Raw genomic sequence first — 72,089 nt, 5'->3', positions numbered from 1 at the left:
TCAGGATTTATCATGGGATAGAGTGCTTGAACTTGTGGGCTTACAGGCAGGATTACTGGGTTACTGGGGTTAACAGTCCAGCCGTGGGCATCGGCTGGGAATATGACGGTGTCTCATGCAGAGCTGTGGGTAGGAGGTGTCGGGGAACTACAGAAATGTGGCTATGTGGGCGTGAAGAACCACATACGAGGCACGTAACACTGGAGGGGGGATTCTGTTGCCCACATACGGCACAGGTACACCCCCCCTTCTTCTTGATGACACCATAATTATAAGGTGGCTGCTGCCCGGGCATACAGTAATATCTTCCTGTCTTTTCATTATATGTGTGTTCTCCCCCCCATTCAAATTCTTTGCTGCAGTCAAAGCATGGATACAGCATTACTCAGAGCAACACGTGTTTCGGCTCAACAATGAGCCTTTGTCAAGCATAATGAAACTGAGTTACAAGCGAATTTAAATAGAGCGCCATGTCCGGCGTTCAAACGTGGTGACGTCACGTTGCCATAGTAACAATATGTATACAAAGTAACGAGTTGTAGCTGAAGACATAGTCAATTGATCAATCACTCAAATCGGTGATCGCAATGCTAAAATAAATACTTATACTCTATAAGGAAAAAGGGACAAGAAAATAGGGGAAAAAAGCAAGCATGTGGTGCAAACATACACAAAAGCCAATTAGACTGAAAAAATAATGATAAATGTCCTGAGATATCTCCATCTCTTACAGACTGACCATGATTCAATGAATTTTATATATTTCAATTTTGCATTATTTTCATTATTTTCAATTTTCATTTTTTCTGTGACTAAAGAAGAAGGAAACAAGAAAAATAATAAATTACCTCATAAAAAGGAACTCAATTCATAATCTCGATTGAGACCTTTTGGTTCCAAAGTCTGCAAGGTGTGGATCCAAAAGCTTTCTCGTTTTTTGAGCATTAATAACCTGTTGCCACCTCTACGTGGTTGCTGAACCTGTTCAATAATTTGAAACCTTAATTGCGATATATTGTGAGAACATCTGTCAAAATGAAAGGGAATAGGCAATAGCAAATTTTTCTTCCGTATACTGGACTTGTGGTTACTGAACCTATCTTTCATTTTGACAGATGTCTCCCCAACATATATCAAACCACAGGGGCATTTTAGCAGGTATATAACATAGTTGCTGTCACAGGTAAAAAATCCCTTGACCGGGAATTTTTTTCCTGTGCGCGGATGGGAAAAAGTTTCACCTTTAATCACTGCTGAGCAGTGAACACAGTGCAGACAAGGGAAGGTACCCTTTTTAGGAGTAGAAAGAAAAAGTTGACGTGACATCTTACTGCCACCTATGTCAGCTTTAACAATTATATCTCTAATATTTCTGGTTCTTTTATAGCAAATCATAGGCACATCTCTAATTCAACAACATCAGGGTAAGCCGCACGCACAATCCCCCAATGTTTATTGATCACATGTCGGAATTTGTTAATCCACGGATGGTACTTAACAATAAACGGTAATCGTCTATTATCAATACCAGATCTTTTTTTGTTGTCAGCCTCACCACTACATTTCTTAATTTCACAATCTAACAGAGGTTTCGGGTAGCCCCTAGAAGAAAACTTATCTGCCATCTCTTTTAGTCTCGTTGTTCTCACTGTTTCATCTGACACAATTCTTTCAACACGTCTAAATTGTGAGAGGGGCAGAGATTTTTTTACTGATGGTGAATGATTGCTAGAATAAAGAAGCAGACTATTTTTGTCCGTTTTTTTTAATATATAAATCCGTCTGTATTGAATTATCAGGGCCTTTTATTACCCAAGTATCCAAGAAATTTATCTTGTTTGGATCACTTTGAACCGTGAATGTTAGTTCAGGCCATACATTATTCAGATATTTAGTAAATAAGTCCAGGGACTCGATGCCGCCCCGCCATATGCAAAAAATATCGTCTATGAATCGACGCCAAAAAATGCAAAATTGTGTATATAATGGATTATTGTATACAAAATGTTGTTCAAACCAAGCCATATAGCTATTTGCATATGGCGGTGCGGCATGCGAGCCCATCGCGGTCCCCCGTTTCTGCTTGAAGAATGTGTCCTGGAATAAAAAATAGTTTTCCTCTAGAACTATTTTTAATAATTGAAGAAAAAAATCTTTTTCTTGTACATTGTAACTTGAAAACTCCAGGACCCATTCCACAGCAGCAAGGCCTTTCACGTGTTCTATAGATGTATACAGGCTGCATACATCATAAGTAACAAAAAGGTCACCTGTCTCTAAATGTACATTCCGAATATCAGACAAAAAATGAGTGGTATCCAATAAAAAAGAGGGAGTTTTCTTAATCAGCGGAGTCAACACTTTTTCAAGAAGCATCGCAGGTGCAGACAATATAGAGTCATTAGAGGCTACAATCGGCCGGCCAGGGGGGGCTGTCAAACATTTATGAATTTTAGGTAGCATGTATAAAACAGGGGTTACCGGATATTGATTAATTAAGAATTGACACAGTTTATCATCTATTAATCCTTTATCTTTATGTATATTCACAACCTCAGCTAATTTACGCTTAATATCAAAAACCGGATCCCTGTCTAATGGATAATATGTATCACGATCTGATAGTTGTGATAAAATTTCGGAGACATAATATTCCCTGTCTAGCATCACCAGTGAACCCCCTTTGTCTGCGGGTTTAAATATAACCGATTTGTCATCCAATATCGTGTATAATGCATATCTTTCTTCCTTAGTTAAGTTCTGTGCAACCGCCCAACCCTCATGCTGAAAACCAGAGATGATTGCACTAAAATCCCTCTGCACCAAGGATATGTAGGTCTCAGCAGGATGATGTATTTTTGGAGGCTGGAAATTACTCTTCAATCTTAAACCAAATTGGTTCAAGTTTAAGCCATGATGTATAGGTGTAATCAATGTAGAGACCGACACATCCTTGGTTGCAAAATGTGCTTTTAAACGTATACTCCTAAAAAAGCGGCGACAATCCATATCAAATTGGAAACTATCAAAAACTTCAGTAGGACTAAAAGAGAGACCTTTCTGTAACAGTTGTAACTGTATAGGAGTTAAATTTTTAGATGATATATTGTATATTAAAGTCTCATTTGTACCTGGGACCTTGTTGCCATTGGTACTTGCAGCTCTCCTGTAATGGCGTCCTGCTCTCCTGGTGTTTTTCCTCTTCGGCGTCTTTGCCCTAAAAAAGAGGCCGATGGACGTGGATTGGTACTGTAATCGCTGCCGGATCCAGATGATTGGGACCCTCCACGGCGTACAAAACGACGAATTAATGGAGTCGCGGTACCTATTGAGTCTTGCCATTTATATACTCTATTGTTTTGATAGTCCTCCAAATCTCTAGTATATTTCTTACGTTTGGTGGCCTCAATGTCCTTTTGTAGATCACAGCAATTTTTTTCAATTTTTTGTTTCAAAGATGTAAGGTCCTCCAATGTCAGAGAGTCTTGCAATTGTTGCTCAATAGCACAGATCTGGGTTTTAATTTCCACAATCGAGGTATTCAGATGTTCAATGGTTAATACCATCAAATCATATGAACATTTATTTAATATATTCGCAAACTGTGTGCAATATTGTAAGTTGTCACAGAAAAAGGTAGGTCTCAGATTTACCCTTAACCCTCGCGGGATCCTGAGGTGTCTGCAGTATTCGGCTAATGTAGCTGCATGCAGCTCCCACGCTACCAGCTTCCTCGATTCCCTCTCCCACTCCTTACTGCGTGTTTCAGTAGGCGGCGTCTTCAGGAACTCCGTACTGGTCGTGACCTCAGACACAATCTCTCGTGCTCTCTCCTCGCTGTACGCAAATGACATGGTAAGTTGTAATCCTTGTATGATGGTGCTCGCACTGTGATTCAAATAGATACAAACAGTGGGAAACAGTCGGCACTCCTCTCTTGTATCGTGGTGCTCGCGTCCAGGGTATGAGAAGACCCGCTTCAATATATAGACAAAAGACCGGCACTCACTGTTAGAAGGTATTGAGGCACGTAACACTGGAGGGGGGATTCTGTTGCCCACATACGGCACAGGTACACCCCCCCTTCTTCTTGATGACACCATAATTATAAGGTGGCTGCTGCCCGGGCATACAGTAATATCTTCCTGTCTTTTCATTATATGTGTGTTCTCCCCCCCATTCAAATTCTTTGCTGCAGTCAAGCACACCTCCACTGCATTTACTATCTTTTCATCAGCAAGTTTCGCCTTTTTTTTTCATTTAACAATGCTCTCTATGTATCAACACAAAGAGTGCCACCTTTACGCATCTCATAATGTTTCTCAAACCTGGGTAAACACTTTACGAAGCGTTTCCCTCTCTTGTCCGCCACATACTGCTCCGGTGAGCAGCATCCCTTCGGGACACTTTTTAACATTTCCCATAATGTAATATCTCCTGGAGCCATCTAGTCCGTAACCTGTGCTTGCACCCTGTGTTCCTGAACTACCTGAGTTATTCTTTGAGTCAGACACGTAGTACACCTTTGGACCGGTTCTGACTGCCTCCTCCCCTTCTACTATCCGGACAGACGCCTCTGGCTGTACCGCGATGTAGGCTAATGAGGTAGGCTTCCTTGTAGCTTGGTAGTTTATACACAGGTGCTCAAGGTCATAACGACGTCAGAACAACACAACACATAAAACACAGTGTATCAAAATCTCATCAATTACTGTGGGGTTCTTACTTGCGTGCCCTCAAAGGCGCCCCAACCGCTGCCGCACCCCTTCCTCAAATAGATGACAAAAGGCTACACCAGGGGACACAGTATAGGCAAGATTACTCTGTTTTTTTTACCTCATATCACCGGTAGCGATCCCGGTGTCCGTTGGTGCGCCCCTCCTATGTCTGATCTCCGGGGGTATGGGAACAGGGGGGTCCAACCTTCGAGCCCGACGTTGGGCGCCAAAATGTTCTGGTTCTGATCAATGGTCAGGTAGATTGATACACTGCTCTAAATTAGATAGATACGTGCATGTACGGCGAGAGAAATAACACTAATTAGCATAACTCTAATTTATTAGGTGGGGCTTCACATTATATACCCTCCATATTAGTGGGAGGAGTGGGCTCACATGATTGGTCTTTTAGCAAGAAGGAATGTAAACAGGAAATAAGTTTAAGGCATATGTATGATAGACTCAGAGGAATTCCTGACAGTTTTTGCTGCAAATAGTTTCAATCATAGAATGCATACTGGGGGTTATCTCTCGGACAGACACCATTTTCTTAGTGACAAGCAAGTGTCCATTATATTCCATAACAATTCCTCCATTCCAATACCTCCACCCCTTTGACCCTGCCTTTAATTTGTTCTGCCTCTAAAATTGGAACACTCCGGATCCGAGAATTCCTGTTCAGAGGAGGAGAGGTCAGTTTCAGAGGGAGGGGGAGGTTTATTCTCCACCTAATATGCCCTGTTTTCTCAGAACTTTTTGAGATCCTTATTGAATTGTCTGTGCTTTCATTCCTTAATCTTGCCCTGGAATCTCTCTACTGCAGTCTGCAGTGAAGACTCCCTCCTATTAAAATTAGAGTCAGTCTTGAAAGTCACAGCCCGGTCAATCAAGCTTTTAAGTTTCCCAGAAGACCTCTCTAAGAAAACCTCCTCTTCAAGGAGTAGATTCATAAGTCTAAGGGAACTGTTCGTAAGTTCCTGTTCCCACCATGCCAGCAATTCTGGTGATCGTATATGTTCTGCTGGAAAGATGGGAATACGTAATCCCCTAGGGATAATCTTATGCTCCAGATAACTTTCTAGAGATTTAATTTCCCACCATGATTTTATGTTGTTTTTATATTCATCATAAAGGTCAGTGAATACAAGTTTGCAGGTTAATGAACTCGCCAGACCAGGTAGCTCCTTATCTGAAAAAATATCTTGTGCTTCCCTGAAAACTTCCTTTGTAAATAATGTACCCGACAGAAATTCAGCCACAGCAATCAACAAAATCATTGAAAATAATATCAAAGATAATTGCTATAGCAACAGAAATTTCACTGAGGGCAACTTCCTAAAACGTAACTTTTAATCAATTAATAAAATACATCCAGTAAATCAGGTCCCTACAGGACCAATATAGCCGTAGTACAGCAAAAAATTGGAGAGCTATCACACAGATAAGTTAACTGCATTATCTCTGAACTAATTGATTATCATATTGTAATGCTCCAACTGGTGTGGACCCGCTGTGCCAATTACCGGTTTGGCTTTGGGCCAAAATTGGGAGCGGAATCTAAGTGTTCCCCTGGTTTTCACCCTTTATCCCACTCCAAGATGCGGAAGCTGGTCTTAGCTGCAGGGGAGACACCAGGTCGCTACCCCAAGAGTGGTCACGGTTAAGTGGCAGCTGGCCAAGCAGGCCAGAACGCCCCAGTGCAAGTACTGGGGATACAGGCAGGTGGATCGAGCTGTCACTGGATGGAAGGAGCGCAGCAGCAGAGTCAGCTGAAGCAGAGCTGAGTTAGTGATTTAGCAGAGCTGGAGCTGTTAGAACACCAGAGCTGAATAGGTCAGGTGCAACAGGTGAAACAAGCTGAACAGCAGACAGAAACGTGGTCAACAATCTGAATCATACACTTGAGAGCATCGAGGTACAGGAGGATCAGGCAGAGACGAGGTCAGAATACAGGCTAAGGTCGGAAGCAGGATATCAACACAGGAACAACAAGCTGAAACCTTCACTGTAGAAAACTACAATATTGCTCAGGCCTCACAGGAAGGGGGAAGCATCATTATAAAGGTGGTGCCTGGCCGGGATTGGAGAGAAGGCGGAATAAGGGGCATGCACAAACCCTTAAAGAAACAGGACGCGTGCGGCTCCTACAAGGTGCAACTGAAGCTGTCGCCGCTCGCGACAGTGCAGGAAAGCGGGCCTGGAGCCTGCAGCGGAAAAGAGGAGCCTTGTGTGCAGTTCTACTCAGGTACATAGCAGGATGCGCTGCACGCAGGCGGCTGCCAGCTGCCATTGTTACACATATTGTGTATTTGTAACAGAGACCAATCATTATCTCTTTACCTCATCACAGACCACTGCAGGTTTGGGGCGCTCCAGTTTTTGTTACCTATCTCTTATATTTTTTGGTATCCCTTTACAAGACTGATACCATACGTCCCCTGACGAACCTTGTCTATTACAGGGGGAAACGCGTCGGAACTGTGTACATTGTATCAGATGAGGGATTGTATATATCGTATCAGATAAGTTAGGGGCTTTGTATATTGTATCAGACAAGGGATTGTGTATACTGTATCAGATAAGTCATAGGGCTGCAAAGGGACAGGTCTGCTGAGGCCCCTGGACAGAGTACTCCTACCATCAAGGTGTATCTCTGGACTGAGCAGATTTTTCCAGTGTAAGCATAGGGGCAGGCATAGGTATCTCTGACGTGTTGTCCCGTCTGCGTTACCCGTTTTCTCTAGTAGCTGGCCTTCCCTGTGTGATAGCTCTCCGATTTTTTACTGTATTACGGCTATATTGGTCATGTAGGGACCTGATTTACTGGATGTACTTTTTAAATTGATTAAAAGTTAAGTTTAAGGAAGTTGCCCTCAGTGATAATTTGTATGTCCGGTTTCAGCTCTGAACCCGGACAACCCGTTTAAGCTGCCGGAGGAGGTGAGCATGGCCATTTGTAGAATTTGTGGGCAGAAGGTGAAGCATGGCCAGGGTGCCAATGTTGGCCTCACGGCCCTGCGTCAACATATGCAGTGTCACCATAAAGTGGCCTTGGAGAACCGTGGCTTCGATGTGGTGGTCCAGCCTGCCAACAGCAACCGCTGCATCACCCAGTGGCACGCACCCGAATTCAGGCAGTCAAGGCTCCACCACCTCAACCAAAGGCAGCTGTCTGTCCTTCCCATCATCTGCTCATCCTGATGCTCCTGCTCCTCCTCCTACTCCTCGTTAGTCATTCTTTCAGCAATCGATCACCGAAGCGATTGCCAAGAGACAACAGTATGCGTGCACTCATCCAACAGTGCAGAAGCTGAATGTGCTCCTGGCCAAGTTGCTGGTGCTGCAGTCCCTCCCTTTCCAAGTGGTGGACTCTGCACCTTTCAGAGAACTGATTGCTTGTGCTGAGCCGAGGTGGAGAGTCCAAAACCATCATTTCTTTGCCACTGTAACTACGGTTAGGGACAATACATGTCCTTTACGGCCCACTGGGTGAATGTGGTTCCTGCACAACCACACCAGCAACTTGGCCAGGTGACGCTGCTTCCGCCTCCATGTTCTCACGCCGTTGGTCCTGCAACAATGTCCGCCTCTGCCTCCTCATCCTCCACCAGCATACCACATGTGCAGGGCATGGCGATGTCACGCTTTTCTGTACCTTGTTTGCCTTGGCGAACTGAGCCACACCGGGGGGAAGAGCTGCTCCGTGTGCTTCATCAAGAAATCAAATCCTGGCTTTCTCTGTGACAACTCAAAATCGGAACCATGGTGACCGACAACGGGAAGAACATGGTGTCGGCGCTGCGTCAAAGAGGGCTGAGCCATGCTCCCTGCATGGCACACGTGTTCAATCTGGTTGTAAAGTGGTTTCTGAAGTCTTCCACCCATCAGCAAGACATCCTAAAAATGGCCAGGAAACTTTGCATGCACTTCAGCCACTCGTACACCGCAAAGCACACCCTCCTTGAGGATAAATAAATAAAAAGTCTCTAGTACATTGCCTTTTTCCGTGTCGCAGGTCCCAATCGTGAAGTGGGTACAATTCACATAAATCTCAATCCTTTTCCAGTTGGACCGCGCTGCTCCAGAAGACAGAAAAATCACCACTCTAGACTCATTGCAATAATCCGTGGATATAGGGAAGCAGTAAGGCCACAGAAAGTCACAAAAACCTCCACTCATTCGCCTCTGTCAGAGACCACAGGATAGCGGCAATAGTGAAGCACCATCACATTTCTTTCCCACACCTATCTAAATCCTCCTTAGATAGGTGTGGGAAATTTAGATAGGTGTGGGAAAGAAATAGAGGAACAGGCGAGTCGTGAAGTAGATCGGGACAAGCCCCAGACACATAATAGAGACTCCCGCTTTTCTTTTTTTACACAATTTAATGTACATGCCGGCATGATTAAGAATGCAATAAGGAAAAATTGGGCTGTCCTGAAGAACGATCCTGTGCTTTGATTGGAAATTCCGGAACAGCCACAGATGATTTTTAGGAAAGCCGCAAATATACGTACCAAATTAGTCCATACTTTTATCCACCAAGATCCTCAGAAAGCTGGGAATACGTTTACCTGGTGTAGTTTTTGTATACCCTGTAGGAATAGGAAGAAAGAAAATAGAAAGATAAACGAAGTAGTTTCTACAGTTTCCAACAATTATATTTCAGAACAGGCGTTTGCTTGGCAGATTGGAAAAGGCCAAAAATGCTTGAAAGGGTGGAGCTGTTGGCTAACGCATTTCCCTAGGAAAACCTAGAAACGCATACTTCATCTTCTTATTTTCACTCTCTTACTATACTGCTCATCTCTACACTCTAAGAGATACTCAAGAAGCCGAGGAGGAAACGTGAATCGTGAAATGTGAATTATGCTTTGTTTCATTTAGTTATGACAACTACCTCTCTATTAATGAAAACAACATTTTGGACACAACTTGTGTCATTGTGTTTATGATGTACTTTAAACTAATTTCATATATTTTATATTGTAACTTGATGTATATTGAAACTGTATAAAATTTTTGCTTCATCTTAATGTTGCATGTATATTCACCATTACTCTAGTGCAATGTGAAAAACTTGTAATTTTTACACATTACTACTTTAAACATAATTTGGATTCATTGTTATGTATGATAATATCTTGAAAAAAATCTAATAAAAATCACTTGAAAAGAAGGAGGGACACACAGAGTGTGCATTCGAATCAGAAAGATTTAGATTTTAAGGCTCAAGGGTCTATGTCCTGCGAAAGCGTGGGGTTCGTCTACATGTTGGAGTGCCCTTGTGGCCTCCAATATGTGGGTCGAACTCTGAGGAAACTTAAAGTGAGGATCCAAGAACATGTGAAGAATATCAAAAAGGGTCTGGAAACTCATAGTGTTTCTATGCATTTTAAGATAGCGCACAATAAGGATCCCAGGGGCTTGCAATTTGTAGGTGTCGAACTTGTCAAGCCACATTGGCGATGAGGTAATAATATCAAACAAATCAACCAAAAAGAGGTTGAGTGGATTTACAGGTTGGACACACTACAAACGAGAGGTATGAATGTGGATGTTGATCTTAAACCATGCCTCGTATGAATATAGTTTTTTTGTTCAAGGACCTTTGAGAGTAGGACGTAAGGGGTGTTGATTGGCTGGGAGGGGGTCATGTGGTTTGTGAGGTAATCCCATGTTCTGAATGAAAGGGTGTGTGGCCTGTGGGTTAGCGGTCTATGATTGGGCTCATTTTTAGGTTGTAGTTATTTATGGGAGTGGTAATGAATTTGAATGAAAAACTACTACGGAGTTTTTAGTATAACATTATGATTTTATAATAATATTATGGTTTGTTATGCAATGTTGAATAACTTGTTTTTTGTTTCTATTGTATTTATTTTGATTTTGTAATATATTTATTGTGGTTTTGAGAGGTGGAGTATACACCCTCCTGTGGGTTAAATAGACCACCCCGGAATGGGCGGATTAGATGCCCCTGACGACGCTTTTCGGAGTGAAACCCGGGTCGGGTTTATGAGATTAGAAATTGTATATACTGCCTGTTTTTTATTCACCTTTTGTGAGTATAATAAATTATATGTGATGGTGCTTCACTATTAAGGCTATCCTTTGGTCTCTGACAGAGGCAAATGAGTGGAGGTTTATGTGGCTTTCTGTGGCCTTACTGCTTCCCTATATCCACGGATTGTTGGAATGAGTCTAGAGTAGCGATTTTTCTGTCTTCTGGAGCAGGGCGATCCAACTGGAAAAGGACACCTTCCATGAGCTGCAGCGGCAGAACGGCATCCCCCAACATAAGCTGATGTGCGATGTTTCCACCCATTGGCATTCCACCCTCCATATGTTGGACCGACTATACGAACAGAGAAAGGCCATAAACGATTTCTTGATGATCCAAGCAGACAGGAGTACTCCCCTGTGTAACTTTGATGTCAACCAGTGGCAGCTCATACGTGACACCTGCCATTTGCTCAGGCCCTTTGAGGAGGCCACGTTATTTGTCAGTCGCCAGGACTCTGGGATGAACAACATTATTCCACTGCTTCTTGTCCTGGAACAGATGCTGGTAAATTTGGCTGGTCAGGGGACGGGAGACGTGGTGCCTAGATCTCACGGCCACATGAGCCCTGTGGAGCAATGTGTAGCGAAATTGATGTTTTTTTCTACACAGGTGACAGGAGAGGAGGAGCAGGAGCAGCCAGAGGAGCTACAGGGCGATGAGGAAGATGAGGCAGAGGAACCAGACACACCGTGGCAGTATGTAGTGGAGATGTCACTTGCACAAATGGTACGATGCATGCTCACTTGCTTGCATAGTGACAGCCGAATTGTCACTCTTTGGCAGAGGTATGACTTCTGGCTCTCCACCTTGTTGGACCCTCGCTACCAGTCCAAAATGAGGGCCTTTTCTACACCTGCTGAGAGGGAGGGCAAACTGAACTACTATAGAGACATCCTATGTAGTTAGTTGGCCACTGCCTATCTGCGCCATTGTTGTCCATCCTCTCACAGGTCGCTCACGTTCCTCTGCCATGGCTGCAGTGGTGGGGGGGGGGGGGTAGGAGCAGTTCCAGCTCCATCAGCAGCAACTTGAGTCTAGAGTCGCTGATGAGCAGCTTTCTTCACCTGCCTAGTGAAAAAACTACTCACCAGCAGCAGCAGCAGCTACACCTGGAGCAGGACCTGAACCAGCAGGTGGTGGCATACTTGGACAGCACCCTGCCACCCCACATTGAAGATCTGCTGGACTACTGGGCAGCCAAACTGGATTTGTGGCTGCAACTGGAAAAGCTGTCCTGCCCAGCCAGTAGTGTGGCATCAGAGCGGGTGTTTAGTGCGGCGGGGGCCATAGTTACCTCAAGAAGAACTCGCCTGTCCACCCAAAATGTGGAGAGACTGACCTTTGCCAAGATGAATCAGGCGTGGATCAGCCAGGATTTCCACCCGCCAATGCCTGATGCATTAGACTAGATCATCCATGATGCCACACCAACACTTTGACAAAAGAGGCCGCTTTCTTCTAGCTACCTGCCTCAGCTACTATTCTGAGGCTGCCATCCGCCTGATGCCAAGTGCTCCTTCTTTCACCCAACATCTTCAGCTGGTACTGGTGTTTCCACCCACCTCCCCACTCTGTCACCGGGTCAATCTGTGGTCTCCTGATGCTGCTGCCACCTCCACACTATGTCACCTTGCTACTCTGTGGTCTCCTGATGCAGCTGCTACCTCAACACTATGTCACCTTGCCACTCTGTGGCCTTCTGATGCTGCTGCTGCCACCTCCACACTGTCATTGTGCCACCCTTTGGCCTCCTCCTGATGCTGCTGCCGCCACTTCCACGCTCTGTTATTGTGCCACCCTGTAGCCTCCTCCTGATGCTGCTGCCACTTCCACACTCTGTCATTGTGCCACTCTGTGGTCTCCTCATTCTGCTGCTGCCACATCCACACTGTCATTGTGCCACCCTGGGGCCTCCTCCTGATTATGCTGCTGCTGCCACCTCCACACTCTGTCATTGTGCAACTCTGTGGCCTCCTGATGCTGCTGCCACCTCCACACTGTCATTGTGCCACTCTGTGGCCTCCTCCTGATGCTGCTGCTGCCGCCACCTCTGCACTCTGTCTTTGCGCCACTGTGGCCTCCTGATGCTGCTGCTGCCACTTCCACACTGTCATTATGCCACTCTGTGGTCTCCTCATGCTGCTTCCACCTCACCACTATGTCATAGGGCCACTCTGTGGACTTCTCATGCTGTTCTCACACTCCCCACTTCATGACTGGGCCACTATTTTGCCTTTCGGCCTGGCTGACATCATCATTTATTTGACCCTTCTTCTGATCTGTCAGAAGGAAGGAAAAATGAGACGCACAATGGATCCTGTCTATGTAACAGCTGTAAGGCCTGCATGACATAGTCCCTATTTTGCATCAGAAATGGCTTATGATGTGGCAGCCAAAAGCAGTAGTGGGTACAAAACACAGAAGACATGCAAATATTCAGTTCACGTGTCATCTCTGTTTTGCATCCACGCCCGTTTTTTTGGGCTTTAGCAATACTGATGGATTACTGACCAAATGCTGACCGAGTGAAGGCGGATGCTCCAAAGACAGGTTCTGTTTTTTTGGGTTATTTGTTCTGACGGATCAGAGGAAGGGCAAAATAATCAGTGACGTCAACACAAACTTACTGCTGACACCCTCTCCACTCTGTCGGGGGGGGGGGGGGGCTCTACTTGTATAAGCGTTTAATAGAACAGGTTCCGTAGACATCTATGTGGAATCAGCTGCCGACGGTGTAAAAGGAGTGCACTTCTTCTTGACGCTAACATAGACCTGTAAGACTGAGTTCACACTTGAGTTTTTGGTCAGTTTTGGCCCCGTAACTGCCCAAAAAAGTGAAGTGTGCAGTGATTCTAAGAGCGACGCCTGTCAAATGTGTGTCATACGGATTCACAGTATTGTTTCACTACCAAAGCAGACTCCCTATGCGTGTTACTGCAAGGCACAGTGTTCTACACCACTATAAAAGCTCTCTGCAGCCAGGGAATAGCAGTTTTTTAACGTGATTCACCACAAATAAATTCGGATCGAACCAAATTTTTTCACAAAATTCTGCGAACCGGCCGAATCGAATTTTTGAGAAATTCACTAATCTCTAGTGACCATATCTGAAGCAAAAAAGAAGAGTCCTCTGCACCCTATCCCCCTTCCATAGACTTCACTGAAGACAGATTTAAGCAGTGAATTAGTGAAGTGGAGGTTGGAGCAGGAGAGGAGCCTGATAAAAAGAAAGGAAGCATTTTTCTTTGATAAGATATATCACAAAGTTTTCTTACATCCGCTTGTACTATTAATTTATGGGGAAAAAATGAATTAATGCTTTAATTGAATGTATCATCATAATGAATAATGTTCTGGAGGGGACCCATTCATGAAACCTTTGCACTGAGTCAGGGGTGTAACTACCATAGCCGCAGACCATGCGACTGCTATGGGGCCCAGCTCAAGAAGGGGCCCAGTCTTAGTTGGGATTATCTCCTCTTCTACTGGAGGTGAAAACTTGGTCAGGACACTACCCTCTAAAGGAACAACTTTTAGCAAATGAGGCAGTAGAAAAATGGCCAAAGGATCATTCAAAAGGGTTTGGGTGGAAAGTTTGAAACCCTTCTGTCCTGTTTGTGTGTGTGTGTGTGTGTGTGGGGGGGGGGGGGGGGGGGGGGGCTGGTTTGATCATTGCTATGGGCCCCTTACTCTTCTATGTAGACCCCTGCATTGGGTCCACCAATGTGTTCATGCCCAATATCTGCTGCTGGCAAACAATGATTTAAGTAATTGCATGAAATACCTATTTCGCTCACTCATCTGGTGATTGACGGTACCTTTACACCAGCAGATTATCGATAACAAACGTTCCTACGAATGCTTGTTAGGGTACTTTCACACTAGCGTTGTTTGATTCCGGCAGGCAGTTCCGTTGCCTGAACTGCCTGCCTGATCAGGCAAACTGTATGCAATCGCATGTAATTTTTCCTGACTGATCAGGCATTTTTCAGACTGATCAGGATCCTGATCAGTTTGAAAAATGCCTGATCAGTCAGAAAATGCCTTGCAATACCAGATCCGTTTTTCCGGTGTCATCAGGCAAAACGGATCCGGTATTTTATTTTTTTCTCATTTTTAACCGCTTGCAGCACATGTAACGCCGAAAGGCGTCATTGTGGCGGCTCTCCCAGGCTACGCTAACGCCGACTGGCGTCATCTCGCGTGAGCCGAGATTTCCTGTGAACGCGCGCACACAGGCGCGCGCGTTCACAGGAACGGAAGGTAAGCGAGTGGATCTCCAGCCTGCCAGCGGCGATCGTTCGCTGGCAGGCTGGAGATGTGATTTTTTTTAACCCCCAACAGGTATATTAGACGCTGTTTTGATAACAGCGTCTAATATACCTGCTACCTGGTCCTCTGGTGGTCCCCTTTGTTTGGATCGACCACCAGAGGACACAAGTAGCTCAGTAATATGTAGCACCAAGCACCACTACACTACACCCCCCCCTGTCACTTATTAACCCCTTATTAACCCCTGATCACCCCAGATCACCCCATATAGACTCCCTGATCACCCCCCTGTCATTGATCACCCCCCTGTCATTGATAACCCCCTTGTAAGGCTCCATTCAGACGTCCGTATGATTTTTACGGATCCACTGATATATGGATCGGATCCGCAAAACACATACGGACGTCTGAATGGAGCCTTACAGGGGGGTGATCAATGACGGGGGTGATCACCCCATATAGACTCCCTGATCACCCCCCTGTCATTGATCACCCCCCTGTAAGGCTCCATTCAGATGTCCGTATAATTTTTACGGATCCACTGATACATGGATCGGATCCGCAAAACACATACGGACGTCTGAATCGAGCCTTACAGGGGGGTGATCAATGACGGGGGTGATCACCCCATATAGACTCCCTGATCACCCCCCTGTCATTGATCACCCCCCTGTAAGGCTCCATTCAGATGTCCGTATGTGTTTTGCGGATCCGATCCATGTATCCGTGGATCCGTAAAAAACATACGGACGTCTGAATGGAGCCTTACAGGGGGGTGATCAATGAAAAGGGGGGGGATCACCCCATATAGACTCCCTGATCACCCCCCTGTCATTGATCACCCCCCTGTAAGGCTCCATTCAGACATTTTTTTGGCCCAAGTTAGCAGAAATTTTTTATTTTATTTTTTTCTTACAAAGTCTCATATTCCACTAACTTGTGTCAAAAAATAAAATCTCACATGAAGTCACCATACCCCTCACGGAATCCAAATGCGTAATTTTTTTTAGACATTTATATTCCAGACTTCTTCTCACGCTTTAGGGCCCCTAAAATGCCAGGGCAGTATAAATACCCCACATGTGACCCCATTTCGGAAAGAAGACACCCCAAGGTATTCCGTGAGGGGCATATTGAGTCCATGAAAGATTGAAATTTTTGTCCCAAGTTAGCGGAAAGAGAGACTTTGTGAGAAAAAACTAAAAAAAAATCAATTTCCGTTAACTTGTGGCAAAAAAAAAAAAATTCTATGAACTCGCCATGCCCCTCATTGAATACCTTGGGGTGTCTTCTTTCCAAAATGGGGTCACATGTGGGGTATTTATACTGCCCTGGCATTTTAGGGGCCCTAAAGTGTGAGAAGAAGTCTGGGATCCAAATGTCTAAAAATGCCCTCCTAAAAGGAATGTGGGCCCCTTTGCGCATGTAGGCTGCAAAAAAGTGTCACACATCTGGTATCGCCGTACTCAGGAGAAGTTGGGGAATGTGTTTTGGGGTGTCATTTTACATATACCCATGCTGGGTGAGAGAAATATCTTGGTCAAATGCCAACTTTGTATAAAAAAATGGGAAAAGTTGTCTTTTGCCGAAATATTTATCTCACCCAGCATGGGTATATGTAAAATGACACCCCAAAACACATTGCCCAACTTCTCCTGAGTACGGCGATACCAGATGTGTGACACTTTTTTGCAGCCTAGGTGGGCAAAGGGGCCCATATTCCAAAGAGCACCTTTCGGATTTCACCGGCCATTTTTTACAGATTTTGATTTCAAACTACTTCTCACGCATTCGGGCTCCTAAAATGCCAGGGCAGTATAACTACCCCACAAGTGACCCCATTTTGGAAAGAAGACACCCCAAGGTATTTCGTCATGGGCATAGTGAGGTCATGGAAGTTTTTATTTTTTGTCACAAGTTAGTGGAATATGAGACTTTGTAAGAAAAAAAAATAATAATAAATCATCATTTTCCGCTAACTTGTGACAAAAAATAAAAAATTCTAGGAAATCGCCATGCCCCTCACGGAATACCTTGGGGTGTCTTCTTTCCAAAATGGGGTCACTTGTGGGGTAGTTATACTGCCCTGGCATTCTAGGGGCCCAAATGCGTGCGAAGTAGTTTGAAATCAAAATGTGTAAAAAATGGCCGGTGAAATCCTAAAGGTGCTCTTTGGAATGTGGGCCCCTTTGCCCACCTAGGCTGCAAAAAAGTGTCACACATGTGGTATCGCCGTACTCAGAAGAAGTTGGGGAATGTGTTTTGGGGTGTCATTTTACATATACCCATGCTGGGTGAGATAAATATCTTGGTCAAATGCCAACTTTGTATAAAAAAATGGGAAAAGTTGTCTTTTGCCGAGATATTTATCTCACCCAGCATGGGTATATGTAAAATGACACCCCAAAACACATTCCCCAACTTCTCCTGAGTACGGCGATACCAGATGTGTGACACTTTTTTGCAGCCTAGGTGGGCAAAGGGGCCCACATTCCAAAGAGCACCTTTAGGATTTCACCGGCCATTTTTTACAGATTTTGATTTCAAACTACTTAGCACACATAAGGGCCCCTAGAATGCCAGGGCAGTATAACTACCCCACAAGTGACCCCATTTTGGAAAGAAGACACCCCAAGGTATTTCGTGATGGGCATAGTGAGTTCATGGAAGTTTTTATTTTTTGTCACAAGTTAGTGGAATATGAGACTTTGTAAGGAAAAAAATAAATAAATAAAAAATCATCATTTTCCGCTAACTTGTGACAAAAAATAAAAAGTTCTATGAACTCACTATGCCCATCAGCGAATACCTTAGGGTGTCTACTTTCCGAAATGGGGTCATTTGTGGTGTTTTTCTACTGTCTGGGCATTGTAGAACCTCAGGAAACATGACAGGTGCTCAGAAAGTCAGAGCTGCTTCAAAAAGCGGAAATTCACATTTTTGTACCATAGTTTGTAAACGCTATAGCTTTTACCCAAACCATTTTTTTTTCTACCCAAACATTTTTTTTTATCAAAGACATGTAGAACAATAAATTTAGAGAAAAATTTATATATGGATGTCGTTTTTTTTGCAAAATTTTACAACAGAAATTGAAAAATGTCATTTTTTTGCAAAAAAATCGGTAAATTTCGATTAATAACAAAAAAAGTAAAAATGTCAGCAGCAATGAAATACCACCAAATGAAAGCTCTATTAGTGAGAAGAAAAGGAGGTAAAATTCATTTGGGTGGTAAGTTGCATGACCGAGCAATAAACCGCTAAAGTTGTGGAGTGCAGATTTGTAAAAAAGGGCCTGGTCACTAGGGGGGTATAAACCTGTGGTCCTTAAGTGGTTAAAGGTCTGCGCATGCGCAGACCGGAAGGACGGATCCGGCATTCTGGTATTTTGAATGCAGGATCCGGCACTAATACATTCCTATGGAAAAAAATGCCGGATCTGGCATTCAAGCAAGTCTTCAGTTTTTTTCGCCGGAGATAAAACCGTATGCTACGGTTTTCTCTTTTGCCTGATCAGTCAAAATGACTGAACTGAAGACATCCTTATGCATCCTGAACGGATTACTCTCCATTCAGAATGCATGGGGATATGCCTGATCAGTTATTTTCCGGTATAGAGCCCCTGTGACGGAACTCTATGCCGGAAAAGAAAAACGCTAGTGTGAAAGTAGCCTTAGCGATGATCTGCCCAATGTTTCAATGCCATGGTTTTCCTCACTGAAGTCAAAGCTGATAGATAGAATGATAGATAGATAGATAGATAGATAGATGCAAGGAAAGTAAACTTGAAGTTTAATGCACTCTCATTGTCACAGAGGCATGCGCCCTGCTGCTCCATTCTCTAGGGGACTGCCAGAGCGAATAAATGAGTGCATGCCCGACCTGCCACTCGATCAGATCAGGGGAACGGGAGCTTCATCCTCGGGAATTGTGGGGGTCCCAGCAGAAAGACCCCCAGTGATTGCTTAGCTAGCTCCTATCCTATGAACATAGGATAACTTCTAAACTTGGTGCAATCCCTTTAAACTGGTTAATGTAATAAGAAACTTTATCTGTGATGAGGCACAAGAATCCACAACAAAATTAACATGCTGTGCATATTTTAAACCCGAAGCATGTCGATTAATTCTGCAGATTTTACACTTTGTAATGCGCAGGGCGAACTGAATTTGCATCAAAATCCACAACAAATGTGTCACAGATTTTTCCCCTGCAAATCCCATGTGGATGTATGCTTACTGGCGAGAGGAAAACTTTCTTAATGATTACAAGGTACAAACGTAGATGATACACATTGTGACACTTGTTAGCATCTGTACTGCAGTGTGGGGAAAACTTGTTCCAAACCTGTAGTTGGTACCTCAGCTGTAACCACAATACGCAGCATAACAGTATACTGTGACTTAAAGCCTCTGTGGCAGTATACGCTCCTCTTAGCAAAAAATTCACTGCTCTGCACTCTCACAATGGCAGCGTGCGCTCTGCCTGCACTGCTCTCCCACCCGCACCAAAGTCCCTACCTACTTGCATGATCCATCTAAAAGGTCCCTTTATACTGCTCAATTAAGCAGACAATTGCCGGAAAGGAAGTCTTCCTTTCTGACAATCGCCTGCTTGTCAGTGAAGGAGAAAGCAGCATTTACATGCAGTAATCTCCTCCACAGTGTGTGAAAGAACAATCGCTAAATCATCGCTCGTCTCCATTCAGAATAATTGTTGGTAGCAGAGTACTGTTTAGACGGCACAATCTGCTGCTGGCAAATGATGATTTGGGTAATAGCATAAAAGACTAATTTCGCTCGCTTATCTGGTGATTAACAGTACCTTTACACTGCCAGATTATCGTTAATGAGCTTTCCTACAAATGCTTGTTAGCGATGATCTGCCCGATGTTTCAATGCCATGGTTTTCCTCATTGAAGTCAAAGCAGATAGATAGATAGATATGAGATATAGAGATAGATATGAGATAGATAGATAGATTGCTTCTAAAATTCTGAACCTTCTAATGCCCTAAAAAAATAAAAATTACATATACAAAATGATGCCAACAAAAAGTAGACATAGGGTGAATATTAATTAATAACTCATTTTTGAGGTATCACTATCTGTCCAAAAAGTAGAGAAATTTAAATTTAGAAAATAGCTAATTTAACTGTAAATTCTGTATTTGTTTTTAAATAAAGGTGAAACATATCGACCCAAATTTACATAAAGTACAATGTGTCACAAGAAAACAATCTCATATTGGTTTGAGTAAGTAAAAGCATTCCAAAGTTATTACCACATAATGTGACATAGATTTGCAAAGTTAAAGTTAAAAAATGGCTGTGCCTTAAAGGGGTAAAGTATTTAAAGTGAAAAGCGTCATATTGCATTTTTACTTTTTTATTTTTGCACAATTATGTTCTTACACCAAATAGAGATAGCTCAAACACATACACTGTTTTTACAATCAGTATTTCTTTATATTTGTATGTTATCTATGGCACTTGGCACTTTAGATGGGTACGGTATATGGTATTCAGGTGATATTCATCCTTTCCTATTTCTTACTGGCTCTCCACTTGGAGTTGTATTTGCTATACTGTGTGCTTTTCACACAGTTTTTACTATGGGACAAGTGGGATTGGGATGAATATTACTGATCAAGAAGTCTGGATGTTTGACATGTGACCTATTATTTGTGGTTCTTTCTTTTTCCTGTGTATACAAGCCACCACTATTTTTTATCAGTGTATTTTTCTAATATGTACTAAATAAAATATTTCTTGGATTTATCATATGCTGTGTATTGTTTTTTGGTGTGGTGGAGTACAATTATGTTCTTGTAGATGATCAATGCAGACGATGACTTGTATGTACAGGCCTCTACCCGGTCATCCTATTTACAGTGTTTCGTTTATTTGTAGTCTTGCCTCTTAGCTTCTTCCACAAGATTAACTACCTATTAGGCAATCTCACTGCATTAGGATGGATGTATTACCTCCTTCTGTCATCTGATGGACTCAGAAAAGGATTCAACATTATTTATTAGTTCCAGCTCTTTGCCTATTTTTATCACGTTATCTCTGTGATTTCGTCTATATGCTGATATGTCATATACTTTAAACTACATAGATATTTAGATAGATAGACTAGCGTATCTCTATTAACAGTTACTCTATTCACATATACTGTATGCCTCTGTGATCATACAGTAAAAGATACATTTTTTTATCTTTTGTACAAAAATCTATGTGTACAGTGATAGTAAATTGTAAAACTAGCAAACAGTTGAAAAGTAATGTGTAAACCTGATATTATTATAGAAAAAAACTAAATGCCAAATCCTTTGTCAGGTTGAAAAGTGCTAGATGCAATCAGAATACTTTAGACGTGGGTTGAAAACCACTAACTTTTTCTTTATATCAGGGGGGAATTCCAAAACATGAACAAACAGATAATCTAGGAGATTATATTAATAATCCATATAGAGATTACAAAACTCAAATCAACATGTGATACACCCCTTAAAGAGTCCCTTGCCATATTTAATTTACTTTTAAAAAGGGAGGAAATTATAGAGTTTTCCGTGATCAAATGCACATTGGGGTAGGAGGATTGGCACCTTTGGCATTGTTTCTTGGGGTTCTATATATCTGCACATTATCATTTAATTTGATTATCCCTTTTTAGTAGAAGGGTTCCCCACCATAAATTCATCACAGGTATCCTGCTGCTGGGTTCCCCAGCAATCAGATTGAATCTCTGGAGGAACCCAGTATCAGGTATCCAATTTCCGCACAGACCAACCACAGGGGTAATGAAGTAGAAGAGTCCAGCTTCTGATAAAATGATATCCTTTATTCGATGTGGTAAAATCCATGCAAAACAAGACAGATGCAAAATCGACGCGTTTCGGAACTCAAGTTAACGATCCTTACTTATGATATAAAATGCCATCTGTGACTCTCCCATATAAATACACATCCTCTAATCACATGCATAGAAACAACATCACATGATAATCAGGTGTGGGCAAATCACAAAACATGGAATGACAAATCCAACATGTGCAGGAAAAAAAAACGTTATAAATTCATTGATACTGTAAAATCAAGTCATGTTTTTTGTTCATGCCTGAGGGGAAGCAACTACCAAGTTCGAACATCCAATTTGCCTCTCTACTTAGTAGTGTGCGTCTATGGCCACCCCCACTAACTGGGAGCGTGACCCTCTCCACACCCTGAACGCTAAACTTTTTTGTATTACCCTTATTTACAATGGCAAAGTGCAAAGTGGCAGAAGAAACATTACGTGTTTGATAGTGAGGTATGTCAGATAAATGTCTCCGTATTCTCGTTTTAATCAGTTTGGTGGTACATCCTATGTATTGCATAGAGCATTTAACACGTAATTAAATAAACCGCAAACTTAGTGTTGCAGTTAATATATTGTTTTATTTTGTGAATTCTGCCATTCACTGTGGATGTGACTGTTTGACAAACAGACAAATGTTCACAGCATGTGCATTTTCTTTGGCCGCATTTATAGCTACCCTGATACGAAAGCCACACTGGTTTCGTCTTCGGGCGGTCACAGAAAAGGCTGGGACTGATCCTATGACCCAAAATGGGGGCCTGCTGAAATCACTTCACTCCACTCGGCATTATAGTTTAACACTGGTAGATGTTTTTTTTTACAATTTTACAAATGTCAGTGTATTCCTCGCTATAACTGGTAGTAAGAGTAACTGATTTAATTTTTTCTTGAGTATTTGTTTTGGTAATAGGTTCTCCAGGAAATACTAGTCTATTTCTATCTAATGTTAACGCCCATTGTCTGGCTTTCCTAATAGATTGTGCAGTGTATAGCCTGGAGTATAACCTAGAGCTGATAGCAGCAGCCTCTTCAGCAAAGGATTCATTGGTGCAGCAATTACGTCGTGCTCTCACCATTTCTCCTTTTGGTATATTTTTCGTTACATGTGTAGGATGACATGAAGTTGCTAGCAATGTGGTGTTCCCCGCGGATTCTTTTCTGTAAGTAACAGAGGAAACCTTTGTTTTTGTGCCATCTACATATAAACACAGTTCCAAAAATGCAATAGAAAATGGATCATGGTGTAGAACAAAATTCAATGAATCCAAGTTGCCTTTAAGATAATCTCCAAGAAGTGGTGTGTCCGCTATATCACCTGACCACACAAAGAGCAGGTCATCGATATAAAGTCCATACCACCTTATGTTATGAAAGAAGGGATTATTAATATCAAACAAAATTTTACTCTTCCACCATGCTATAAAGATGTTTGCTATGGAGGGCAAAATTTCGCCACCATAGAAACACCGGAGACCTGGAGAAAATAACTGCAATCAAGCATAAAAAAATTGTGTTTCATTAAAAAATCAACTGAAATACAGATGAAATCTTGCAACTCCACAGTATAGTTGTTATAACTTCCCAAAAACCATTTGAGGGCAGAAATTGCCAAATTATGAGGAATATTTGTATATAATGAAACCACATTAGCTGCAATCAATGTGAAAGCATCACACCATTCAAAATATGAAAAGATTGCAAAACTGTATGAGTATCCTTAAGGAAGCCTGGTATAAACTGCACCCAGGGTTGAAGGAGAATGTCCACCCAATCTGAGAGCCTTTCTGAATATGAGCCTATTCCTGCCACTATTGGCCTCATAGGGGGCGGAAACTTTCCTTTATGTACCTTTGGCAGTGAATGGAATATCGATATTATGGGATGTTCCACATAAATATATTCCAATTTTTACATATTTTCTTCCTTTTTTTTTTTTTTTTTTTAATTTTCAGCATTTAAAAATACAGGAAAGCAAAAGGGATAGACAATAAAGGTGCAAAAATATGCACACACATATGGTTCATGATTATCGTTAATAACGTCAAAATTCTATCCTTATCTTGTTTCATTACACATAAAAAATATATATATACAGAAAACGACGCAGTCTGTCGTCCTCCGTCATTAGCCACTGAAGCTGGGATGCATAATAGTAGCCACGAAAGCAGGGAACAGACAAACCACCATCTTCTTCATCTAACCACAAATATTTTTGTTTCAACCTTACCCTTTTTCTCCCCCATATGAGATCATTTATCAATCCTTCCAATGCATAAAAAAAATGGTCCTCTATCCATACGGGGCAAGAGGAAATAACATATAGCATCTGCGGCCTTAACAGTGGCAATTCGATCAACCTGTCGAATCAGTAATTTTTGCCAGGTGCTTATTTTATTTTTAACCCTTTTAAGCAGAGGGGAAATATTAAGTTCTATATACTCCTGGATCCTGGAGCTAATTTTTATTCCGAGATATTCAAAAGAATCTGTGGGTTTCAGAATTTTGACATTTATATCAAAATTTGATACCGATTGGGAGCAACACCGATTTTGTCCAGTTAACCCTGAAGCCAGAAATTTGTCCCAACTGGTTTACCATCCCCATCAGATATGGCACCGATGACACCTCCTCTTCTAAAAATAACAGGATGTCATCCGCGTATAGACATATTTTATCTAATGCACCCCGTCCCCCAAACCCCCTGATTTTATCATCTGCTCGCACCTTGCACGCCAGCGGTTCGACGAATATGGCGAACAATAGTGGGGAGAGTGGGCACCCCTACCTGGTTCCCCTTTGCAATATTACAGACTCTGATATCACACCGTTGATTTTTATCCTCACTTTCGAGTGACGGTAAAGCAATTGTACCCATCTGATGAATTTTTCCCCCAAGTTCAATTCCTGCATTATTTTCCAGAGGTATGCCCACTCCACCCTGTCAAACGCTTTTTCCGCATCCAAAGACAGGATGGAGTGGGCGCCCTCCCCACTCATCTGGATATTCAACAGGGTCCGTCGAATATTTGTTTGAACCTGACGTTTTGGCACAAACCCTGATTGATCTGGGTGTATTATTTTTTCTATAACTCTTTTTAGGCGATTTGCCAATAGTTTAGCACATATTTTAAAATCGGTGTTGTAAAGAGAGATGGGGCGATACGAATCCACCTTACTCTCATCCTTCCTCTTCTTCTCTATCAGGGTTATTACAGCCCCTGATAGAGAGGCAGGGAGTTCACCCCTATCCATTGATTCATTGAGGACCTGCAAGAAGACAGGGAGAATAACCTCTCCGTATCTTCTATATATCTCGAAGGGGAGACCATCCAACCCGGGACTAGAGTTACCCTGTATAGATTTCAAAGTATCCCATAGTTCCTCCAGTTTAATAGGGCCATTCAACAATTCGCTATCCTCCTCGGAGAGTCTTGGGAGCGGTACACCCTCCAGAAAAAGTCTTATGTCTCCACTTCCCCCCACTCCCTCCGAGGAGTAGAGGTCCTTCTAATATTTAACAAATTCCTGCTCCATTTCTCCCTAGTTGGATGTCATCCCCCCCATCTCTCCTCTCAACATTCTTGATTCTGCTGCCCCCCTTTTGATTCTGTATAAGTGTGGACAGCAGTCTCCCTGGTTTCCCAGACTCCCTGAAATATCGTGCCCCCTCAAAAAACACTTTTTGTTGTGCCTTATCCGCCAAGTAATTTTTTAATGATATTTTGGCCTCTTCTAACTGACCCACCGTTTCAGGGAGGTTATTTGCCAGGAGTACCTCCTCTATTTCCTTTATATTATCTCCCAGCTCTCTCTCTCCTTTTTAGCAAATTCACTTTTTAACCCCTTAATTCTGCCGACAAGGATACCCGTAGGTATGCTTTGAATGCATCCCATACGTACCCTATTTGTGTAGATCCTAAATTAATTTGCCAATACCCCACAATGTCTGCAATAATGCCTTCATCCTTATTTAGCAGGTTCAACCAGTGCGGATTTAACCGAAAATCTCGGCTTTTTAACCTAGCATTAATTTTTTATGTCAGGCTAATAGGGGAGTGGTCTGAAATACTATTGGCCTCATACCTCATTCTTACTATCTGATCTATCAATTCCGGGCTAGCTAGTGCCATATCTATTCTTGACATTATTTTGCTTCCACGACTAAAACATGAATACACTCGCTTATCATCATAGAGATACCTCCACACATCTATTAATAACAATTCCTGGGATATTCTTTTAAGAAGTGTTGGTTGACTTGTGTCATATTTATCATTTGAGAGCACTGAGTATCTTACTGTTCATAACGTTGTTAAAATCTCCCATTATAAGTATAGGACATTTACCTTGGGAGTCTGCAAACTCCACCAGACGGTGGATAATGTATAGGGAAAATTGAAGGGGGTATATACACAAAAGCCAAAATACAGACTATACCATTCCACTGGCAATGCAGGAATACATATTTACCCCTATCATCTATCTTCTGGTCAAGTGGGAGGTAGTCTACTTTATGATGGATATATACACTGACTCCACATGAGTAGGTTGAAAAACATGAATGATACTGGTACATAGCCCATTTCTTCATGAATAAATTTGTCTTATCCTTTGTATTATGTGTTTCCATTAATCCCACGATGGCCGGGAGATGTCTGGTGACCATATCAAAAACCATAACCCTCTTAACCTTATCACCCATTCCACCTACATTCCATGTCATAATCCTACTCATGTGTGCCTCCCACCTGTAATTTCATATTTTTTCCCTTTCTCCCCGCTAGACCCACCAAGACAACCATCCCAACCGTTACCCACCCTCCTCCCCCTCCCGAACCCCCCAACTGGTCGGCGAAAAATCAAACATTTTCCCCGCCTCTTACACTCCGCCCATTCCCTCCCCATCACCTCCCCTTATCGTGCATCCCGGTACATGTCATGTTCCTATTCCCTTAGCATCTAACCACTCCACTGTTTCCTCTGGGGTGCCAAAAAAACTAACTTGGTCGCGATATATTACACGCAGCTTAGTGGGATATATCAGAGAATATTGTATCTGGGCAGAGGCTAACCTCTTCTTCACTTCTCTAAACTCGCGTCTTTTTGCCTGTGTTGCTCTGGAGTAATCTGGATATACCTCTATATTATTTCCATTGAACTCTATTGCCTGCATTTTCCTTTTGGTTCTCATTATTACATCTCTGTCCTTGGAGCTAACTATTTTAGCTAATATTGCCCCTTTTTTGGGGGGGGGGTCTCCCCGGAATCCTATAGGCTGTTACGCTGAGGGCTCCGGGTCCCCTGCTGGTCTTGGAGCGCTCACAGCGTATGTCCCCAGGCAGCGCTCCAGTGTCTCGGCGTGTGCGTCCTCGCTCTCTAGGGCGCGCGCGCTCCGGGACTCTTAGATTCAAAGGACCAGTGCACCAGTGATTGGTGCCTGGTCCAAAGGGGTTATTAAGGGTTAAGGTTGTGAGAGGCAGTGCTGACTTAATTAGGCTGCACCTGTGCACTGCCCATTTATACCTTCTCCTCCCACAGCCTTCTGCCGGATCTTTGTGCCTTGTGCCTCAGAGAAAGCGTTCCCTATGATGTTAGTTTGCCTTACCTGTTGCCGTACCCGTTGCTACCGTCCACTCGCCTTTGAACCTTTGCCGCCTGCCCTGACCGCTGCTTCGTCCGACTACGCTCTTGCCTTCTCCCTGTGTACCACACCTTATCAGTTGCCAGAGAGGTCGAGTTGTTACTAGGGGACACGACCTGGTAGTTACCGCCGCGGCAAATCCATCCCGCTTTGCGGCGGGCTCTGGTGAAGACCAGTAACTGCTTAGAACCGGTCCTCCAGTACAACCCGCGCCATCGCCTCTCTGGTGCAGAGGATTCACTACCTGTCCTGCCGGTTCATGACAGTAAGATCCGGCCATGAATCCCACTGATGTTCCCCTGCCAAGCCTGGAGGACCTCACCACCATTGTGGCCCAGCAGGGTCAACAGCTGGCCCAGTTGACCGCTATGTTGCAGCAGCTCCTGCCTTCTCTGCAACAGCCAGCTCCTCCGTCTGCTCCTGCTGCATCACCTCCGCCTGCAGTTACCACCGGTTCCAGAATCCGTTTGTCCCTACCAGACAAATATGGAGATCCTAAGCAGTGCCGTGGGTTCTTGTCGCAGTGCTCTCCACCTCGAGCTTCTGTCCGACCAGTTTCCTTCTGAGCGAGCCAAGGTAGCCTTTATTCTCAGTTTACTGTCCGGGAAGGCCCTGGCCTGGGCTACACCACTATGGGACCGCGCAGATCCTGCCACCGCTTCCGTCCAGAGCTTCTGCCTAGAGTTCCGGAATGTTTTTGAGGAGCCTGCCCGGATTACCTCCGCAGAGACTGCCTTACTAAATTTGACCCAAGGAGGTTCTTCCGTGGGTGACTATGCCATTCAGTTCCGCACTCTGGCCTCTGAGCTGAACTGGAACAATAAAGCCCTTTGTGCCACCTTCAAGAAAGGACTTAACAGTGAAGTAAAGGACGTTCTGGCTGCACGTGAGCTTCCTTCCACTCTTTGTGACCTCATCTTGCTGGCCACTAGGATAGACAAACGTTTCGCCGAAAGACAGGAGGAACTCCTCCTTGAAAAGGAAAAAGCTCGTCCTAGACGCTTTCCTCGTCTGGCTCCCGTTTTTCCGCATCCACCTCAACCCGCTACTGGGTTTTTCACCGTGGAAGCCATGCAGGTGGATCGGTCACGCTTGACTCCGCAAGAACGAAGCCGCCGCAGAAACGAGAACCTGTGTCTGTACTGTGCCAGTACCGAGCACTTCCTTAGAGATTGTCATCTCCGTCCACCGCGTTCGGGAAACGCTCGCACCTAGTAAGCGTGGGAGAGGCGTTGCTAGGTGTGGATTCTTCCTCTCCACGTCTCATCATACCCGTGCAGTTGATCATCTCTTCCAAGTCCTCTTTCTCCGCAGCCGCCTTCTTGGATTCCGGTTCAGCTGGCAAATTCATTCACGCCACCTTGGTTGACAAGTACCGTATTCCAGTAATCCGTCTACCCAAGCCGTTTTTCATCTCTACTGTTAACGGTGAGAGACTCTCAGCCACCGTGCAGTTCCGTACCCAGCCTCTACAGATGGACATCGGAATATTTCATACCGAGACTTTAGAGTTTTTTGTCCTTCCCTTCTGTTCTTCCGAACTCCTCCTGGGTCTGCCGTGGCTTCAACGTCATAGTCCTGTCCTGAATTGGTCTACCGGTGAGATCCTGCGTTGGGGCTCCTCCTGTTCGGACCGCTGTCTCAAGCCTGCTCTGGTCAAACAGAACCCACAAGTTTCTCCGCCTTCTGGGCTGCCCAAGCCATATCATTCCTTCACGGATGTCTTCTGCAAGAAACAAGCTGAGGTTCTTCCTCCTCACCGATCCTATGATTGCCCGATCGACCTGATACTCGGTTCTACTCCACCTCGGGGCAGAATTTATCCTCTCTCACCTCCTGAGACTCTTGCCATGTCCGACTATATATGTGAGAACCTACAGAGAGGATTCATAAGAAAATCTTCTTCTCCTGCTGGGGCCGGTTTTTTCTTCGTGACAAAAAAAGACGGCTCCCTCCGCTCCTGCATTGACTACAGAGGTCTTAATAAAATTACCATCAAGATCTGTTACGCTCTGCCTCTAATCTCTGAGCTATTTGATCGTCTCCGAGGGGCTAAGATCTTCACTAAATTGGACCTCCGAGGGGCCTATAATCTGATCCGTATCCGTGAGGGAGACGAATGGAAGACCGCCTTTAACACAAGGGACGGCCATTTTGAGTATTTGGTGATGCCCTTCGGCCTCTGCAACACACCTGCTGTCTTCCAGGAATTCGTCAATTACATTTTCAGGGACTTACTTTACACCTGCGTGGTCGTATACCTGGATGATATCCTCATCTTTTCCTCCAATTTGGATCAACACCGGGTCCATGTGCAACAAGTTCTTACTCGTCTCAGGAGAAATCGCCTATACGCTAAACTTGAAAAATGTCTATTTGAACAGACCTCCCTGCCTTTCCTGGGATACATTATCTCAGCCCAAGGACTTCAAATGGACCCAGCCAAACTCTCGGCGGTTCTGGATTGGCCACGTCCCTCTGGTCTCCGAGCCATACAAAGATTTCTGGGCTTTGCGAATTACTACAGGCAATTCATCCCTCACTATTCCACTCTGGTAGCTCCTATCGTGGCCCTCACTAGAAAAGGAGCTAACCCCAAATCCTGGCCTTCCCAAGCCGAGGAAGCCTTCCAGTCCCTGAAATCCGCCTTTGCCTCTGCACCCGTTCTCTCTAGACCAGATTCCACCAAGCCCTTCTCTCTTGAAGTGGATGCCTCCTCGGTGGGAGCCGGAGCCGTCCTCACCCAGAAGTCTTCCCGGGGCAAGACTTCAACTTGTGGCTTCTTTTCAAAAACATTCTCTTCCGCAGAAAGAAATTACTCCATTGGGGACAGGGAACTGCTGGCTATTAAATTGGCACTAGAGGAATGGAGACATTTACTCGAGGGCGCCACACATCCTGTGTACATCTTCACGGACCACAAGAACCTGGCTTATCTCCAGTCTGCTCAGAGATTAAATCCTCGTCAGGCTCGTTGGTCTCTGTTCTTCGCCCGCTTTAACTTTGAGATCCATTTTCGTCCGGCTTGCAAGAACATTAGGGCAGATGCTCTGTCTCGCTCCTCTGATGTGGTGGGCGACGAGTTAACACCTCGATATATTATCCCTCCAGAACGCCTTATTACAGTCGCTCCCGTGGACCTGCGCCTTCTTCCTCCTGGCAAATCCTACGTACCTCCACGTCAGCGGCTGCGAATTCTCAAGTGGGGCCACGCCTCCCCTTTTGCCGGTCATCCAGGGGTGCTAAAGTCTCTCCAACTTATCTCCCAAAGGTACTGGTGGCCTTCTCTGGAGAAAGATGTCTCGGACTTCGTCCAGGCCTGTATGATTTGCGCCCGGGATAAATCGCCTCGCCAGAGACCAGCGGGTCTCCTCTTGTCTCTACCTGTTCCTGAAGTTCCCTGGTCTCACATCGCCATGGACTTTATTACTGATCTTCCCTCCTCCCATGGCAAGTCCGTTATTTGGGTCGTGGTGGATCGCTTCTCCAAGATGGCTCACTTTGTACCCCTGCTCGGTCTACCCTCTGCACCCATGTTGGCCAAACAATTTTTCCAACACATCTTCCGTCTCCATGGCCTTCCCAAACATATTGTCTCGGATCGTGGGGTACAATTCGTCTCCAAATTCTGGAGGGCTCTATGTGCCCAGCTCGGGATCAAATTGGACTTTTCTTCTTCGTACCACCCTCAATCTAACGGCCAAGTAGAACGGGTGAACCAGATTTTGGGTGACTATCTGCGTCACTTTGTATCCTCTCGCCATGACGACTGGGCTGATCTACTTCCCTGGGCGGAGTTCTCCTACAACTACAAACAATCCTCTGCCTCTAACAAGTCTCCTTTCTTTGTAGTTTTTGGCCGTCATCCTCTTCCACCGCTGCCGCAGTCTCCCACTCCTTCTTCTGTACCTGCCGTTGACAGTCTTGTACAGGATTTTTCCTCCATCTGGCGAGAAACCCACGCTGCTCTCCTCAGGGCTTCCGCCCGTATGAAGGTTCAAGCTGACAAGAGACGCAGATCTCCACCGGAATTTCGCCCGGGTGACAAGGTGTGGCTCTCCTCTAGGTTCATCCGATTTAGGGTCCCAAGTTACAAGTTGGGCCCTCGTTTCTTGGGACCCTATAAAATCAAGAGTCGTATCAATCAAGTTTCTTATCAGCTCCATCTTCCTCCCTCCCTCCGAATCCGTAACTCCTTCCATGTCTCCCTTCTTAAACCTGCTATCTTTAACCGTTTTTCTCCCAAGCTTGTTTCTCCCACCCCTGTCGCCGGTACCTCCGATATATTCTCTGTCAAGGAGATCTTGGCGACCAAGATCTCCCAGGGGAAAAGATATTTTTTGGTCGACTGGAAGGGCTGCGGTCCTGAGGAGAGGTCATGGGAGCCGGAGGAGAACATCCTGGACCGCAGTCTCATCCGCAAGTTCTTCGGTACCAAAAAGGGAGGGAGACCAAAGGGGGGGGGGTACTGTTACGCTGAGCGCTCCGGGTCCCCTGCTGGTCTCGGAGCGCTCACAGCATATGTCCCCAGGCAGCACTCCAGTGTCTCGGCGTGTGCGTCCTCGCTCTCTAGGGCGCGCGCGCTCCGGGACTCTTAGATTCAAAGGACCAGTGCACCAGTGATTGGTGCCTGGTCCAAAGGGGTTATTAAGGGTTAAGGTTGTGAGAGGCAGTGCTGACTTAATTAGGCTGCACCTGTGCGCTGCCCATTTATACCTTCTCCTCCCACAGCCTTCTGCCGGATCTTTGTGCCTTGTGCCTCAGAGAAAGCGTTCCCTATGATGTTAGTTTGCCTTACCTGTTGCCGTACCCGTTGCTACCGTCCACTCGCCTTTGAACCTTTGCCGCCTGCCCTGACCGCTGCTTCGTCCGACTATGCTCTTGCCTTCTCCCTGTGTACCACGCCTTATCAGTTGCCAGAGAGGTCGAGTTGTTACTAGGGGACACGACCTGGTAGTTACCGCCGCGGCAAATCCATCCCGCTTTGCGGCGGGCTCTGGTGAAGACCAGTAACTGCTTAGAACCGGTCCTCTAGTACAACCCGCGCCATCGCCTCTCTGGTGCAGAGGATTCACTACCTGTCCTGCCGGTTCATGACAGTGGCTCTGTCGACTAAGAACTATTGAGATAAAGCCTCCTTATTAAAGCTGTCCTGCAACCACTGCTGAATGAACCCCATGATATCATCTCCTTCCACTCCCTCTGGGAACCCCACTAGTCTAATATTTAATCTGCGAGACATATCGTCCATTGTGGTAATTCTCTCTAAAAGGATTTTTTTCTCCCCATCCATATCTTCTACTCTTTTTTTTATTCCTTCTATATCCCTTTTCATTCCTCCCGAGGATATCTGCAAATCTTTAACCTTTTCCCTAACTTTATTCATCTCCTCCTTAATAAGAAAAAAATACACCTGGACTGATGCAATCTTCATGGTTAGTTCCTCTAAGCTGTGGTTAGACTGTTGTACTGCCCCCAAAATTTCAACTAGTTTCTTATCTACTGAATTTATTCTTTCCTCCATACCTTCTCCACTATTTGTCCTCTTATCCACCCCACCACTTTCTTCTGAGGCATGTAGATCTCTACCTTCCCTCTGACTTTCCTTATTTCCCCGTAACGCACTCTTAATCTTTGGAGGAGATTTGAGGTATTTCTCTAAGCCGGTTATTGTGCTGTTGCCCTTTCCTCCACCCGGCGAGGAGGTGCCAACAGACTTTCTGTTGTATGATTTAGGAGGCATATCTAAACCACAAAAAATGGGGACGGGGTTCACACAAAGAGGGATCAGCACACTGAGATGAGAAAGTCGCCGGGGATTAATAGAGTGGGGGCACAGTAGTTCAGTGAGTCCTTTATACTAATCTAAATCAAATTTCCCCATTAACCAGTCCCGCACAACCGTCAACACGCCAGACAATTAAAAAAGGAGAAAAATAAAAATAAAAAAATTGCCACGTCCAGTTCCTTTCACTCTTGATCTTTTCAATCAGCCGCTCTTTCAATGCCCAAACCAGCGGAGACAGATAAATTTCCACTCCAATATTCCAGAACACTGTCCAGAGACACGGATATAGTCATAAAGTCATCATATATATAGGGCCAAAACTACAGGCCGGCAATGCCCCAGTCTTTCAAACTTGAGATCTATTTCTTCTCGCAAGATGAGTGACCCCTCAGGTATAGTCACCTTCTGCTTCCCCTTACTTGAGGACCACTTTGATTTATTTAGAGTAATCAGGTACCCCTAAGTTCATAATCAGGGTCCCAGATGTTCCTGCGGAGCAGCTTGATATTTAATCCCCTCTTTTCCACCTTAAGCCGTCAGCAGCTTTAATAGGACCAGGCTCACCACCGGGAGTACCTCCTCCTGCCCCTCTTTTCACTGCAACTTCGGATCCCTAAGTGAACTATGCAATGTTTCGGCACCTTACGCTTAGTAGCAGCAGCCAGTCCGCAGTTTTTCAGGTGCACTCAGGCAGAGGGGAAAAAAATAAATAAAACACTTTAAGAAGGTACCTGCCGGTCCTCTTGAGCGCCTCTTGTTCTCTTGTACGCCACCTGGCAAGGACCCCTCTCGACCGCTGCTTTACACTTTCTAGTTTAGGGGAAGCAGTTGAGGGGAAGCAGCTTCACAATGAGGGAGCCAGAGAGCTCTCGCCGTGTCCGGTATGCGCCGAGTCTGTCCTGCCATAGGTCACTCACTAACTCACTGCCGTTCCTTCCCGGGCATGGCCGCGATCATCTCGTTCCAAGGCTCGACTCCAGGGCATTCCGGCAAGCCATCAGCGGTGAGCGGCGGTGAGCAGCTCCAGCTCCGACGCCACTACCCACGGTGCACGAGGGGAGGAGGGGGGCGGGAGCGCGGCACGTCAACGTCCTCACGTCATGCCGCTACGCCATGTGATTCTAATTCTTTCTTACTCAAAATGCCACCTTGTTGCAAGATCTTCATAAGTTTCTGAAAAAGTGGGAGGGGGTTACTTTTCAGAGGACTATAAACTGTTATATCTTCCAACATTTTTAAAACCTGTAATTTAATAGCCACTTAATAACCACTTCTCCCCTTTTGTCAGCTTCCTTAAGTATTATATCTGTTTTCCTCTCCAAGTCTCTCAGTGCATTGCGTTCTTCCGACGTGAGATTGTGTCTTTTACTGCTCGATGTAAATTGTTTCTCCTGATTGTATGGTGAATTCATTTTTGTTTCTGTTTTTTTCATGGAGTGCACACATATCCCTTTCAACAAGATCCTGAAAGCGATCGAGTGCAGGCGACCTAGATTGTATGGGGTAAAAATCTTTATAAATGTGGCAGAAGAATTACATAATTCTGCCACTTCCCGTTCTGATCGCATATCCTGTAGAAGGAAAGTGTGTGCTAACTCCTGAAAATCAAAATGACACAATGGGGCATTCGGGACCTTCATATCATCATCATATGCTGGGAAGATGTTGCATACAGCATTAAGATCCGTTGATGAAAACCAGGATCGAATTTAAAAAATGGATGCAATTTTTAATACCCCAGATCAAACCACACAAGACACTATGGACTTAAAAATCCACATGTCCACATTGGAGAAACTACTAACAAAAGAAATTCGCACATGGTGGGATCTTACATCCCCTAAAAAGATACGTGGAAAGAAATATGATCCCAAGCGGCTTAAGAATAAAAAAGAAACCTACCATGTCCTACTCAGATTAATTTTTAGTACAATGGCATGACATTTTATCGGACTGTTCTATAAAACTTATGCAATTGATTATCAAACATGAAGATGCAGTGTTGGTGGATTTACGTGAAGAAATAAAAATTACACTGTAGTCATTACCTGTGCTACATCTTCTGTAGAGATGGCCTTGCGGTACGCCCGGCGGTCGTTTCGCAGCAAACTTTGCTCGTTCACTGTTCGCCGAACATGCGAACATATGACGATGTCCACCTGTGCCATATTCTTTTGCATTGTGCCGAACTTTGACCCATGACACATCCATCAGGTGGGACAGGACAGCCAATTGAGATGTTTCAGCACATGGACACCCCCCCTACCCTATAAATAAACCCAATCTGGCAGCCATTTTACATTCAGCTTTTTGCCAGTGTAGGGAGAGGTTGCTGTGTGAAGCAGGGACAGACTGTTAGGGACACCAAACGCTAGCTAATAGGGCCACAAAAGTCCTTTTAAGGACTGGTATAGGTGTGCTATCGATAGGTGTGACATACTGAGGGTGTTATATACTTATAATACAGTTGTGTTCAAAATTATTCAACCCCCACTGAAATTGAGTGTTTTGGCCAGTTTGACATTGATTTTGATCATTTCAGTCATCTTGTTTACAATTAAATCAAAGAGGCACTTGTAAGTCAGACAAATATAACATAACATTTATAATGAAATAACCACAAATGTCTTTTCTGTGCTCACTTCATTATCAGTTTTATTCAACCCCCAAGTGACATTCAATCTTAGTACTTAGTACAACATCCTTTTCCAGTTATAACAGCTTTTAAACGTGAAGCATAGCTTGACACAAGTGTCTTGCAGCGATCTACGGGTATCTTCGCCCATTCTTCATGGGCAAAAGCCTCCAGTTCAGTCACATTCTTAGGCTTGCGCACTGCAACTGCTTTCTTTAAGTCCCACCAGAGGTTCTCAATCGGATTTAAGTCTGGTGACTGCGATGGCCATTTCAAAATGTTCCAGCCTTTAATCTGCAACCATGCTCTAGTGAACTTGGAGGTATGCTTGGGATCATTGTCCTGTTGAAAGGTCCAACGTCTCCCAAGCCTCAGGTTTGTGACGGACTGCATCACATTTTCATCCAATATCTCCTGGTACTGAAGAGAATTCATGGTACCTTGCACATGCTGAAGCTTCCCTGTACCTGTAGAAGCAAAACAGCCCCAAAGCATGATTGACCCCCCGCCATGCTTCACAGTAGGCAAGGTGTACTTTTCTTCATAGGCCTTGTTCTTCCTCCTCCAAACATAGCATTGATCCATGGGCCCAAACAGTTCTAATTTTGTTTCATCAGTCCACAGAACACTTTTGTGGTTTGTCCACATGATTTTTGGCATACTGCAGTCGACTCTTCTTATTCTTTGGAGACAGCAAGGGGGTGCGCCTGGGAGTTCTGGCATGGAGGCCTTCATTACGCAGTGTGCACCTTATTGTCTGAGCTGAAACTTCAGTACCCACATCTGACAAATCTTTTTTCAGTTCCTCAGCAGTCACACGGGGACTTTTCTCCACTTTGCGCTTCAGGTAGCGCACAGCAGTCGAAGTCAGCATCTTCTTTCTGCCATGACCAGGTAGCGTTTTAACAGTGCCCTTTGCCTTGAATTTGCGAATGATGCTTCCTATGGTGTCTCTTGGTATGTTTAACATCTTTGCAATCTTCTTATAGCCATTGCCCTTCCTGTGAAGAGAAATCACCTCTTCTCTTGTCTTCCTGGACCATTCTCTTGACTTCACCATGTTTGTAAACACACCAGTAAATGTCTAGAAGGAGCTGAGTATCACAGTCCTTTTAAATCTGCCTAATTGGTGCTTATTATGCTTGATTGCTGCTCCTTGACATCCACAGGTGTTTTCAATACCTGATCGAAAACACTTGAATGAACCTCTGTTCTTAAGAGTGGTAGTCTTTAAGGGGTTGAATAATTGTGTCAATGAAGAAATCACAAAAAAACATTTAATACTGTATTACAAAAACAATTGATGTCATTTTAGTTGCATTTGGTTCTTTAAAAAGTCCTTGTAAGATTTCATTCTGAACACAATTACAAATGTACACTAAATTCCCTAAAACCCTTTACAGCATTGGGGGTTGAATAATTTTGAACACAACTGTATACTTTCTAACATAGAACGTTTATTATAGTGCATTTGTATTGTGCAGCAGTAGTGTGCGGTTCTGCTGCGATACTGCAGCTAGAGAGAGGGGCAAACGCTATTGGAATAACTAATTGCAACTGGTGTGATATACCTGTTGCCCCCCCAAAAAAAAATTATTGAGGGGTGTGATATACCTTTAATATACCTTCTAACATAGAGACTATATTATAGTGCATTTGTATTGTGCAGCAGTTGTGTGCGGTTCTGCTAAGATACCACAGCTAGATAGAGGGACAAATGCTATTGGAATAACTAATTGCAATTGGTGGGATACCTGTTGCCCCCCCACAAAAAAAAAATTATTAAGGGGTGCAATATACCTGTTTCCACAAAATACTGATTAATGTGTTTGATATACCAGCTTCCACAAAATATTGATTTAGGGGTGTGATACACCGGCTTCCACAAAATATTGATTGAAGACTGCGATACACCGGCTTCCACCAAATTTTGATTAAGGGGGTTGATATACCAGATTTCAGAAAATACTCATTAAGGGGTTCTATATACCTGTTTCCACAAAATACTGATAGAGGGGATTGATATAATGGCTTCCACAAAATATACATTGAGGCCTGCGATACACCGGCTTCCACCAAATATTGATTAAGGGGTTTGATATACCAGCTTCCAGCAAATACTCATTATTGAGTTCTATATACCTGTTTCCACAAAATACTGATAGAGGGGATTGATATACCGGCTTCCACCAAATATAGATTGAGGCCTGCGATACACCGGCTTACACCAAATATTGATTAAGGGGTTTGATATACCAGATTCCAGCAAATACTCATTAAGGGGTTCTATATACCTGTTTCCACAAAATACTGATAGAGGAGATTGATATACCGGCTTTCACCAAATATTGATTGAGGCCTGCGATACTACAGTTTCCACCAAATATTGATTAAGGGGTTTGATATACCAGATTCCAGCAAATACTCATGAAGGGGTTCTATATACCTGTTTCCACAAAATACTGATAGAAGGGATTGATATACTGGCTTCCACCAAATATTGCTTGAGGCCTGTGATACTACAGCTCCCACCAAATATTGATTAAGGGGGTTGATATACCTTCTTCCAGAAAATACTCATTAAGGGGTTCTATATACCTGTTTCCAAAAAATACTGATAGAGAGGATTGATATACCGGTTTCCGCCAATTATAGATTGAGGCCTGCGATACACCGGCTTTCACCAAATATTGATTAAAGGGTTTGATATACCTGCTTCCACCAACTTCTCATTAAGGGGTTCTATATACCTGTTTCCACAAAATACTGATAGAGGGAATTGATATACCGACTTTCACCAAATATTGATTGAGTCCTGCGATATATCTGCTTCCACAAATACTGCTCTTCTATAGGGACTTTGTCACAGGGTCATTTTGAAAATGACAGGAAGAGGAAGAGGCAGGCCATTCTGCAGCGGTGGTAGGGGTCGGGCAGGTGCACCAGACAGGAGTCTAAGTGGGAAGTTGGAGAAGGTGCGTGCGATTACATCAAAGGACGCACCAGAGTTGGTTGAGTGGCTCACTCAGCCTCCCGCTTCTACACCCTCCTCATCCCCTGCATCTGCACCCTCCTCATTCTCTGCTGTGTGCACCCCCAAAGACACCACCACCACAATAGCCCCTCCACTCGAGTTAGAGGAATTATTTTCTCATCCATTGCCAGATCTTACCGATGCCCAGCCATTCTTGGCATTGGATCAGGAAGAGGAGGTAGCAATGGCTGCCACCCAGCGGTCTGACGACAGTACCCAGATCAGCCCAAGGACAGAGGTCCCCGCTGTTGCTGCCTACTCCGAGATCTCTAATGTCAGTGGTGGTGAAGGTGATGATGATGACGTGTAGACGGATGTCACGTGGGTGCCCACAAGAGAGGAAGAGGAGGGGAGTTCAGAGGGAGAGACAGAGCAGCAGATAGAAGGAGGAGAAGCAGGCAGAACTCGCAGTGCATAGGAGGCAAAAAGCAGACTGCTAATGTATCTGGAGCGAGCTATACACCATGCACGGTCACATCTGGTGCTTCCAGGACGCCGGCACATGACTCCGCAGTGTGGGCTTTTTTTAACGTGTCCGCTGCTGACAATAGTGTTGCCATCTGCAGCCTGTGCTGTCAACGCATAAGTCGCAGTAAGACCAACACTCACCTATGGACGACCTCCTTAAGAAAGCACCTGGCCTCCCATCACCGGGCCCAGTGGGAGTAACACTGTCAGAACCTACAAAGCCACACTCCCGGCGCTCCACGTCCTGCCTCTTCTCCTTCTCCTCTAACCTCCTATTTTTCCTCCACTCCACCTTCCACCGTGCCGTTTATCTGGCAAAAGGCAGGCTTCCGTGGTTCGAACGTAAAAAGTTGATGGCGCCGTATAACCCTCTTGCCCAACGGCTAACCGCCAACTACTGCCATATAAACTGGTGGACTTGGAAGAATTTAGAAAATTTGTGCCCATTGACACGTCGCAATGGAAGGTCCCCGGAAGGAAATATTTCTCCCAGAAGGACATCCCAGAGCTATATGGCCAAGTGAATTTATCTCTGGCACACAGTGTCGATGCCAAGATACAACTGACCACAGACACGTGGTCTAGCAAACACGGGCAGGGAAGGTACATAACTTTTACTGCACACTGGGTGAACCTTCTGACGGCTGTCAAGCATGCAACCCGTGGCACCCGTGTGGATTTGGTGTTACTGCCACGGATTGCATGCAGGCCTGCCTCTTCTTCTCCTACTCAATCCTCCGTCTCCTCCTCAGCTGACTCCTCCTTTTCCACTGCTACTGCCTCTTCCGCTGCACCCCCCACACTCCCCAGAACCTATTCGATGTGCCAGGTGAGACGTTGCCATGCTGTGCTGCGGCTGTTGTGCCTGGAAGCCAAGAGCCACACCGGTCCTGTACTGCTTTCAGCTCTGCGGTCACAGGCCGATCAGTGGCTAACCCCGCTCAATTTGACAGTTGTTAAAGTGGTGTGCGACAAGTCAATGGTTCCAATCTGCTGAGCGTGCTGAAACAGGGCAAAATGACACATGTGCCATGCATGGCACATGTCCTGAACTTAGTCATGCAGCGATTTGTTGCCAAATACCCCGGGGTCCAGGATGTTTTGCGGCAGGCCAGGAAAATCTCTGGCCATTTTAGAAGATCTTACACGGCCATGGCTCGCCTTGCTGACATTCAGTGGCGACACCACTTGCCCGTCAGACATCTGATTTGTGACGGGAACTCCACCTTGTATATGCTTGATAGGCTGCTCCAGCAGCAACATGCCGTTAATGACTGCCTGTACGAACTCTGCAGCAGGACAGGTTCTGGGAAGATTGGTTTCTTTTCACCGTGCCAGTGGCTGCTCATGCGCGACACATGCATTCTTCTGCACCAATTGATGAGATCACCAAACTGGTCAGTCGCAGCCAGGGCACCATGAGTGACACCATACCTTACGCCTTTTTTATGGAGCGTGCATTGCGTCGTGTCATTGATCAAGCCATTGAGGAGCTGGAAGATGAGGAAGTCGCAATGCTGAATGAATTCCCAGGGGGGCTAATCCATCTGAGACAAGTCAACAGGAGTCTGAAGAGGAGTCAGAAGAGGATGGTGGCTGGGGGGAGGAGGAGGAGACGGAGGAGCAAGAAGAGCAGGCTTTAAACTTTTCGGGGATCCCTGGTGTTGTGCGTGGCTGGGGGGAGGAGACCGAGGACGACATTCTCCTGGGCGATGAGCAGGTTCCAGGGTGCTCCACCGCTTCCAATTTAGTGAAAATGGGGGCTTTCATGCTCCAGTGTTTGAAGAGGGACCCCCATATAAAAAGCATAAAGGGCAAGGACCAGTACTGGGTCGCAACAGACTTAGACCCCCGGTACAAACACAACATGGCGGACATGTTACCAGCATCACAGAGGGCTGTCAGAATGCAGAATTTCCAGGCCTTGCTGCCAGAGATGCTGCATTCTGCTGTTGCGGGCACTGGCAGAGGAATTTCCACTCACGAAGAAACAGGTACGTGTACCAATCCTATCGCGCTTGCAAGAAGAGGCCGGTTTGAAGATGCGTTGGTCACTTCGGATATGAGATCATTCTTGCATCCAACCCATCGACAGCCGCCCTCTGGATCCAATCTCAGGGAACGCCTAGACCGACAGGTGCCCGACTACATCGGGTTAACGGCTGATGTGGACGTTCTGAGAAGCGAGGAACCCCTGGACTTCTGGGTGTGCAGGCTTGACCTGTGGCCTCAGCTGGCACAATTTGCCATGGAACTCTTGGCTTGCCCCTTGTCGAGTATCTTGTCCGAAAGTACTTTCAGCGCAGCAGGGGGGATCGTGATCTATAAGCGCACTCGCCTACCTCAAGACAGAGTGGACTACCTCACATTTCTAAAAATGAATGAGGCATGGATCTTGGAGAAATTCAATACCTGTGATATCCGCCACCACACAGAACAAAGAATGGTCCCTGTCTTATGTAAATACAGCGGCATAAAAGGCCTTTACTGTCCGGTTAATGCCTAATGTTTGGGGCCTGTACTCCACTGGCCTGCAGTAAAATTGTTAGCCAATGACTGTCTAATATACCTCCAGCCACATAATCACTTGATCTTTTTTGTACGGTGAATGCCAAATTGTTAGGGCCTCGGAGGTATTCAACATCTGTGACGACCACGTGTTATCGGATTTCACCTATTATCATTTGGGGTTTATTCAAGAGGGGGGAATTCGTTAGCCATGTTTTTAATCCAATTTTATATTTTTAGTTCTTTTAAACATATGTATTTGACATGTATTTGTACTGGACTACAGTAAAATCGTTATCCAATGACCGTCTAATATACCTCCAGCCACATAATTACTTGTTCTTTTATGTCAGGTGAATGTCTAATTTTTAGGGCCCGTACTCCCGTGGCCTAAAATAAAATTTAGGCTCCAGCAGGGCACATTTTTGAGAATTTCAATTCATTAAAATGGCCCCTGATTAAAATACATATTTTTTGTGGGAATTTTTGTCATTGATCCCCCTCTAGTATGTCACTGTCCATGTTGTGGGACTGTGTGTGCACTTCTAGTAAGTATTTGGTGGCTGCAAATATGAATTTAAAGTTTTCCAGGTTCGCCTGCCATTAAAGTGATTGGGGCCCGCCACGAACTTGCGGTTCACGAATATTTCATCGCTTTTGCGCGTTCGCGTTCGCGAACCGTCCCGGCCGATGTTCGTCCATCACTAATCTCCTGTATAACGTTTGCCTATCCTAAATATCAGTGACATTCAGTCTAATTTTTTCGCTGCTGCTGGCAGCGACATTACCTGGCTACATCTTCTGCATAACGTTTGCCCATCCTAAATATCAGTGACATTCAGTCTAATTTTTTCGCTGCTGGTGGCAGCGACATTACCTGTGCTACATCTCCTGTATAACGTTTGCCCATCCTAAATATCAGTGACGTTCAGTTAAATTTTTTTGCTGATGGTGGCAGCGACATTACCTGTGCTGCCTCCTCTTCCCCTGTGTTACATGCTGACCAATCCCCTGTCCAAGACGCAGGCCCGGATGCCTCGCGCCCTGCACCTGGACCTTCGCAAGCACCATCATCCACCATATCCACTTCTGTGTCCCAGCGCAGCGTACAGATGTCCATACTCCAGGCCTTTGAACAGCAGCACAAATACTCAGCCACCCATGCACAGGCTATAGCACTAAATGCGCACCTTTCCAAATTGCTGGCCCTGGAAATGTTGCCATTTAGGCTTGTGGACACTGAGTCTTTCCGCAGCCTGATGGTGGTGGCCGTCCTTCGTTACTGAGTCCTAGTGTTGATCTAGCACCATAGTGCTCGGGTGCTCAGGGATCGGGCCGAACAGCACCCAAGTATAATGGAAGTCAATGGTTGAACCCGAGCATTAAACCTGCTCTGAAGGTTCATTTGAAAATGTCAGAAAACCTGCCTGGTTCATTTGAAAATGTCAGAAATTGATGGAAACACCACCTAAATGGTTCGGGAACAGCATGGGGAGGATGTCTGGATGCATCTTGGACTCCCAGGTCGCTACTGGGAACGATGTTGTCCGATTAGTACGCCACTTTTGCAGACTGACAATAATACGCACAAAACCGAAGATGAAATCGATTTTAGAGGAAAATTTGTTAGGAAACATTCTTTCCTGTATATTTACTTCTATATAAAGTGCAAGTTCAGCCAAAAAATTTCTAAATTTTCGGAACTGGGGCCATGATTAAGAGAGACGGCCGGTGGCATCCGTATTGTGCCGCTAGAGGTGAAATTCGTGGACCGGTGCAAGACGAACCACAGTGAAAGCATTTGTCAAGAATGTTTTCATTAATCAACAATGAAAGTCGGAGGTTCGAAGACGATCCGACAGCCGATCCGGCAGCGTTATTTCCATGACCCGCCGAGCAGCTTCTGGGAAACCAAAGTCTTTGGGGGAGTATGGTTGCAAGGCTGAAGCTTAAACTAATTAACAGAAGGGGACCACCAGGAGTGGAGCCTGTGGCTTAATTTGACTGAACACGGCAAACCTCACCCGGCCCGCACACGGTAAGGATTGACAGATTGATAGCTCTTTCTTGATTCTGTGCATGTTCCATGCGCCACATCTCCTGTTTAAAGTGTGCGCATCCCTAAAATATCAGTGACATCCAGTGCACTTTTTCCGTAGACGGTGTCCGCTGCGGACAGTTATTATCCTCTCCACATCTCCTGTTTAAAGTGTGCGCATCCCTAAAATATCAGTGACATGCAGTGCACTTTTTCCGTAGACGGAGTCCACTTCTGACAGTGACCCTGCCAGGGCCACATCTGCTGTGTAACGTGTGCGCTTCTAAACATTTTCTGTGACATAAAATAAAATTTTTCAATAGACTGTGTCCTCTTCTGACAGTGGCTTGACCAGGCCCACATTTGCTGTGTAACGTGTGCCCTTCAAAAAAAAAATTGTGACAGAAAATTTCATTTTTTAATAGACGGTGTCCTCTTCTGACAGTGACCTGACCAGGCCCACATCTGCTGTGTAACGTGTGCGCTTCAAAATATTTTCTTTGACATAAAATTTTCTTTTTCAATAGACGGTGTCCTCTTCTGACAGTGACCTGACCAGGCCCACATATTCTGTGTAACGTGTGCGCTTCTAAAACTTTTCTGTGACATAAAATTTAATTTTTCAATAGACGGTGTCCTCTTCTGACAGTGACCTGACCAGTCCCACATCCGCTGTGTAACGTGTGCGCTTCTAAAAATTTTCTGTGACATAAAATAAAAATTTTCAATAGACGGTGTCTGCTTCTGACAGTGACCTTACCAGGCCCACATCTGCTGTGTAACATGTGCGCTTAAATTTTTTTTCTGTGACATAAAATGTAATTTTTAAGCGTTTTGTCAGAGCGGGCATTTAGTGCTTCTGGGGGCATAATAACTGATAAGCGCATCCGCCTGTCAACTGAAAATGCTGACAGGTTGACTCTTATAAAAATGAACAAAGCCTGGATTACCCCTGACTTCTCTACTCCACCAGAGGAAAGCGGCTAAACATAAAGGCACTTTAAATGTGGCTTTTATGGTGGGTGTATTAAATACATTATTTTCCCATGCACCCCTTCTACCACAAAACAAGGTATATGGTTCAATCTTCCTTTTCTCACACTCCTCCTCCTCCTCTTCCATCATATCAACATGCTTATTAGGCTGCTCTCACACCTAATGTTTTTGAGGGCCAGTTCAGCAGAAGGCCCTCGCCCATAATGTTTTAGATGGTCAGCTCAGCAGCAGACCATCACCCCTAATGTTTTAGAAGGTCAGATCAGCAGCAGTCCCTCACCCCTAATATTTTAGAAGGTCAGATCAGCAGCAGACCCTCACCCCTAATATTTTAGAAGGTCAGATCAGCAGCAGACCCTCACCCCTAATTTTTTAGATGGTCAGCTCAGCATCAGACCCTCACCCCTAATTTATTAGATGGTCAGATCAGCAGCAGACCCACACCCCTAATGTTTTAGAAGGTCAGATCAGCAGCAGACCCTCACCCCTTATGTTTTAAAAGGTCAGATCAGCAGCAGACCCACACCCCTAATGTTTTAGAAGGTCAGATCAGCAGCAGACCCTCACCCCTAATGTTTTAGAAGGTCAGATCAGCAGCAGACCCTCACCCCTAATGTTTTAGAAGGTCAGATCAGCAGCACGCCCTCGCCCCTAATGTTTTAGATGTTCAGCTGAGCAGCAGACCCTCACCCCTAATGTTTTAAAAGGTCAGATCAGCAGCAGACCCACACCCCTAATGTTTTAGAAGGTCAGATCAGCAGCAGACCCTCACCCCTAATGTTTTAGATGGTCAGATCAGCAGCAGACCCTCACTCCTAATTTTGTAGATGGCCAGCTCAGCATCAGACCCTCACCTCAAATTTTTTAGATGGTTGGCTCAGCAGCAGGCCCTCGCCCCTAATGTTTTAGAGTGTCACCAGCAGGTCCTTGCTCCTAATGTTTTTGAGGGTCACCAGCAGGCCATCAATCATCATTTTTCAAGGGTGTGTATGATGCCCTCCTGTATGTGTAATAAAGGTTATATCGGAGTGCCTCTTCCTTGTAATTTTTGGCAGCACTTGCACTTTATATTCAAGTAAATATACAGGAAAGAATGTTTCCTAACAATTTTTCCTTTAAAATCGATTTTATCTTTGGTTTGATGCGTATTATTGTCAGTCTGTAAAAGTGGCGCACTACTCGGACAACATCGTTGCCAGCAGCGACATGGGAGTCCAAGATGCATCCAGACATCCTCCCCATGCTGTTCCCAAACCATTTCAGTGGTATTTCCATCAATTTCTGACCTTTTCCTATGAACCAGACACCCTCCCCTCTTCAGAGCAGGGGGTACCTAGTTTAATGCTAGTGTTCTCCCATTGACTTCCATTGTGCTCTGGTGCTCTGTAGAGCACCCGAGCATCCCAAAGTGTTCTACTCGAGCACCCGAGCACTTTGGTGCTCAATCAACACTAGTCTATACTCCTCTGAAAAGTAACCCCCTCCCCCTTTTTCAGCAGAAACTTATGAAGATCTTGCAACAGGGTCTCTCAAGTGATATTTTGAGTAAGAAAGAATTGAAATATATTTATGTGGAACATCCCATAATATCGATATTCCATTCACTGCCAAAGGTACATAAAGCAGAGTTTCCGCTCCCTATGAGGCCAATAGTGGCAGGAATAGGCTCATATTCAGAAAGGCTCTCAGAATGGGTGGACATTCTTCTTCAACCCTGGGTGCAGTTTATACCAGGCTTCCTTAAGGATACTTGTACAGTTTTGCAATCTTTTCATAATTTTGAATGGTGTGATGCTTTCACATGGATTACAGCTCATGTGGTTTTATTATATACGAATATTCCTCATAATTTGGCAATTTCTGCCCTCAAATAGTTTTTGGGAAGTTATAACAATTATACTGTGGAGTTGTAAGATTTCATCTGTATTTCAGTTGATTTTTTAATGAAACACAATTTTTTTATGCTTGATTTCAGTAATTTTCTCCAGGTCTCCGGTGTTTCTATGGGGGCGACATTTTGCCCTCCATAGCAAACATCTTTATGGCATGGTGGGAGAGCAAAATTTTGTTTGATAATAATCCCTTATTTCATAACCTAAGGTGGTATGGACTTTATATCGATGACCTGCTCTTTGTGTGGTCAGGTGATAGGGCGGACATACCACTTTTTGGAGATTATCTTAAAGGGCTTCTGTCACCCCCCAAACAGCAATTTTCAGTATTGGACTTAATATAATTGCTAATGTACGCAGAGTCCATATATACCCCTCTTACCTCTGGCTGTGCTTTAAATTCTTTAAAAATAGTACTTTTGTGATATGAAAATTTCTTCACTACCAGCAAGTTGGGCAGTTACTTGCTGGTAGCAGCCGCATCCTCAGTCTAAAAAAACGCCCCCCTCCTCCACTTGATTGACAGGGCCAGCGAGCGCTCTCCTCCTCTTGCTGGCCCTCTCTGCCCATAAAATCCCACGCCTGCGCCGTACCGGTCCTCATTCGGCGCAGGCGCTCTGAGAGAAGGACGCTCGCTTGCACGCTCCTTCCTCAGTGCGCCTGCGCCGATGACGTCAGCCTAAATTTTAATTTTTAACAGTCACAGGGACCAGGCGTGTTTTTTGCAGCTCCTCTGACTAGTATTATTAAAACTCTATTTTATTGCAATTTTTTTAAAAACAAAACATATTACTTGGGAGCATGTTTAAAACTTAGGAGTAACAGATTCAGGGTCGATTGCCAAATCTCCTTGTACACTTCTTATGCCTCTTGTGCCTAGATATTCCTAGTGTTTTAAATCATCTGGTTATGAATCATCTCTTATTCCAGAGAATTGTTAATGGGCCCCCTGACTAACTCCTGCCTAAAACTCAAAACCTGTGTCCCTACATGTTTCGCCGAGCCTGTCGGCGTCTTCAGGGGAAACTAAACATGACGTCAGCCTACACCCGGAAAAGAAGCATCGGGTGTAGGCTGACTTCTGCCCAACTTGCTGGTAGTGAAGAAATTTGCATATCACAAAAGTACTATTTTTAAAGAATTTAAAGCACAGCCAGAGGTAAGAGGGGTATACTGTATATGGACTCTGCGTACATTAGCAATTATATTAAGTCCAATACTGAAAATTGCTGTTTGGGGGGGGTGACAGAAGCCCTTTAAGGCAACTTGGATTCATTGAATTTTGTTCTACACCATGATCCATTTTCTATTGCATTTTTGGATCTGTGTTTATATGTAGATGGTACAAAAACAAAGGTTTACTCTGTTACTTACAGAAAAGAAACCGCGGGGAACACCACATTGCTAACAACTTCATGTCATCCTACACATGTAACGAAAAATATACCAAAAGGAGAAATGGTGAGAGCACGACGTAATTGCTCCACCAATGAATCTTTTGCTGAAGAGGCTGCTGCTATCAGCTCTAGGTTATACTCCAGGCTATACACTGCACAATCTATTAGGAAAGCCAGACAATGGGCGTTAACATTAGATAGAAATAGACTAGTATTTCCTGGAGAACCTATTACCAAAACAAATACCCAAGAAAAAATGAAATCAGTTACTTTTACTACCAGTTAGGGCTCGTTCACACGAATGTGTGCTGCCTGCTGCCGTATTGCGGACCGCATTTGCGGATCCGCAATACACGGGCACTGTTCCGTGTGCATTCCGCATCACGGATGCGGACCCATTCACTTCAATGGGTCCACAAATCTGGAGATGCGGAACGGAAGCACGGAACAGAACACTACAAAAGCACTAAGGAGTGCTTTCTGGGGTTCCGTTCCGAGCCTCTGCACCGCAAAAAGATAGAACTTGCTCTATCTTTTTGCGGAACCGAGAGATCGCGGACCCATTCAAGTGAATGGGTCCACGATCCCCATGCGGCTGCCCCACGGATGGTGCCCGTGCATTGCGGAACGTAATATGCGGTCCACAGCACAGGCTTCAAACGTTCATGTGAACGACCTGTTATAGCGAGAAATACACTGCCATTTGTAAAATTGTAAAAAAAAAGATCTACCAGTGTAAAACTATGATGCCGAGTGGAGTGAAGTGATTTCAGCAGGCATCAGATGTGCTGCTCGCAGGGCCCCCACTTTGGGTCATACGATCAGTCCCAGCCTTTTCTGTGACCGCCCGAAGGCCAAACCATATGTGGCCACAGAAAATGCACATGCTGTGAACATATGTCTGTTAGTCAGACAGTCACATCCACAGTGAGGGCTTTTTCGAGTTCCGTATATGGTACATACTGTATATGGAACCATTCATTTCTATGGTTCCGCAAAAAAATACGGAATGTACTCCATATGCATTCCGTTTCCGTTTTTCAGTTTTTCCGTTCTGTTCAAAGATAGAACATGTCCTATTATTGCCTGCAAATCACGTTCCATGGCTCCATACAAGTCAATGGATCTGCAAAAAAACGGAACACAAACGGAATTTACCCCGTATGTTTTCCGTACCCGTTCCGTTTTTGCGGAACCATCTATTGAAAATGTCATGCCCAGCCCAATTTTTTCTATGTAAGTACTGTATACTGTATATGTGATACTGAAAAATGGAACGGAAAAACGGAACAGAACCGGAAACACTACTGAAACAAAAAACTGAAAAACTGATCCGTTAAAAACAGCCTGCAAAACACTGAAAAAGCCATACGGTCGTGTGAACGAGCCCTGAATGGCAATTAATTAATTAAATACATGTGTTGAATGCTCTATGCAATATATAGGATGTACCACCAAACAGATTAAAACGAGAATACGGAGACATTTATCTGACATACCTCACTATCAAACACATAATATTTCTTCTGCCACTTTGCACTTAGTTCAGGGTGTGGAGAGGGTCACGCTCCCAGTTAGTGGGGGTGGCCATAGACGCACACTACTAAGTAGAGAGGCAAATTGGATGTTCGAACTTGGTAGTTGCTCCCCACAGGCATGAACAAAAAACATGACTTGATTTTACATTATCAATGAATTTGTAACTTTTTTTCTTTTTTTTTTTTCTGCACAAGTTAGATTTGTCATTCCATGTTTTGTGATTTGCCCACACCTGATCATCATGTGATGTTGTTTCTATGCATGTGATTAGAGGATTTATATGGGGGAGTCACAGATGGCATTTTTTATCATGAGTAAGGATCGTTAACTTGAGATCCGAAACGTGTCGATTTTGCATCTGTCTGTATGGACTTTACCGCATCGAATAAAGTATAATGTTTTATCAGAAGCTGGACCCTTCTACTTTTTACACAGTTTATGTTGGCTTTGTCCTGGCCACATCCATGCCTCTGATACGATACGCAGGTGAGCGCTGTAATTTGACTTTCTATATCTACAGGGGTAATGAAGCATTGTACAGTGAGCCCATTGCAATGAATGTGTCAATGTCTGTGTAAAGGATGGACATGTTAAGCCCTCCACAGCAAGGGACACTGTGGCTAATAGATGGATGGTCCTTAAGGCTACTTTCACGATAGGCTGTTCACCATGTCGGATCCGTCCTCTCGCTATTTCGCCGTAGTAGTTCCCGTCCTCTATCGCCCCCTGTATTAAAGGTGGATTCTGAACAACCTTTTAACCTGCAAATCTGAGGACTGAACTATCTCCGTTATGTACAGACTGTATATATTCTATGAGGCGGGGTAAACCCCTCCCGGTGGTGATTGAATGTATATGTTCACGGATGCGTTCAAAGAGGCAGCGGACCGTCTTGCCAATATAGAATCTACCACATTTGCATAGAATTAAGTACACTACATATTTACTCCTGCATGTAATTAGCATGTTCACTTTATGGTTAATACCTCTGAAAGATATGTGAGACCACTGGGGGTTGAACCTGTAAAAGGAGCAGCTGCCTTTGGGTGACCAAACATCCAGCCAAGTGCAATTTTTGGTTTCTTTAAGGAGTGTGTAACAACTCACCTGCCGAATCAACTAGCCCTGAGAAGCCCGGTTCTATTTTCTCACTTAGTTCTGAATTAGGTGAGTCCCTTTCTTAATATTTTCAGGTAGAGATAGATGGTAAATATACACACCCTTTTCCTAACACTGGACTAGGCCTCTCTTTATCTTTCTGAGCAGGGATGGAAGGATAATGACTTATTTCTTCACTATATGCTGGAGATTTCATTTCATTCTCTTGAGCGTATGAAGGAAAATAAGAGTCTTTTTCTTCACTTAGTACAGATTTGAACATATGACTACTTTGACTCATATCCTCCTCATGTACTCTGAGTCTGGCTTCTATAATCTTAACTTCTTTTTGCCTTTCCAGACTTTTCAATTCAGCCTCTTTTTGATGGCGCTGTGCCTCCATTTCAGCTTTCTTTTTTTTTCTTTTTTGAAATTCTTTATTTATAAGTTTCAAGAATATGGTAAAAGTTGTAATATGTTGATTCACATATAACAGAATGATAAAGTCGGAACCAGGCCGACAAACAGTCATGGGTAACATGTTGGAATCCTGACAATAAGGTCTAAATCTATGAAGTATATGAAAGCCATAATTATGAAAAAGTATCACGATATATGTAGTATATGAAAAACAAAACCAAGAAAACACAACACATTGCTCCATTTCAGCTTTCATCTGATGGCGTTGTGCATCCATTTCAGCTTCCATCTGATGGCTTTGTGCATCCTTTTCAGATTCCTTTTCAGCTATCAGTTGGCGCTGTGCCTCGATGGTAGCTTCCATTTCAATTTCTGCTCTCTTGACAGCAAGTTGCTCAGCTAATTCCTTTCTTTTGGCTGAAGTATTTTAGGACTCTGATATGTGGGTGGCACTTCTGCTAGCGAAGGAAGTCACACTTGAGATTGTGGTACCACCTAAGGACCTAGCATAGTCTCTCATAAAAAGCTCATTCATTCTACTTTCTTTAACTTTATGATAGTTTTCTGCAGATGATAGTTCTCTCATGAGATTTACCAAATCTTTAGTGACTGCAGTACATGTGTCCATGTTCCTTACAATATCCTGGGAAGGTGTCGTAAACGACCGCAGGTTGACATATGCTGCCATAAGCTCTGATTCAGATTCTTCTACCGTCTTTACCATATCACTCAAGTTCATTTTTATACTTTCTTTCTTTAGCTTTCTACGAATGTCTTTAATGTATGATTTCCACCTATTATACATTCGGGCGATCTTTTTCTCCTTTAATGCTGCTTCTTGCTCCAAATTTTCCAGCATCTTTGTGGTCGCTTTTCTGGCACCTGATGAATGTCTTAGTTCCTCTGTTTGGGCTATATTTGTTTGAGTAAAGACTAATGCTGCATCAGACTCTTCTACCTCAGACAGGTTCCTTTGCTCTTCAACTTCTACTCTATCTATATTTGTATCCTCTAACAGTGGCATGGTAATACTAGGCTCAGAAATTTTTACTTTCAATGCTATCACAATCAATACAAATAATAAGATGCCTTTCACTTTAAATGCAATACTGACAAATGCAGAAATAAATGACTGTCACTTTAAATGCAATACTGATGAAATGCAGAAATAAATGACTTTCACTTTAAATACTTTAGAGTCTATATACTACAAACTGTCCTTTGTTTTTACTTTAAAGTCTCTTATTTCTGAACTCAAAAAATGTCTCTTTATGCCAAAGCTTATATGCAATGATAAGTAATAAAAAGAAAGCTCTGATCATATTCTGAAGAGCAGGAACAAATGTCAGTCTTAAAGGAAATGTGTCTTTTCTTAATATGATGCAATGCTCTGCGCTGACTTGCGATGCTCTGTGCAGACTTGCGATGCTCTGTGCAGACTTGCGATGCTTGCGATGCGCTGGCTTGGATACGCTGCTTGCGCTGTTCTGTGCTGACTTGCCGGAAACTAGCTGGCTGCACATGCTGTAAATTGTAGTGAAAGTTATCTTTTTTACCATTGACTGTCTTCATGAGTTATCTTCTCAATCAGCCATGTCATGTGACTCTCCAACTGACACAGCGTCTTAAGTGTAAACAGGAATTCAGTTTCTCTATTCATTCCTGAGACTCACATTGAGGTTCCCATAGGAGTGAACAGAGAAACTGACCTCCTGTCCACACTTGAGACGCTGTGTCAGTTGTAGAGTCAGAGTGTCAGTCACATGACATGGCTGAGGACCAGAAGGTAGTGGATAACTTACAGATACAGGCAGCAGTAAAAAAAAATTACATCATTACAATCTACAGTCGTGGCCAAAAGTTTTGAGAATGACACAAATATTAGTTTTCACAAAGTTTGCTGCTAAACTGCTTTTAGATCTTTGTTTCAGTTGTTTCTGCGATGTAGTGAAATATAATTACACGCACTTCATACGTTTCAAAGGCTTTTATCGACAATTACATGACATTTATGCAAAGAGTCAGTATTTGCAGTGTTGGCCCTTCTTTTTCAGGACCTCTGCAATGCTCTCAATCAACTTCTGGGCCAATTCCTGACTGATAGCAACCCATTCTTTCATAATCACTTCTTGGAGTTTGTCAGAATTAGTGGGTTTTTGTTTGTCCACCCGCCTCTTGAGGATTGACCACAAGTTCTCAATGGGATTAAGATCTGGGGAGTTTCCAGGCCATGGACCCAAAATGTCAACGTTTTGGTCCCCGAGCCACTTAGTTATCACTTTTGCCCTATGGCACGGTGCACCATCGTACTGGAAAATGCATTGTTCTTCACCAAACTGTTGTTGGATTGTTGGAAGAAGTTGCTGTTGGAGGGTGTTTTGGTACCATTCTTTATTCATGGCTGTGTTTTTAGGCAAAATTGTGAGTGAGCTTACTTCCTTGGATGAGAAGCAACCCCACACATGAATGGTCTCAGGATGCTTTACTGTTGGCATCACACAGGACTGATGGTAGCGCTCACCTTTTCTTCTCCGGACAAGCCTTTTTCCAGATGCCCCAAACAATCGGAAAGTGACTTCATCGGAGAATATGATTTTGCCCCAGTCCTCAGCAAGCCATTCACCATACTTTCTGCAGAAGATCAATCTGTCCCTGGTGTTTTTTTTGGAGAGAAGTGGCTTCTTTGCTGCCCTTCTTGACACCAGGCCATCTTCCAAAAGTCTTCGCCTCACTGTGCGTGCAGATGCGCTCACACCTGCCTGCTGCCATTCCTGAGCAAGCTCTGCACTGGTGGCACTCCGATACGGCAGCTGAATCCTCTTTAGGAGACGATTCTGGCGCTTGCTGGACTTTCTTGGATGCCCTGAAGCCTTCTTAACAAGAATTGAACCTCTTTCCTTGAAGTTCTTGATGATCCTATAAATTGTTGATTGAGGTGCAATCTTAGTAGCCACAATATCTTTGCCTGTGAAGCCATTTTTATGCAACGCAATGATAGCTGCACGCGTTTCTTTGCAGGTCACCATGGTTAACAATGATTTCAAGCATCACCCTCCTTTTAACATGTCAAGTCTGCCATTTTAACCCAATCAGCCTGATCTCCAGCCTTGTGCTCGTCAACATTCTCACCTGAGTTAACAAGACGATTACTGAAATGATCTCAGCAGGTCCTTTAATGACAGCAATGAAAAGCAGTGGAATTTTTTTTTTGGGATTAAGTTCATTTTCATGGCAAAGAAGGACTATGCAATTCATCTGATCACTCTTCATAACATTCTAGAGTATATGCAAATTGCTATTATAAAAACTTAAGCAGCAACTTTTCCAATTTCCAATATTTTTGTCATTCTCAAAACTTTTGGCCACGACTGTATATTATGTACCTTTCTAAAGGGACAGAAAATCCGAAATTTTGTCTGAGTGCTTCTTTAAAAGCAGCCAAGTATAAAAATGAAGAAAACAATGTAAAATAATTTAAAAGAACAGTATTTAGATACCACAATATATTGTAGAAAGCGGACTTACACCTCAATTATGAAAGATAAGGAATGCTATTTAAAGGGTAACTGTCATATATTTTTTTTTTATGTAATTGGATTGGTCTGACTAAGTTTACCTTAGCTCCCTAGTTGATACTTTTGTGAAGGTATTGAATTGCCTAGTAATTGCAGCATGTTCTTTCCTCTCCCAGGCATTTCAGTGGTGCGGATAAAACAGCGTTGCCTGGTGTCCTCCGTCTCCTATCTTCTATATACAGAAGATGGAAGACATAGTAGTGGGCAGTCCCGAACGCTGCGTGCGCGCTCCTGTCGGACCAGGATAGTGCCGATATTCGCAATAATAATTTGCGATTCGAATATTTGCAATGAAAATTTGCGATCAACTACCCAGGAGGAGGCCGATTGGTTGGGGTGAGGCTGCGCGTTAATTAGATGAGCCAAATGAATTCTGGGTAGTTAGGGAGGTCTTAGCCTCAGGGTAAGGGCATTGGCGTCCATCTTGAGAAGATAGTCAGAAAGAAGTCTTGTGAGGAGCAGTTGCTATGGACGGAATTTTATTAAACAAGTGGTATGTGAACACAATAATTAATGATTATGAATTATCACCTCAGCAGCACCAACATATATGAAAATTGAATTTTGAGTGAAAAATATGACAGTTATCCTTAAACTCTTCATTTAGGCCTCTACTACCACTCATTTACTTCTCTTCCTGTAACTCAAGTTCTACAGCAGGCCCTATAGGGCTCGCCTATTATAAACAGCATAAAGTTATTATCCTACGCCTTCATACACAGCTTCTATAATCCTTACCATAAATTATCTCCGTTCTGCACAGTATCATCTTGTATTCCAATCCTGTCATCTCTTAAAGAAGACTTACCAGAAGTAATTATAAAAGGCCTTTTCATGTACAATAAAATATTCCTCTGTATAATAGTCTGTACTGGTTTTACAGTTCTTGAAGTTACAGGCCTGAAGCTGCTACTCTGCGGTAACCTCATATCAGCATTTCCTGATCTGATTCTTATCAATGGCAGTGTTGGCATAGAGATATTAGGTGATATTTATCAAACCTAGTTAAAGTGAATGTCTTGTGTATTCAGTTGTAGTTTCATTAGATTTAGGTATGCAGAAGAATTAAAAATAGGAATTGTCAGAGAAATGTCAATATATTATTATTCTCTGGATAAATGTGGAGTACAGCCCTAGGTGAGTATATTTAAAGAGGAGATTCATGCTGCCTTAACCCCTTAGGGACGCATGACGTACCGGTATGGCATGTTTCCCGAGTCCTTAAGGACCCATGACGTACCAGTACGTCATGTGTTGTTCCGATCACCGCCGCTCGGCCGGCGGGCGGTGATCGGAACACGGTGCCTGCTCAAATCATTGAGCTGGCACCTCGGCTAAATGCGTGTCGTCAATTCAGACCTGCGGTTTGCGGCTTTTTATTGTGCTTTTTATTGTGCGGGAGGCGGTAGTCGGCGGTGCCATCTGGTCCCCATGGGGCTGTGGGGGGGACCCGATGGCATAAAAGGCAGCACGATGCCTAAGGAAGGCATCGCGCTGCCTTCCAGTGAAGAGCCTGTGAGATCCAGCCCCCTGGATCTCACAGGCTGGAAGCTGTATGAGTAATACACACAGTATTACTCATACAGCCAATGCATTCCAATACAGAAGTATTGGAATGCATTGTAAAGGATTAGACCCCCAAAAGTTCAAGTCCCAAAGTGGGACAAAAAATAAAGTGAACAAAAAAAGTTGAAAAAATAAAGTTTTCCCCCCAAAAAATTAAAAGATTCAAGTAAAAATAAACAAAAACATCATTTTCGCCAAATAAAGTAAAAAAAAAATTGGTAAAAAATAGGGGGAAAAAAAAGTATACATATTAGGTATCGCCGCGTCCGTATTGACTGGCTCTATAAACATATCACATGACCTAACCCCTCAGATGAACACCGTAAAAAATTAAAAATAAAAACTGTGCTAAATAAACCATTTTTGTCACCTTACATCACAAAAGGTACAACAGCAAGCGATCGAAAAGGCGTTTGCCCACCAAAATAGTACCAATCTAACCGTCACCTCATCCTGCAAAAAATTAGCCCCAACCTGAGACAATCGCCCAAAAAATAAAAAAACTATGGCTCAGAATATGGAGACACTAAAACATCATTTTTTTGGTTTTAAAAAAGCTGTTATTGTGTAAAACTTACATAAATAAAAAAAACTGTATACATATTAGGTATCACCGCATCCGTGAAAACCTGGTCTATAAAAATATCACATGATCTAACCTGTCAGATGAATGCTGTAAATAACAAAAAATAAAAACGGTGCCAAAACAGCTATTTCTTGTTATCTTGCCTCACAAAAAGTGTAATATAAAGCAACCAAAAATCATATGTACCCTAAACTAGTACCAACAATACTGCCACCCTATCCCGTAGTTTCTAAAATGAGGCCTTTTTTTTCGGAGTTTCTATTCTAGAAATTCTGAAATTTCATCTCCATTTGCCAATAACTCTTGTGGAACACCTAAAGGGTTAACGACGTTTGTAAAATCTGTTTTGAATACCTTGAGGGGTTTAGTTTCTTAGATGGGGTCACTTTTATGGAGTTTCTACTCTAGGGGTGCATCAGGGGGGCTTCAAATGGGACATGGTGTCAAAAAAAAAGTCCAGCAAAATCTGCCTTCCAAAAACCGTATGGCATTCCTTTCCTTCTGCGCCCTGCCGTGTGCCTGTACAGCGGTTTATGACCACATATGGGGTGTTTCTGTAAACTACAGAATCAGGGCCATAAATATTGAGTTTGGTTTGGCTGTTAACCCTTGCTTTGTAACTGGAAAAAAATTATTAAAATGGAAAATCTGCCAAAAAAGTGAAATTTTGAAATTGTATCTCTATTTTCCATTAATTCTTGTGGAACACCTAAAGGGTTAACGACATTTGTAAAATCAGTTTTGAATACCTTGAGGGGTGTAGTTTCTTAGATGGGGTCACTTTTATGGAGTTTCTACTCTAGGGGTACATTAGGGGGGCTTCAAATGGGACATGGTGTCAAAAAAACCAGTCCAGCAAAATCTGCCTTCCAAAAACCGTATGGCATTCCTTTCCTTCTGCGCCCTGCCGTGTGCCCGTACAGTAATTTACGACCACATATGGGTTGTTTCTGTAAACTACAGAATCAGGGCCATAAATATTGAGTTTGGTTTGGCTGTTAACCCTTGCTTTGTAACTGGAAAAAAATTATTAACCACTTTACGTCCGCCCATAGGATATAAACGTCCTATGGGTGGACGTCTATTTCTAATAGCACGTTTTAAAACGTCCTTTCAGCTGCTAATCGTGCAGCTGCTGATCGGGTTGCCCGCTGTCAGTGACAGCAGGGCAACCCTAAGACAAGGCAGGGACAGTGCCCAGGTGTCCCTGCCTTCCGGATCGCTGCAGACACAGCGCTCACCGAGCGCTGTGTATGCAGAGAAGGAAGCGCTATGCGCTTCCTGTTCCGGCCCGGCGGTCATGTGACCGCCGTGACCGGAGAGTGCAGGAGCTGTGTGAGGTCTCTCAGAGACCTCGATCAGCCCTGCTCTGAGGCTGTACAGCGCTGGATTGCTGCTGTACAGCCTCTCTAGGGGTGTATTTGTCCTGTAACTGGGGCTACTACAGGGAGTGCAGAATTATTAGGCAAGTTGTATTTTTGAGGATTAATTTTATTATTGAACAACAACCATGTTCTCAATGAACCCAAAAAACTCATTAATATCAAAGCTAAATATTTTTGGAAGTAGTTTTTAGTTTGTTTTTAGTTTTAGCTATTTTAGGGGGATATCTGTGTGTGCAGGTGACTATTACTGTGCATAATTATTAGGCAACTTAACAAAAAACAAATATATACCCATTTCAATTATTTATTTTTACCAGTGAAACCAATATAACATCTCAACATTCACAAATATACATTTCTGACATTCAAAAACAAAACAAAAACAAATCAGTGACCAATATAGCCACCTTTCTTTGCAAGGACACTCAAAAGCCTGCCATCCATGGATTCTGTCAGTGTTTTGATCTGTTCACCATCAACATTGCGTGCAGCAGCAACCACAGCCTCCCAGACACTGTTCAGAGAGGTGTACTGTTTTCCCTCCTTGTAAATCTCACATTTGATGATGGACCACAGGTTCTCAATGGGGTTCAGATCAGGTGAACAAGGAGGCCATGTCATTAGATTTTCTTCTTTTATACCCTTTCTTGCCAGCCACGCTGTGGAGTACTTGGACGCGTGTGATGGAGCATTGTCCTGCATGAAAATCATGTTTTTCTTGAAGGATGCAGACTTCTTCCTGTACCACTGCTTGAAGAAGGTGTCTTCCAGAAACTGGCAGTAGGACTGGGAGTTGAGCTTGACTCCATCCTCAACCCGAAAAGGCCCCACAAGCTCATCTTTGATGATACCAGCCCAAACCAGTACTCCACCTCCACCTTGCTGGCGTCTGAGTCGGACTGGAGCTCTCTGCCCTTTACCAATCCAGCCACGGGCCCATCCATCTGGCCCATCAAGACTCACTCTCATTTCATCAGTCCATAAAACCTTAGAAAAATCAGTCTTGAGATATTTCTTGGCCCAGTCTTGACGTTTCAGCTTGTGTGTCTTGTTCAGTGGTGGTCGTCTTTCAGCCTTTCTTACCTTGGCCATGTCTCTGAGTATTGCACACCTTGTGCTTTTGGGCACTCCAGTGATGTTGCAGCTCTGAAATATGGCCAAACTGGTGGCAAGTGGCATCTTGGCAGCTGCACGCTTGACTTTTCTCAGTTCATGGGCAGTTATTTTGCGCCTTGGTTTTTCCACACGCTTCTTGCGACCCTGTTGACTATTTTGAATGAAACGCTTGATTCAATGATCACGCTTCAGAAGCTTTGCAATTTTAAGAGTGCTGCATCCCTCTGCAAGATATCTCACTATTTTTGACTTTTCTGAGCCTGTCAAGTCTTTCTTTTGACCCATTTTGCCAAAGGAAAGGAAGTTGCCTAATAATTATGCACACCTAATATAGGGTGTTGATGTCATTAGACCACACCCCTTCTCATTACAGAGATGCACATCACCTAATATGCTTAATTGGTAGTATGTGGTCAAAATACTCATTTGCCTAATAATTCTGCACTCCCTGTATATCAGCCCCAGTTACAGGAGAAATCAACAGTGAAAAAAATAAATAAAGTGAAGTAAATGTCCCCCAGAGATCTTGTATGACCTTATGGGGGACGAAAAGTGTAAAATAAAAAAAATTTAAATAAAAGGTTGAAAATAAAAAAATAAAAAAAAGTTTCACATGTAAAAAAAAAGGATACATATTAGGTATTGCCGCGTCCGTAAAAACCAGCTCTATAAAAATATCACATGACCTAACCCCTTGGGTGAACACCGTAAAAAAAAAAAACTGTGTCAAAACAAGCAATTTTTGTCACCTTGCTTCACAAAAGGTACAACACCAAGTGATCAAAAACGCGTATGTCCCACAAAATAGTACCAAAAAAACCGTCACCTCATCCCGCAAGAAAATGTCTCAAAAAATAAAAAAACTATAGCTCTCAGAACATGGACACATTAAAACATAATTTTTTGTTTCAAAAATGCTATTATTGTGTAAAACTTTAATAAATGAGAAAAAGTATACATATTAGGTATCGCCCCGTCCGTAACAATCTGCTCTATAAAAATGTCACTTGACTGAACCCCTCAGGTGAATGCTGTAAAAATAAATAAATAGAAACTGTGCTAAAACAACCAATTTTTTGGTCACCTTGCCCCATAAAGTGTTATAATGAATGATCAAAAAATCATATGTACCCAAAAATAGTACTAATAAAACAGGCACCTTATCCCCTAGTTTCCAAAATGGGGTCACTTCTTGGGAGTTTCTTCTGTAAGGGTCCATCAGGGGGCTTCAAATGGGACATGGCATCTAAAAACCATGTGGAGTTCCTTTTCTTCTGCGCCCTGCCGTGTGCCCATACAGCAGTTTATGACCACATGTGGGGTGTTTCTGTAAACCGCAGAATCTGGGTAATAAATATTGAGTTTTGTTTGGCTGTTAACCATCGATGTGTTAAAGAAAAAAATTGATTAAAATGGAAAATCTGCCAAAAAAGTGAAATTTAAAAATTTGATCTCCATTTTCCTTTAATTCTTGTGGAACGCCTAAAGGGTTAACAAAGTTTGTAAAATCAGTTTTGAATACCTTGAGGGGTGTAGTTTCTACAATGGGGTCATTTATGGGGGTATCCACTATGTAGGCCCCACAAAGTGACTTCAGACCTGAACTGGTCCTTAAAAAGTGGGTTTTGGCAATTTTCTTGAAAATTTGAAGAATTGCTTCTAAACTTCTAAGCCTTCTAACGTCCTAAAAAAAATAAAATGACATTTCCAAAATGATGCCAACATAAAGTAGACATATGGGGAATGTTAAATAATAAATATTTTATGAGGTATCACTTTCTGTTTTAAAAGCAGAGAAATTGAAATTTAGAAAATTGCGAATTTTTCAAATTTTTGGGTAAATTTGGGATTTTTTCATAAATAAAGGTGAAATATTTTGACTCAAATTTATGACTATCATGAAGTACAATGTGTCACGAGAAAACAATCTCTGAATGACTTGGATAAATAAAGGCGTTCCAAAGTTATTACCACATAAAGTGAGATATGTCAGTTTTGCAAAATTTGGCCTGGTCAGGAAGGGGGCAAATGGCCCAGATGGCAGGTGGTTAAAATGGAAAATCTGCCAAAAAAGTGAAATTTTGAAATTGTATCTCTATTTTCCATTAATTCTTGTGGAACACCTAAAGGGTTAACAAAGTTTGTAAAAATCGGTTTTGAATACCTTGAGGGGTGTACAGTAGATTTGCTTCTAAACTTCTAAGCCTTGTAACATCCCCAAAAAATAAAATATCATTCCCAAAATGATCCAAACATGAAGTAGACATATGGGGAATGTAAAGTAATAACTATTTTTGGAGGTATTACTATGTATTATAGAAGTAGAGAAATTGAAACTTTTGGTAAATTTGGTATTTTTTTATGCAAAAAAATTAACTTTTTTGACCCAATTTTAGCAGTGTCATGAAGTAAAATATGTGACGAAAAAACTATCTCAGAACAGCCTGGGTAAGTAGAAGCATTTTAAAGTTATCAGCACTTAAAGTAACACTGGTCAGATTTGCAAAAAATGGCCAAGTCCTTAAGGTGAAATAGGGCTGAGTCCTTAAGGGTTTAATCAGGGCTCAAATAACTAGATCTCTACTTATACACTAATAGGGAGAGAAGTGTCAATCTAGCCACTGGGGACCCACCCCCTTGACTCTTCAATGTATTATTCCTCATGAAGCCATGGAGTACAGCCCTCCCAGGACCAAGTATATTCATAGGGAACCTGTTAGGAAATTCATGCTGCCTTAATCAGGGCTCGATGAGATAAAGAGTTCTCTACTTATACAATAATAGGGAGAAAAGTGTTAATCTAGCCGCTTAGGACCCATACCCATGACTCTTCAATATATTATTCTTCAGGAAGTGATTGAGCTCAGCCCTCCATGTGCCCAAGTATATTCAAAGGCAATCTGTCAGGAAATTCATTCTGTCTTAATCAGGGCTTGACTAGATAGACAGCTCTCTCCCTATACAATAGAGAGAAGTATGTCAGTCTAGCCACTGGGGAGCTGCCGCCATGACTCTTCATCCTATTATTCTTCAGGAAACAATAGAGTACAGCCTTCCCTGAGCCCAAGTATATTTAAAGGAAACCTGTCGAGAGATTCATGGTGTCTTGACTAGATAGACAGCTCTCTCCCTATACACTACATAATAGTCTATAGTGAATCCAGCCACCGGGGACCTGCTCCCATGATCCACCCCATGACTCTTCGGCCTCTACATAACTTCGGTGCATCCACTGCTGATTAAAAAACCCTGTAAATGGGCAGTGGTGCACAGTTCAAAATCATCGATAGGGGATGCCACCCCCAGTGGTATTATCAAAGGAAGGGAAAAAATAGATGAACCAGCACCTCCATAATATATAAATATGAAAACGCAGGTGCACACTACTGTAATGACCGGCGTCACGCACAGGGAGGAAAAAGGGAAAGCCCTGCCCAAGGGAGAGGGAAAGGTGGTGACCCCTAACTCACCTTGCGGCTGGCACCTGACTGCCCTGACGTCCCTAGACGGGTTCCTCACCCGTGCGGCGATCACGTGCCTGAACCCTGGCTTTCCCTAAAATGAGCCCTAGATAGTGAACGGGCCGGTGGGATCGCTAGTCCGCACCACTGTCACTAAGAGGGAAACACCAGGGAGAGGACAGACAAAACAGACAAACACATTCACCCAGGTGGGCAACCACAATAGACCACAAACGTCCAACAGGGATCCGGAGGGTAGCGTTCTGGACCAACTACCAGAGAACGCAGCAACACAGCTCCAGAAGGTCAGAATAGATGTCCAGGCAGGAAGCTCTATATCTGGCAACCAGAGAAGTGTGAGAGGGGAATATAAGGAGGTTGGGAGTGCTGGACAAGGAACAGCTGAGGAGAAGGAGCTACGGATCCCTGAGTGAGCCAAAAGGGTTTGCAAAGCAAACCCAGAAAGCTACCATAAGGAAACAGTCCTATCTACATAGAGCGTGCAGCCAACCGCTGCGACTTCCTGACCCCGGGTATAACGGAGTCAGGCGTGGTTCTTGACATCCTCGTGACAGTACCCCCCTCTCTACGAGGGGCCTCCGGACACTCAGGACCAGGTCTCTCAGGATGAGAGGCATGAAAAACCCGAACTAGCCTGTCAGCGTTTACCTCAGACGCAGGAACCCACATTCTTTCCTCGGGACCGTAACCTCTCCAATGCACCAGATATTGAAGAGAGCGGCGGACCCGACGAGAATTAACAATTTTGGATATCTGAAATTCTAGATTACCATCCACGACAAGGGGGGTGGCAGCGGTGACGGTTCTAGAGGTGGAACATATTTTTTGAGTAACGACTTATGAAAAACATTATGGATTTTAAAAGTCTGAGGTAACTCCAGGCGAAAAGCCACGGGGTTGATGATGGCTACAATTTTGTAAGGGCCAGTAAACCTAGGACCCAGTTTCCAAGAGGGAACCTTCAATTTAATATTCCTAGTAGACAACCACACATAGTCATTCACTCCTAGGTCCGGACCTGGCGACCGTCTCTTATCAGCCATGCATTTGTATTTACCTCCCATATTTTTCAAGTTAGCTTGCACCTTCTGCCATACCGATGAAAGAGATGACGAAAACCGTTCCTCTTCGGGAACCCCAGAAGACCCCCCCCTCTTTGAAAGTACAGAATTGGGGATGAAAACCATATGCACCAAGAAATGGTGACTTGCCAGTGGATTCCTGACGACGATTATTTATGGCAAACTCAGCTAACGGTAAATATGATGACCACAACTCTTGGTTTTCAGACACAAAACATCTTAGATATGTCTCCAGGTTTTGGTTGGTACGATCAGTCTGTCCATTCGACTGAGGATGGAAAGCTGAGGAAAAGGACAAGTGTACCCCCAAACGGGAACAAAAAGCTTTCCAAAATTTAGAAATAAACTGGGTACACCGATCCGAAACAACATCGGAGGGGACCCCGTGAAGCTTCACGATTTCACTGACTAATACCTGAGCAAGAGTCTTAGCATTAGGTAGTGCGGGTAACGCAATTAAGTGTACCATTTTTCTAAACCTGCCCACTACTACCAAAATAACTGTTTTACCCGCAGACAAAGGTAAGTCAGTGATAAAATCCATTGACAGATGTGTCCATGGTCTATTGGGAATGACGAGTGGTAATAGAGACCCTGCAGGACGTGCATGTGAAACTTTTGCGCGCGCACAGGTAGAACAAGAAGACACAAAATCCAATACATCCTGACGCAACCTTGGCCACCAAAAACGACGAGACAATAGCTCCAAGGTTGCTTTACTACCCGGGTGCCCAGCAAGTGCCGAATTATGATGTTCCTTTAAGAATTCGAAACGTAGGTTCAACGGTACAAACAATTTCTCTGAGGGGCAAGAGACCGGGGCGTCCCCCTGGGCCTCTAACACCTTCCCCTCCAGAACAGAGTGTACCGCAGAAACAACCACTCCTCTTTGAAGAATGGGCACCGGATCACTCACATTACCCCCTCCAGGGAAACAACGAGATAGTGCATCAGCCTTGGTATTCTTTGCCCCAGGACGATAGGTAATCACAAAGTTAAACCTGGTAAAAAATAGCGACCACCTAGCCTGTCTAGGGGTGAGACGCTTAGCTGATTCGAGGTACAGAAGATTTTTGTGGTCCGTAATCACAGTGACGGGGTGGACTGCCCCCTCTAAAAAGTGACGCCACTCCTCAAACGCAAGTTTAATAGCTAATAGTTCCCTATTGCCAATATTGTAGTTCTTTTCTGCTGCAGATAGTTTTTTAGAAAAGAAAGCACAAGGACGCCATTTGCCAGGAGACGGACCCTGAGACAGCACCGCCCCCACTCCCACCTCTGACGCATCGACTTCAACAATAAAAGGCTGAGAGACATCAGGTTGGACTAGTACAGGTGCTGAGGTAAACCTCTCTTTTAGAGAGGAAAAAGCAACTTTAGCGGCGTCAGACCATTTAGAAAAATCAGTCCCCTTCCTAGTCATGTCAGTAAGGGGTTTTACAATAAGTGAATAATTTTTAATGAATTTCCTATAGAAATTCGCGAAGCCCAAGAACCGTTGTAGTGCTTTGAGGTTCTCAGGAAGATCCCAATTTAAAATTGCCTGGACCTTCCTAGGATCCATACGGAAACCTGAAGCAGATAAAAAATAACCTAGGAATTGTATCTCCTGAACGGCGAAGACACATTTTTCAATTTTAGCATATAATTTATTCGTCCGTAGGACCTGCAGTACTTGTCTGACATGCACCTCATGTGTTCTCAGATCAGACGAATAAATTAAAATATCATCTAGATATATTACCACAAACCTGCCGATTAGTTGACTAAAAATGTCATTAACGAAATGTTGAAAGACGGCAGGAGCATTGGTCAGACCGAAAGGCATAACTAGATTTTCATAATGCCCCTCAGGGGTGTTAAAAGCTGTCTTCCACTCATCCCCCTCCTTAATACGAATCAGATTGTAAGCCCCCCTAAGATCAAGTTTGGAGAACCACCTAGCACCCTCAATCTGGTTAAACAGGTCAGGAATGAGAGGAAGAGGGTATGGGTCTCGGATGGTTATCCGATTTAATTCGCGAAAATCTAGGCAAGGACGCAGGCCCCCATCTTTCTTTTTAACGAAGAAAAACCCTGCAGGCACGGGTGAAGAAGAGGGTCTGATGTGTCCCTTAGCCAAGCTCTCGGAGATATAATCTTTCATGGCTTGTCTCTCTGGACCCGAAAGATTATATAACCTGGTCTTGGGTAATTTTGCGCTGGGAATAAGGTTAACCGGGCAATCATAAGGACGATGAGGTGGTAACTTCTGACAACCCTTTTCAGAAAAAACATCCTCAAAATCCGAAATAAATGTAGGTAGGGTAGTTATGGAGGCGACTAAGCAATTGCTATTTAAGCAATTTTCTCTGCACTGCTCACTCCACTCCAATATCTCCCTGGCCTGCCAATCCACCACTGGATTGTGCGCTACCAACCAGGGAAGACCCAGCACCACCGGAGTGGGAAGCCCCTCCAGAACATAACATGAAAGCATCTCGTTATGGTGGTCCCCTACCCGAAGGTGTAAATTATGAACAATGTGGGTGAGGTTTCTCTGAGACAGAGGAGCAGAATCAATAGCGAATATGGGAATAGGTCTCTGTAGCGTACAGAGAGACAAACCCATAGTGCGGGCAAAATGGGCATCTATCAAATTTACCCCTGCTCCACTGTCTAGAAAGAAAGAAATAGTCTCCGTCTTATCACCAAAAACAATAACCGCTGGCAACACAAATTGCGATGTACGTATGGAGGAAACGTATACCCCCTGGCTGACATCCTCCACACAGCCTGGGGTTAGTAGTTTTCCGACGGTCTTTTGTTTCTGAGGAAAGAAGGACAGACATTAATGAAATGACCCCTCTCCCCACAAAAAAAACAAACCCCACGCCTACGGCGAGCCTCAGGAGGACGGACCTGACGAGTAGTTCCTCCTAGCTGCATAGGCTCGTCTAAGTCCGTACAGACTAACTGCTGCTTGGGAGGGGTTACCAATTGCTCCGGTTTTTTCAACCTGTCCCTAAGGCGTCTATCTATTCGGATAGAAAGGGACATAACCGCATCAAGGGAAAAGGGGGTCTCATATAATGCAAGCGCATCCTTAACCCTATCGGATAACCCAGAGCAGAACTGACTCCTGAGAGCCGGGTCGTTCCATTGGGTATCCGTAGCCCACCTACGGAATTCAGAGCAATACTCCTCTACCGGCCGCTCTCCTTGTAAGAGTCTCCGTAATCTTGATTCAGCCAGTGCGACTCGGTCAGGGTCGTCATATATGAGACCCAAGGCCCCGAAAAACTCATCCACTGACCGAAAAGCCTGGGAATCAGTAGGTAAAGAGAACGCCCAGGACTGCGGGTCCCCCTGCAGCAGGGAAATAGCAACCCCCACCCGCTGTTCTTCATTACCAGAGGAGTAAGGGCGCAGTTTAAAATATAATTTACAGGCCTCACGGAATGTCAAAAACTTGTCCCTTCCCCCAGAAAATCTGTCAGGGAGAGGGACCTTGGGTTCCGCAACAACCTGGTTACCAGTAGCAACCGCTGGGCTTGCGGTCAGTTGTAATTGCTGCTGTTGCTGGAGGACCGACGCCTTTAATCCTGCCACCTCCAAAGACAGGCCATGAAATTGTTTGGACAGAGCAGCAATTTGATCCATACTGGATTCTAAGTAGGTAAAAAAAAAAATTTTTTTTTTTTTTTTACCTACACAAAATAAGGGCCAGATATAATGTAATGACCGGCGTCATGCACAGGGAGGAAAAAGGGAAAGCCCTGCCCAAGGGAGAGGGAAAGGTGGTGACCCCTAACTCACCTTGCGGCTGGCACCTGACTGCCCTGACGTCCCTAGACGGGTTCCTCACTCGTGCGGCGATCACGTGCCTGAACCCTGGCTTTCCCTAAAATGAGCCCTAGATAGTGAACAGGCCGGTGGGATCGCTAGTCCGCACCACTGTCACTAAGAGGGAAACACCAGGGAGAGGACAGACAAAACAGACAAACACATTCACCCAGGTGGGCGACCACAATAGACCACAAAGGTCCAACAGGGATCCGGAGGGTAGCGTTCTGGACCAACTACCAGAGAACGCAGCAACACAGCTCCAGAAGGTCAGAATAGATGTCCAGGCAGGAAGCTCTATATCTGGCAACCAGAGAAGTGTGAGAGGGGAATATAAGGAGGTTGGGAGTGCTGGACAAGGAACAGCTGAGGAGAAGGAGCTACGGATCCCTGAGTGAGCCAAAAGGGTTTGCAAAGCAAACCCAGAAAGCTACCATAAGGAAACAGTCCTATCTACATAGAGCGTGCAGCCAACCGCTGCGACTTCCTGACCCTGGGTATAACGGAGTCAGGCGTGGTTCTTGACACCCTCGTGACAACTACCTTTTGTATCCATTGTTTGCTTATATCTTTGTGTATTTGATAAGCAGTGTTCTGTTACTTGTAGTTCTATGTATTACATTGTGTTTCAGCCAAGGTAGTATGCACCTGCGTTCTCATATTTATACATTATGGAGGTACTGGTTCCTTTTTTTCCCCTTCCTTTGATAATACCACTGGGGAGTGGCGTTCCCTGTCGGTGATTTTGAACCATGCACCACCGCCCATTTACCCGGTGTTTTTAATCAGCAGGATTACATAACTGTATTCTACTTTACCCAAATTGTAGGCTTAAAGCCCAGGGGAGGCATGTATCTTATAACTGGGTCCTACTTTGCCCATATTGTAGGCTGTTAGCCCAGGAGCAGCATGTGTTAGAGTAGGTGTTACATTTGTTGCTGGGGGAGGAGTTTGGGAAGGAGTGTGTGTATATATAGAGACAGACTCATTAGCTGGCCTAATTCATTAGCTGCAAGTACTAGCTTCAAGTACTACATTAAGTACTAGTAAAGAGATATTGCAGCAGACTGAAGAGCATCAAGAGATACTGCAAGAGATTGGCTTAGAGTCTCCAACTGGCTCATCTGTGTTGTTTTTGCTGATCATTGCTTGAGAAGAGGTAAGGAATTCGGTCAGCTGTTTGCTATTGTGCGTTTGCTAATGAGCCTAGCTCACTAAGGTGTTACATTTGTTGCTGGGGGAGGAGTTTGGGAAGGAGTGTGTGTATATATAGAGACAGACTCATTAGCTGGCCTAATTCATTAGCTGCAAGTACTAGCTTCAAGTACTACATTAAGTACTAGTAAAGAGATATTGCAGCAGACTGAAGAGATTCAAGAGATACTGCAAGAGATTGGCTTAGAGTCTCCAACTGGCTCATCTGTGTTGTTTTTGCTGATCATTGCTTGAGAAGAGGTAAGGAATTCGGTCAGCTGTTTGCTATTGTGCGTTTGCTAATGAGCCTAGCTCACTAAGGTGTTACATTTGTTGCTGGGGGAGGAGTTTGGGAAGGAGTGTGTGTATATATAGAGACAGACTCATTAGCTGGCCTAATTCATTAGCTGCAAGTACTAGCTTCAAGTACTACATTAAGTACTAGTAAAGTGATATTGCAGCAGACTGAAGAGCATCAAGAGATACTGCAAGAGATTGGCTTAGAGTCTCCAACTGGCTCATCTGTGTTGTTTTTGCTGATCATTGCTTGAGAAGAGGTAAGGAATTCGGTCAGCTGTTTGCTATTGTGCGTTTGCTAATGAGCCTAGCTCACTAAGGTGTTACATTTGTTGCTGGGGGAGGAGTTTGGGAAGGAGTGTGTGTATATATAGAGACAGACTCATTAGCTGGCCTAATTCATTAGCTGCAAGTACTAGCTTCAAGTACTACATTAAGTACTAGTAAAGAGATATTGCAGCAGACTGAAGAGCATCAAGAGATACTGCAAGAGATTGGCTTTGTCACGGAACCATGAACCAGACGTACAACAAGAGATAAGTGAAAATAAGAAGGCTTTATTGAAAATAAAGCTGTAAAGCAAAAGTCCAAACGGATGGTGAAACCGAGCAGAGTCTTTGCAAAGCCAGAGGTCAGGAACCAGAAGGGTAGTCAGACGAAGCCAGGATCAGGAACCAGCAGGGTAGTCAGACGAAGCCAGGATCAGGAACCAGCAGGGTAGTCAGACGAAGCCAGGATCAGGAACCAGAAGCAGCAGCAGTCTTAGAAGCATGTGAACACAAGAGGACCAAACAAGGAACTGAAGCCACAGACCTCCTATATATATGAGCTAGGCATCCAGCTCCTCCCAGGGGAAGGAGGAGCCGCAGGGTGGAAGGCTACAAGAAACCCAGAAACCAAGATGGCCGCCAGCACATGTCAAACGAAGGAGAGCAGCAAGCAGGTGAGACCATGACAGGCTTAGAGTCTCCAACTGGCTCATCTGTGTTGTTTTTGCTGATCATTGCAAGCAGGTGAGACCATGACAGTACCTCCCCCTCAAGGGCCCCTCCTCCGCGGAGCACAAAACGGTTTCTGAGGGAAGCGTGCGTGGAAGGCTCGGAGCAAGGCAGGAGCATGGACATCTGCGGAGGGAACCCAGGAACGCTCCTCTGGACCATAACCACGCCAATGGACCAAAAACTGCAACCGACCGCGGACCAGGCGTGAGTCCAGGATATTGCTCACCTCATATTCCTCACGATTGCCCACTTGGACCGGACGAGGCCGAGGAACCGAGGAAGTGAAACGATTACACACCAGTGGCTTCAACAGGGAGACATGAAACACGTTGGAGATCCGCATGCCAGGAGGAAGCGCAAGGGCATAGGCTACCGGGTTTACCCTGCGAAGCACTCGGAAGGGACCAACAAAGCGAGGCGCCAGCTTGGGAGTGGGCACTCGAAGGTTGAGGTTGCGGGTGGACAACCATACACGGTCTCCGACCTGGTAGGAAGGAGCAGGCGCTCGTCTGCGATCAGCCTGGAGTCTCTGGCACTGCGCAGAGACCTCAAGGGACTTCTGGATCTGTACCCAAGAGGCACGTAGGACGGAAAGGTGATCCTCCACAGCCGGAATATCCTGGGGAGAGAATACCTCCGGTAACACGGCAGGTTGGAACCCATAATTGGCCATGAAGGGAGACGTCCCAGAGGAAGAGTTCACCGCCGTGTTCCTGGCAAACTCAGCCCAAGGCAGGAGGTCAACCCAATTGTCTTGGTGATCGGAGACATAGCAACGAAGGAATTGCTCCAAGGCCTGATTGGATCGTTCTGCGGCCCCATTGGACTGAGGGTGGTAGGCCGAGGAGAAGGAGAGATGAATCCCCAACTGGGAGCAAAAGGCGCGCCAGAACCTGGACACAAACTGACTCCCCCGATCCGACACAATCTCCTTAGGCAAACCGTGCAACCGGAAGACCTCCCTGGCAAAAATCGTGGCCAACTCTTGTGCAGAGGGTAACTTCTTGAGAGGAACACAGTGGCACATTTTGGAAAACCGATCCACAATCATGAGAATGACCGTATGGCCTCGGGATGCAGGGAGGTCCACAATGAAATCCATCCCCAGGTGTGACCATGGGCGCTCCCCGGTGGCTATGGGTTGCAGAAGGCCCAACGGAAGGTGCCGAGGGGACTTACTCTGGGCACAAACGGAGCATGCCGCTACATATGCGGCGATGTCGGAACGTAGGGAAGGCCACCAGAACAGACGTGAAACAGCCCAGGACAGCTGATTCTTTCCAGGATGCCCCGCGGTCTTGGAGTTATGGTAGGTTCGCAACAACCGAGTGCGCAACTCCTCAGGCACAAAACATCTGCCGTTGGGTCTCCCAGAGGGAGCACCAGATTGAGCCGCCAAAATCTGCTCACCCAGGGGAGAGGTCAGGCTGGTGCGAATGGCGGCCAGGATCTGATTCGGAGGTATGACCGAAGTCGGAATCGACTCCTCCCTGGACAGCTCGGAGTACTGCCGTGATAAGGCATCCGCCCTGATGTTCTTGGAACCGGGTAGGTAGGAGACCACGTAATTAAAACGTGACAAGAACAGAGCCCATCTGGCCTGACG

This window comes from Bufo bufo, chromosome 6 (genome assembly GCF_905171765.1).
Source record: "Bufo bufo chromosome 6, aBufBuf1.1, whole genome shotgun sequence".
NCBI lineage: Eukaryota > Metazoa > Chordata > Amphibia > Anura > Bufonidae > Bufo > Bufo bufo.
This window is presented reverse-complemented; position numbering follows the sequence as displayed.